This window comes from Bos grunniens, chromosome 16 (assembly GCF_055505025.1).
Source record: "Bos grunniens cultivar Pamir isolate PY7600 chromosome 16, Bosgru_T2T1.0, whole genome shotgun sequence".
Classification (NCBI taxonomy): domain Eukaryota; kingdom Metazoa; phylum Chordata; class Mammalia; order Artiodactyla; family Bovidae; genus Bos; species Bos grunniens.
The window spans coordinates 74,115,737-74,187,825 of NC_141180.1; the positions used below are offsets into that span (position 1 = coordinate 74,115,737).

The following is a 72,089-nucleotide window of genomic DNA, read 5'->3' on the forward strand; positions in this document are numbered from 1 at the left end:
TCTTTTTTTGTTTGTTTTGTTTTCTTTTTACTAATTCACATGGAACACGAATATCTCCCTATCCTGTTTCCAAAGACATCTATCTACATACCCTCTTCAGGACTTTTTTTCCATGAATCTTACAATTGTGCCCTGATCATTTCACCAAACCATTGGCCACATTTCATGAATTGGTATTGAGCTGGTTATTTGGCATTTCTCCTTATAGGCAAAAGCAAACAGGCAATTACCCTGTCTGAAGCTCTGCCTTTTACTGAAAAACAAGTCCCTATGCCCAACTTACAGGGAGGCTAAACAAGAACAGAAGGTCACAGTGTGGAGCCCAGAAAGATGTACTGAGGGCCCTGGAAGGAGAGGAGTGGCTCATGCCTTAAAAACCCCAAACTCCCTGAAAGCTCTCAGTGAAGCCCTTTCCTAGAAATCTGAGGTAGGAGCGTGGTGAGTTGTTTAAACATCTTCGTGTCAGAGCCCTTGTTCTGGGGGTCAGGTCATGGTCAGGTAACTGTTCCTGTAAATATCTCAGTTAGTCTCTGTTCTGACAAGAAAGGGCAGGTCCTGAGGCACGACTTACCCTCCAGGGTCCAGTCCTGGCAGAGTCAGAGCTCAGCTGCCAGCGCCCTAAGGGCTGGGTCCTCAGACCTTTCTCAGCCGTCGTCACTGAGGGAGCCAGGTGCCAAACCCAAATGGCGCTCAGGCTCCTCAGGCCGGCCATGTGGTGGAGGGTGTGGGAGCAGGTCTTGCAGATGGCATCCCAGGCAGACGGTGCTGCCAGGAGGTGGCAGAGGCGGGGAGAGGGTCACTGCCTCCTCAAGGCCTGGGCCCAGCCAGTAGGGGCCACAGTGAGGGCTCTGGAGGTCAACAGGACACAGCCCTCCATATGTCTCCTGGGCCCCCAGATCACCGCTGGTCTGAGGCTGGATTAACTGGAGCACCCTGGAGGGGAGGGCAGGATTGACTCTTACTTCATTGTCCCTGTGACAACCCCTGCCCCACTGACCTTGCCTGAATGTCCCCACTAATGGTCACTCACTGACAGTTGCTTCATTGAGGGGAGGAACCTATTGCAAACTGCTGAACAGGACTTGTTGCCTGGTAACAGGGTGCAGAGTAATAGCTCACAGGTACGGCTTTGCTAAGGTCTGCTCTTGGCCATGCTCTGTTACAAGTCTCCTGGTCGAGTCTCCATTCAGCCCTGTCCTTTAGAGGCACCCCCAGACAGAAACTAGATGGCCACAGCTGTCAGCTTTGGGTGGTCTCTTTACATCCCACAGTACTCTCTTTATTGGGCTCAAGAATGTGATATATGAGTTGGAGCCATGGACATGTGAGCTACTTCCTTCACACAAGCTACTTTTCCCTCAGCCCTGCTCAAGCCCTGTCTCCTTCATCCCCACTTCCATTTGATAATGGAGCACTGTCATACATGCCTGACTTTGTGCCTTGGTAAGTCAGAATATCTTGCCTCATGATGAACAGGCATACAAAAATAAGAAGATGCAAAATAATTTAAACATCCTATTTCTACTCACGTATACCAGCAATATTCATTAAGACTCAGAGAATATTCAACACTGAGCTGAAGCTTAATGTCTACAGGCAGCAGTCAGACAGGAAGACTGCAGCAGACTGGAAGCCCAGGGGCACCAGCTGCAACTGCTCTGCCACTTAAGTCCCATGGGTCAGCAGATCTAATGGAGCTTGAAGCATTACTGGCAGATAGAGAGGTTGTTCAGTGCCACTGCCATCACTGACTCGATGGACATGAGCTTGAGCAAGCTCTGGGAGGTGGTGATGGACAGGGAAGCCTGGCAAGCTGCAGTTGATGGGGTCACAAAGAGTCAGACACGACTGAGTGACTGAACTGAACTGAACTGGAGTACATTGTCAGTTGTTTGGCACAATTACTTTGTTTTCTTTTATATTACATATAATTTTAATGAAGAAAGTAGTAAAAATGCTATGTGAGATATAAAATAAATTTTAAAAGATATGAACTCTGAAATTAGGCTGCTTGAGTATGAATCCTTAGTTTACCATTTACTTGGTCTGTATCCTAGGAGTGGTTAGTCATCCTTTTCCTATCTTGTCTTCCTAATCTGAGATGTAATAACATCTATTTCATAAAACTGTTGTGAAGAATAAATTATGTGTGTGTGTTTAAACTAGTTGCTACATCTAATGAGTGTAAATGTAATTATTATTATTCCTGGACACAAGGGAAAATATAAAAAAGAAATTACAGAATTAGATTTCAATACAGAAAATAGGTGAGCAAGTAACTTTGCAAGTATAATTAAATGTACCTTTATAGTAAAAAATAAAATAACTGATAAGACATAATAAATATCACTTTTTTTTGATCAGAATAAGAACCAAAACTTTCTGATATAAGACAGAAATGTGACCAAGAAGAACAGAACATTACTTGTGTTTCTCTAGAGTGTACTTTTCTATAAGATTCCTGTGTCCATACAGACCTTACAAAAGGTCAGGACTCATACCAGTCCAGATGAAAAAAAGAGACACCAAGAGTCCTGTCTGAGAAATCATGCAAACCACATTAATTCTCTGAAAAGGAGTAAGGCACGTATGCAAGAGCAGATTTTAAAACAAGAAATCTCATTTTCACAGAAAGAAACATAAAAATTGGATAACACTCATTCACACTTAGAAAACAAATTTTGTGGATCTAAATTAATATAGTTAATCTTCTACCTTCAAGTGGAAATTTTGTTTACATTCCATCTTCTGATATGTATAAAAAGTACTGACTAAAATATTTATTTAGAACATCTATATAACATAGAAAATAACCATTTTATGGAATATTTTTAAACTTTTGTTTTTTGAAGTCACACAGCCTAACCTAAATAAAACAAGCTATTATTTATTGCTTACCAATAATCAACCAAAAATCTGCATTGCTGTCACACCTGATTTCCCTAACAAAGTTAAATGTTGTTATTTAGGAGACTGCAAGGCTGACATTAGTTTAGGATAATGAAGGTGTGTAATTTGTTTTGCATAGATCAGCACTGTAGGAAGTAATGAACAAAGTTCTAAGGTGGGTCAGTGGTAAAGAATCTGCCTGCCAATGCAAGAGACACAGGAGAATTGGGTTTGATCCCTAGGTCAGGAAGATCCCCTTGAGGAGGAAGTGGTAACTCACTTCAGTATTCTTGCTGGAAACTTCCACGGACAGAGGAGCCTGGAGGGCGGCAGTGCTTGGTGTCACAAACATGACAGCATGCACTTAAGCAGAATAGTACATAGAAGCAGCCATTATATATTCCAGTCCATTGCTAAATTATATTTTCTTAAAACTGAATTATCTGATGGGAGTAATCCAATTACAGGCTACTGTATTAGGTAAGAAATAATTAGGTTAAGCAAAACCAATGCAATATCGTAAAGTAATTAACCTCCAATTAAAATAAATAAATTTATAAAAAATTATATACATTTCTTGAACTTGAATATACTTTTTAACTGTTAATGTAGGAGTTTTACAGTTTAAGCTTAAGTGTACAGTCTTACAATGCTTACTGTCAAAGAACTGTATCCATTTACTTATAAATTTTTATCATCTTAAGAATGCATTCCAACTTGTGACAGTTTATAACAAATGTCACAAGTCTGATCCTTGTTTTTCTTAGTCATAAAGCTAAGGTATTTGACTAGGTAGTTCTTACTGTGGAACAAACATCAGAACTCATGAATAGCTGAAAACACTTACCACATAAACACTAATGATAGATACAAGCATAAGCTGAGTCTTCCCGAAGAATATCAGTTCCTCATAGCATTTCAATTTCCAGTCGTGTCTGTATAGGCCAAAGTGAGAGGCACCGGTTTTCTGGCTCCTATAACGCATTTTGTAAATTTAAATAAATTAATTTTTATGCCACTGTAACTTTTCCAAAAGAAAAAAAAATAAAATATATGTAACAGAAATAGTTCAAACTAAAAAATGAAGTTGCTGATATACTATACTTACTAGTACATATGATTACACAAGCAATGTTATCGAGATGTTATCCACAAAACTAGAAAACATAACACTTTCTATTCTAAATAAATGAATCAGCATAGATTAAAATGTTATTAATGCAGCATAAAAATTCTCGATGGTTCCTCAAAATCATAAATTTGAAGGCAATATGACATAGAATGACCCTTTGTATACAGTTTAGTCTACCTATTATATTGTCAAGGTATATTGTACTTATTTCAAATAATTGAAAATTGCTTTTTCTACCTGATTCTGAAGCAGTTTTGAAACTCAGCCCAAACAACTGGCACAGTACAGCAAGTTATTTCTAGCCTTGATGTTGCCCTTTATTTAAAATCACAGCAACTATGAACATGAAGAAAGCGAAAAAAGACAGTTGGGTTCATATATGAAATAAATTCCTGAGAACAGGGAATTTGTCTATCACATGAGTATTGCTCCTTCTTGGTTGGTATGCTAATTTACCTGTTAGGATTATGGAGACCTCAGGTTAACATAATACTCGAGTTCAATATTTCCACTGCTCTCAGTGAATAAAAAAAGGGAAAATAATTAAATACTACTAAACATATCTCTCTGGACTGGGAAGATCCCCTGGAGGAGGAAATGTCAGCCCACTCCAGTACTCTTGCCTGGAAAATTCCATGGACAGAGCAGCCTGGTGGGCACAGTTCACGGGGACACAAAGAGTTGGACATGACTGAGTGACTCAGCACTCACTCGCTCAAACATGTCTTAAGGCTGTAATTCCTTATGAGCTACATAATTTCAAAATGCCAAACAGAAGAAAAGAGAAAAAAATATCCAAAAGCTCTTGCTGAAAATGAACTCTCAACAAAAGGTAAAACAATAAGAAATGCAATCCTGAAAATTCCAACAAAGTTGACAGCTAAAAAATGACTTCTCATAAAATTAATTTGTAAAGAGCAACATTTCAAAGTCTTGAAATAAGTCTGAAAAAGATGTTCAAAATTATATCTGAAAGCATAACTTACATTTAAAAGAGTAATAAACTATGGAATAAAATAGAGTGAAATTAAACTACACTAAATCAGACATCTAGATTCAATACTAATAATACTTTTGTAGTTCTTGAAATTACTGGTAAATGTTCATTTTCTAACTATGCTTATATATATATATATATATATATACACACACACAAATATATATATTGCATCACAGTTAAAAAATATTGTAAAAAGAAACTCTGAATAAGTTTTATTTTATACTTATTATTTACCACAAATAAAGCTTATTAAAAATATGCCAGGTTAGAGAAATTGAAAAAAACACATGTACCCCACTGTTCATTACAGTACGATTTACAACAGCTAGAACATGGACACAATCTAGATGTCTATCGACAGATGAATAGATAAAGAAGCTGTGGTACATATTATTCCATCATAAAATGAACACTTCAGTCCCTTCTAATGAGGTGAATAAACCTAGAGCCTGTTACAGAGTGAAGCAAGTCAGAAGAGAAAGATAAATATGGTATCCTAACACTATGTGGATCACAATAAACTGTGGAAAATTCTGAAAGAGATGGGAATACCAGACCACCTGACCTGCCTCGAGAAACCTATATGCAGGTCAGAAAGCCACAGTTAGAACTGGACATGGAACAACAGAGTGGTTCCAAACAAAAAAAGGAGTACATCAAGGCTGTATATTGTCACCCTGCTTATTTAACTTATACGTAGAGTACATCATGAGAAATGCTGGGCTGGAAGAAGCACAAGCTGGAATCAAGATTGCTGGGAGAAATATCAATAACCTCAGATATGCAGATGACACCACCCTTATGGCAGAAAGTGAAGAGGAATTAAAAAGCCTCTTGATGAAAGTGAAAGAGGAGAGTGAAAAAGTTGGCTTAAAGCTCAACATTCAGAAAACGAAGATCATGGCATCTGGTCCCATCACTTCATGGGAAATAGATGTGGAAACAGTGTCAGACTTTATTTTGGGGGGCTCCAAAATCACTGCAGATGGTGATTGCAGCCATGAAATTAAAAAACGCTTACTCCTTGGAAGGAAAGTTATGACCAACCTAGATAGCATATTCAAAAGCAGAGACATTACTTTGCCAACAAAGGTCCGTCTAGTCAAGGCTATGGTTTTTCCAGTGCTCATGGATGGATGTGAGAGTTGGACTGTGAAGAAAGCTGAGCACCCAAGAATTGATGCTTTTGAACTGTGGTGTTGGAGAAAACTCTTGACAGTCCCTTGGACTGCAAGGAGATCCAACCAGTCCATTCTAAAGGAGATCAGTCCTGGGATTTCTTTAGAAGGAATGATGCTAAAGCTGAAACTCCAGTACTTTGGCCACCTCATGGGAAGAGTTGACTCATTGGAAAAGAGTCTGATGCTGGGAGGGATTGGGGGCAGGAGGAGAAGGGGACAACAGAGGATGAGACGGCTGGATGGCATCACCAACTCAATGGACGTGAGTCTGAGTGAACTCCGGGAGTTGGTGATGGACAGGGAGGCCTGGCGTGCTGCAATTTATGGGGTCGCAAAGAGTCGGACACGACTGAGCAACTGAACTGAACTGAACTGAACACATATATATGGAATCTAGAAAGATGGTACTGATGAAATTATCTTCAGGGCAGCAATGGAGACACAGACATAGAGAACAGACTTATGGACATGGGGAGAAGGGAGGAGGGAGAGGCTGGGATGTATTGAGAGAGTAACATGGTAACTTACATTACCATGTGTAAAATACATAGCCAATGGGAATTTGCTGGATGGCTCAGGGAACTCAAAAAGGGGCTCTGTATCAACCTAGAGGGGTGGTTTAGGGAGGGAGATGGGAGGGAGTTTCAAGAGGGCAAAGACATATGTATACCTATGGCTGATTCATGGTGATGTTTGGCAGAAACCAGCAATTTCTGTAAAGCAAATATCCTTCATTAAAAAATAAATTAATTAAATAAACAAGCAAACTAAAAACATGCCAGGTGTTAGGGATTTCCCTGGAGATCCAGTGGTTAGGTCTCTCAGCTTCCACTGAAGCGGCACAGGTTCGATCTCTTGTTGGGTAACTAAAATCCCACATGCCACTTGGTATGGCCAAAAGGTTATACATAGATAGATAGATAGATAGATAGATTGTGTTAAGGAATAAAAAGATTTATTAAATAAATTAATTAAATAAACATGCCAAGTTAGTTCTCTATAAATTCTGAATTTAAAAACTCGAAAAAAGTGATCAGAAAATGAAAAATCATAAGAATATAACACATAAAATATTAAGATACCACTTTTAAAATGCTCAGAAGTAACACTGAAGTTTAAAACAAAAATGTGCTCATGCAAAAATAAATGTGATAAATGGTACAGTAACAATATCACTGATATAAATTATTTTTCCTAAATAATCTCCAAAATAAACATAATTCCAATCAAAAAAAGAGATGTACAAAAGGGGAATCCACCTACTATACATTTAAAATATAAAATAACACTGGCTTCCCTGGTGGCTCAGATGGTAAAGAATCTGTCTGCAGTGCAGGAGACCAGGGTTCAATCCCTAGTTTGGGAAGATCCCCTGGAGCACGGCATGGCAACCCACTCCAGTATTTTTGCCTGGAGAATCCCCATAGACAGAAGACCCCAGCAGGCTACAGTCCATGCAGTCACAAAGAGTCAGACACGACTGAGTGACTAAACACACACACAGAAGAAAAAAATTTATTTTTTAAAAATTGACCTTAAATACTATGACAAATATGCAATGTAACTAAATCACCAATGTTAGTCTCAAAGATACACATTGAATGTGCACACACAAAAAGGGAATAGACCAAGAGCATAATTGATGAACAATTTGGATTGGCAGGTAATCTGCAGAAGAATAATCAAAATAGTCAGAAAACAAAAGAATAATCAATCACATTGATGATCGGGAATATTCAAATTTAGAGATTATATGATACCCTTGTCCACCTATAATATGGATTTAAAATAGTCTAAAATACTAATTTTTAAGGCTGAGTGCTGAAGAATTGATGTTTTTGAACTGTGGCATTGGAGACTTCAAAAATATCAAGTTAGTCAATCCTAAAGGAAATCAGTCCTGAATATTCATTGGAGGGACCGATGCTGAAGCTGAAGCTCCAATACTTTGGTCACATGATGTGAAGACCTGACTCCTTAGAAAAGACCCTGATGCTGGGAAAGATTGAAAGCAGGAAGAGAAGGGGACGACAGAGGACAAGATGGTTGGATGGTATCATCAACTCAATGGACATGAGCTTTAGTAAGCTACGGGAGATGGTGAAGGACAGGGAAGCCTGGCGTGCTGCAGTCCATGGGGTTGCAAAAAGTCAGACACAACTGAGCGACTGAACAACGACGACAATGATACTACTATACACCTATTAAATATTGATTTAAAATAGTCTAAAATATTATTCTTTTATAAAAATGTAAAGGAAACTCTAACACACTGCTGGCATATAAATAGAAATATTTTACAGTACTTTAGATTACATTTGGCTAATATCTGAGAAAGTTTAAGATGCCCTTGTACATGATCCCAAAACTCCACTTCCAGGTATATACCCTAGAATTGCTCTTATGTAAAGGCTTAAGTAGAAAAATGTTCACAAAAGAACGTCTTAGGTCGGGAAAATATGCATCAGTGTTGCAGTGAATACTGAATATGCATTAAATAGAACAGTGTGGAATGCTTCCATTGATCTCTTATTTCTCTCTGGTTCCCCAGGATAATTATGATCTTCTTTTTCTTTCACAATATTTGACACCTAAGCATGTGTTCACAGGTCATTATCAGACAAGATGAATATTGGCTTAAACTAATCACACATCTGTGGACATTCAACCTTCTTCTTCCTTTCCTTCTAAGTCACCATGATTTCAGTATCTCTCCAGTCCCATCAATGGAATTGCCCTTTGGGGAAGCTGGACATGGAAGTAATTAAAAATGATCTTTATCAGTTTCATGACATCATGTAGTTGTCTTTTAAATTGGGCACTCATTTGTACATAAACTAGAAAAGATATGTACAAGTTAGGGTCTTGCCTGCAACTGTTTCCCCACCCACAAATTTACACAACAGGCTGATATTCCCAAGGACTGCATCTGAGACTCTGACAAGGATTGGGCTAGGCATCAGACTGCTCAGTAGTAATATAATGCAATATTTTATGTATTTTAAAAACATCAGTAGTGAGAATGTTATGTACAGCACAGGGAACTCTACTTAATACTCTGTGGTGAGCTGAATAACAAGGAAATACAATAGGGAGGGGATGTATGTATAAGTATGCTGATTCATGTTGCTATACATTAGAAACTAACACAGCATTGAAAAGCAACCACGTGTATACCTGTGGCGGATTCATGTTGATGTATGGCAAAACCAATACAATATTGTAAAGTAATTAACCTCCAATTAAAATAAATAAATTTATATTTAAAAAAAAGAAAAGCAACCACATTCCAATAAAACTTAACTTTTTAAAAAAAATCACAAAAAAAGAATGCTAGGATCAAAATTTTATCAACTAGATCACCTTCAAATATGAGGGGATAATTCATATATTTGTGTGTGTGAATATATAAATATATATACACATCTGTCTATCCCTGGTGGCTTAGACGATAAAGCTTCTGCCCGCATGTGGTAGACCTGGGTTCAATGCCTGGGTCAGGAAGATCTCCTGGAGAAGGAAATGGCAACCCACTCCAGTATTCTTGCCTGGAAAATCCCATGGACGGTGGAACCTGGTAGGCTACAGTCCATAGCTTCGCAAAGAGTCAGACACAACTGAGTGACTTCACTTTCTTTCTTTCACTTTACACATCTGTGTGTGTGTGTGTGTGTATATATATATATATATATATATATGTTTCTCATACACTTTCCTCTTCAGAAGAGTTACCCCATAAATATTTACATTTATATTTGAAGGAGTAATGACAAGAAAAATTACACAACTACATGGATGTTAAGTTATATGAGAATTAATATGACCAAGTATATAGTAATTTGTTTTCTTGGAAAGTTAATCAAGGATAAAATGAGACAAAATAGAAACCATATGCTACAGAAGTGATTCCAGGAAAGAGATCCTTAAAGCTGGAATCTGGAACAGGTTGTCTAATTTGGTTAGGTTAGAGGATGGCAATGGTTTATTCTTCACAGCACTGGGAGAGTGGAAGTCAATGTAATTCAGTGGCAAATAACAGCAACAACCACAAAACTTATCCTCTGTACTCTTCTGGAATCATGCTACAAGTTTTGGGCCAAAGAACCTCTTCTGTGGGCACGCTCAGAGCCTCTAATTTCTTGGAAATGCAGAAAACATATCTATCTGAATTTAAGTTCTCCAATTTAATCATAAGAGTAGCCATATTATAATGTAATTTCAAATGTTCTTTGACTTGAAATTTCTAGATTGGATTGGGAAAGAAGGCCCTGAGAATGAGTTGTAACTTTGATAGACTCCTGTCAACCTTCTTACCTCCCATCTCTCTTCCACCCCTTCTCCCTCCTTTGGGGAGATTAGAGGACCCTTCCACTCCTTGTTTTGTCACTAAGTCATGTCCAACTCATTGGTGATCCCATGGACTATAGCCCCCTAGGTTTCTCTGCCCATTGGATTTCCAGGCAAGACGACTGGGGAGGGTTGCCATTTCCTTCTCCAGGGATCTTCCCAACCCAGGGACTGAAGCAGGTCAGCCTCCTTGGCAGGCTGATTCTTTACCACTGAACCACCTGGGAAGCCCTAGAGGCCTGTGTAATGGACATGAGTTTGGGTAAACTCTGGCAGTTGGTGATGGACAGGGAGGCCTAGCATGCTGCAGGCCTGATGTACTGAACTGATCTATCAGTTCAGTTCAGTTGTTTTGGCATGTCTAACTCCTTGCAATCCCATGGAGTGCACCACATCAGGCTTCCCTGTCCATCACCAACTCCTGGAGCTTGCTCAAACTCATGTCCATCGAGTCAGTGATGCCATCCTACCATCTCATCCTCTGTTGTCCCCTTCTCCTCCTGCCTTCAGTCCTTCCCAATATCAGGGCCTTTTCCAATTAGTCAGTGCTTTGCATCAGGTGGCCAAGGTATTAGAGCTTCAGCCTCAGAATCAGACCTTCCAAAGAATATTCAGGACTGATTTCCTTTAGGATGGACTGGTTGGATCTCCTTGAGCTCTCAAGATCTCCTTGAGAGTTCAAGGGACTCTCAAGAGTGTATATACATACATACATTTTCAGAGAATAATGTATTTTGCAAAAATATTAACATACACCATGACATCAATACAACCATCTGATTAAGTAGTTTCTTTATTATAAAGATTAGTAAACACAATTTTCGGAGAAAGCAATGGCACCCCATGCCAGGACTCTTGCCTGGAAAATCCCATGGATGGAGGAGCCTGGTAGGCTGCAGTCCATGAGGTCGCTAAGAGTCAGACACGACTGAGTGACTTCACTTTCATTTTTCACTTTCATGTATTGGAGAAGGAAATGGCAACCCACTCCATTGTTCTTGCCTGGAGAATCCCAGGGACAGAGGAGCCTGGTAGGAGGCCATCTATGGGGTCACACAGAGTTGGACACAACTGAAGTGACTTAGCAGCAGCAGCAGCAAATGCAATTTTAGCTCTAGGCATGGCCTTAAATTTAGAGTACATGAAAACTGATATGTCAATAACAAGTTATGTAAAAGTCAGAGTCTTGCTTAGTGAGCTCATAATCTCTCAGAAATGCAAGATGAGAAAAATCAACAATCATATTACAATAAAATAAATAGACATATAATAGACATAGGACCTTGTTCTGTTCCTAAGCCTATTATACTCATAATAGGTAATGTAATCATCATGATACATTTATCATCCCCATTAGTAATAATAGAACATAAGGACTAAGCAAAACTCCACAATCTGACAACAGAATCCAGAATTCAATGGAAAGGGACACTCGGTTTATGTTGAAATTATTTTTGTGCCATGGAGGACAAGGTGGAGGGTACATGTGAGAATAAGAAGAGTGAAGCACAAGCCGATTCTTGAAGTGTCACCAAGAATTCCATGTGAAAATGTGAGAAAGACATTGCAAACCAAAAAGCAAATCATATGCAGGTCTTAGATAAAAATGATGTGTTTGAAATGTACTTGTTTGCTATGTGGTACAAGTGACTTCTGTTCACAATACGTACAAAATATGGTGAAAGTGAGGATGAAAAGTTAGAGGGAGTTAAGTTATATGAATGGAAGGTGTGTATTTATAGGCAAAATTCACAGAACTTTGTGACTAATATGAGAAAGATGAGACTCTTAGAATTATTGTCATATATTTTTATTGTCAATTTATCTACCTATAAAAGTGATATAGAAACATTCTCCCATTTAACCTTAACATGATTTCTCCTTGACTTATAGTAATGCTGATATTTTTAAATCCAATATAGTATTTATATTACTAATAATGACACGTTGGGCAGGTTTTCAGCATATATTTAAAGAGTTCCTGATAGAAACCCAGACATCCAATATACTTGACAGCTTATAAGAAAAAAACAACTCAGAGCCTTCTTTTACCTTTCTCCCCAAGAATAGAAATGATTTCTCAAAGATGGGACTCAAAAGAGATAATGCATTTTCTTACCAAGCAATACAACAGTAGCAAGTTCTTCTTTTACAGATACCAGCTATTGCAAAAATCCCATACGAAATGTTCTGAAGATAGCAACATAATATGTCAGATGTAAGCAGACAGATCTGGAATAATCCGTCACCCCTCCTGAAAATGACCTGGTTTCATATTCTTACTCATGGCCACCCTACTTTCAATAAAATTTTTGCAAATGACTCTCTCACCCTCAAGTTGAGGTCTGTCACTTATTGGTATCGTTACCAGATTTGGGAAGGGTCGAAGAGCATCCTCCTTTGTGGGCCTCGGTTCTTGATAAGGAAACAAAGAAGAATCTGAGGTCTTACTTGTGGCAAAAACAAGTGTATTAAAGAAAGAACAGAAAGAACACCTCAAGGGAGAGATGGGCTGGTGCAAGAGAGGCACTGCTGCTGGAATGATGAGGTAAGAAGGGTTTTCAAGAAAGGGCTTTTGCATATTCATTTAGGTGGACATAGACTGGCAGTTTTGATTGACAGTTGCAAGTTGCATAACAGCATACAGTATTGCTCATATCTTTCCATAATTCAGTATGTTTTATTCAAATGCATGTATGTATAGAATATTTATGAACATTTAATAGGCTCCCATCTGCCTAAGGCCACTTGAGGACACAACTGTGCATCAAGGGCAAGTGTCTAGGAGTTGAAGAAGTCCTGTGGTTTCTTTGTATCCTTTGCGTTTCAAGGGCATATACATAGAGTTGGAGCAGTCTCTGTGGTTACTTTGTAGCATATATGTGAGCACTCCTGGGCCACACTGGAGCTTGTCTGGGGTGGGCTTTATAGAGATCAGCTTGAATCTTTTTTAGCTAGGCCACCCCTCATTGCCTATGCCTAACTTTCTACCTAACAGTATCAAATTTGGAAACAATCAGTGAAGGTAAAATTAACTTTATAGCAAAAAGCTTACTAGTGAGATAGACAGCTGCTATTTAATGGCAAAATGTTAGCAAGAAGATAAATCCCTGGCAGCTGAGACAGTAAAGAATCTGCTTGCAATGTAAGAGACCCTGGGTAAGGAAGATCTTCTGGAGAAAGGAAAGTCTACTCACTCCAGTATTTTCACCTGGAGAACCCCATGGACAGAGGAGCCTGGTGAACTACAACTCATGGGGTTGAAAAGTCAGACAAGACTGAGCAATTAACACTAACTAATACTCAAGTAATTCTTCCACTTAATAACATAAGAAAAGATTCTATAAAGCAAAACCATTTTGTATCTCAATTGCTGGTATTATCATCATTAACCGCCAGATATCAAGGCTCTTATAAACCATTGGTAAATAAGATTGTGAAGCATTAGTGTAAAAATAGGAAGAAACAAAAAGGCCAGTAAAACAGAATAAAACAGAAGCCAGACAAACGTATATTAATACTTTACAAAGTTATGTTATGTGTAAGAAATATTCCACTGCAGTGAAGTGAGAGGAAATTGTACTATTTTTAGGAAATTGAGTGAGTTTGTTTAAATAAGTAGACAGAAAAAATAATAATAATGTAACCACCTACCTCATACTAAGGGCTTCCCAGGTGGCTCAGTGGTAATGATCCACCTGCCAAGCAGGAGACAGGGGACACAGGTTCTATTTCTGGGTTGGGAAGATCCCTTGGAGGAGGAAATGGCAACCCATTCCAGTATTCTTGCCTGGAAAATTACATGGACAGAGGAGGTTGGAGGGCTATAGTCCATGGGGTCACAAAGAGTTGGATTTAGTGACTAAACAACAACAGCAACCTCACACTAAACACATAAATATATTCTAGATAGATTATAGATATAAGTGCAAATAAAAATAGAATTGTCTCTTAGAAGATAAAGCATAAGGAAACATTTTCAAAATCTTGGAGTAGGAATTATTTCTTAACCAGGATTTGAAAAGTAATAATTACACAGGAAAATACAAGGAACTGAAATGTATTATGAATAAGAACTTCTGCTTACCAAATGCATTTTGTGAGTAAATACACAGGCCAAAGTATGAAGAAGGTTATCTGAAATATATATTATTCTAAGAAAAGACTCATAGTCCCAATTATAAAGAAGTTTAGTGTACTAATAAGGGAAATAACCTAAATCAAATCCCTTATGATTATACAGTGGAAGTGAGAAATAGATTTAAGGGCCTAGATCTGATAGATAGAGTGCCTGATGAACTATGGAATGAGGTTCATGACATTGTACAGGAGACAGGGATCAAGACCATCCTCATGGAAAGAAATGCAAAAAAGCAAAATGGCTGTCTAGGGAGGCCTTACAAAGAGCTGTGAAAAGAAGAGAAGCGAAAAGCAAAGGAGCAAAGGAGAGATATAAACATCTGAATGCAGAGTTCCAAAGAAGAGCAAGAAGAGATAAGAAAGCTTTCTTCAGCGATCAATGCAAAGAAATAGAGGAAACAACAGAATGGGAAAGACTAGAGATCTCTTCAAGAAAATCAGAGATACCAAAGGAACATTTCATGCAAAGATGGGCTCAATAAAGGATAGAAATGGTATGGACCTAACAGAAGCAGAAGATAATAAGAAGAGATGGCAAGAATACACAGAAGAACTGTACAAAAAAGATGTTCACGACCCAGATAATCACGATGGTGTGATCACTCACCTAGAGCCAGACATCCTGGAATGTGAAGTCAAGTGGGCCTTAGGAAGCATCACTACGAACAAAGCTAGTGGAGGTGACAGGATTCCAGTTGAGCTATTTCAAATCCTGAAAGATGATGCTGTGAAAGTGCTGCACTCAATGTGCCAGCAATTTTGGAAAATTCAGCAGTGGCCACAGGACTGGAAAAGGTCAGTTTTCATTCCAATCCCAAAGAAAGGCAATGCCAAAGAATGCTCAAACTACCGCACAATTGCACTCATCTCACACGGTAGTAAAGTAATGCTCAAAATTCTCCAAGCCAGGCTTCAGCAATATGTGAACCATGAACTTCCTGATATTCAAGCTGGTTTTAGAAAAGGCAGAGGAACCAGAGATCAAATTGCCAACATCTGCTGGATCATGGAAAAAGCAAGAGAGTTCCAGAGAAACATCTATTTCTGCATTATTGACTATGCCAAAGCCTTTGGCTGTGTGGATCACAATAAACTGTGGAAAAATTCTGAAAGAGATGGGAATACCAGACCACCTGACCTGCCTCTTGATAAATTTGTATGCAGGTCAGGAAGCAACAGTTAGAACTGGACATGGAACAACAGACTGGTTCCAAATAGGAAAAGGATTACATCAAGGCTGTATATTGCCACCCTGTTTATTTAACTTATATGCAGAGTACATCATCAGAAACGCTGGACTGGAAGAAACACAAGCTGGAATCAAGATTGCCGGGAGAAATATGAATAACCTCAGATATGCAGATGACACCACCCTTATGGCAGAAAGTGAAGAGGAACTCAAAAGCCTCTTGATGAAAGTTAAATTGGAGAGTGAAAATGTTGGCTTAAAGCTCAATATTCAGAAAACGAAGATTATGGCATCCGGTCCCATCACTTCATGGGAAATACATGGGGAAACAGTGCAAACAGTGTCAGACTTTATTTTTCTGGGCTCCAAAATCACTACAGATGGTGACTGCAGCCATGAAACTAAAAGACGCTTACTCCTTGGAAGGAAAGTTATGACCAACCTAGAGAGCATATTCAAAAGTAGAGATATTACTTTGCCAACAAAGGTTCATCTAGTCAAGGCTATGGTTTTTCCTGTGGTCATGTATGGATGTGAGAGTTGGACTGTGAAGAAGCCTCAGCGCTAAAGAATTGATGCTTTTGAACTGTGGTGTTGGAGAAGACTCTTGACAGTCCCTTGGACTGCAAGGACATCCAACCAGTCCATTCTGAAGGAGATTAGTCCTGGGATTTCTTTGGAAGGAATGATGCTAAAGCTGAAACTCCAGTACTTTGGCCACCTCATGCGAAGAGTCGACTCATTGGAAAAGTCTCTGATGCTGGGAGGGATTGGGGGCAAGAGGAGAAGGGGACGACAGAGGATGAGATGGCTGGATGGCATCACTGACTCGATGGACGTGAGTCTGAGTGAACTCCAGGAGTTGGTGATGGACAGGGAGACCTGGCGTGCTGCGATTCATGGGGTGGCAAAGAGTCGGACACGACTGAGCGACTGATCGGATCTGATCTGAAGGCAAATAACACAACAAAAGTTGGCAAAAATAAAGGGATGACCACAAAACTTACTTGCATAATATCATTAGTCATCAGGAAAAAATATGTATTCAAGAAAACTAGGATCCATTACATACTCAACAGGTTGAATAAAACAAAAAAGAAAAAAAAATTACCAAAAGGTGATGAATGCATTAAACACCTGAAATTCATCTCTGTTACTATTTGGAGTGTAAATCTGTAGTATACCTTTGGAAAACAAAGCAGCAAAATATCTTTATATTCATGAAACAAATTCAAATCATTCTACTCATTCAGCTGATAGTATATATAAGGGTGAGCGGTTCCAATCTGCCTCTCAAAATCCTTTAACAGGTGTGGACGCATTTTGTTTAAAAATAGCCATATTCCTACTTGAAAACTGGGTGGCCGGCCGTGACTCCGTTTTTCTGATCACCAGACAGCGTTGGTGCCCCTCTCCGCCGGCCCTCCCTGTGCGTGTTTGTTGCCCTTCCCTGTCACTTCCGGCTTTCCCCAGCTCCCGGCCCACCCCACAGAGGTGACCGCTCAGCACCCCCTTACCCGGTTTAGGTCCTATCCGGTCTCACCTCATGTGGTGTCCTTCCCTGGTCTCCATGGCTGGTGGCATCTCTGGGCAGAGAAGTGCTCTCGGTCCCCAAGGGGGGAAGATGGGCAGAGCAAGTTGCACGTGAGGGCTGGGCAGAGCAAGTTGCACGTGAGGGCTGGGCAGAGCAAGTTGCACGTGAGGGCTGTGGAGGCGCTGGTACACAGCGGGAAGCCGGAGAGTGTTCTCCAGGACCAGTTGTGGCTCTGGGTGTTGGCGGTGATGGGCGCAAGCCTGGAGAGTGGGGCCCCATGGGGACCAGGAAGGGCAGTAGACGTCCTGGGTGCCAGGGACCGCTCCTGTGCTGGAGGCTTCTGGCGGTGAGATTCCGTGGCGTGACGCGGTAGCTGCTTTGCTTCCGGGTCGTTTTGAATGGCTTCCGGGCCCCTCACTGTCGCTCGCGGCCACCCCACCTCCACCGTCGGGTCTGTACCTCTGCCGCGTCTTTGCCACGCGGGCCTACGTGTGGCCGCACTCCGTTGGTGCCTCGTCCGTCCTGTCCTCTGATCCCTGCGGCTGCGCCTTGGTGCATCTCACTTTCCCGGCCTGCCTTGCACCCGCTCCATTGCCCTTTGCCGCCTTCTGTCCGCCGACGTTGTTGCGTGCTGGACCAGGAGGAGCGCCTGTGCCCCCTGCGGTGCGCTTGTCCCAGTGTGCGCGGGTCACGGGCTGGCTACGGTGCCTATACCGCCACCCCCAGGGGGGTGAAAGTGAGGGTGCCACGGCCGTCTCCCATGTGCCCGGCTGGTGTCCTTAGCCCCACTTCCAGCCCACCGGGCCCTCGAGGACAGTCTCCCCAACAGAGCTTTGGGGCAGCACGCCACATCCCTCCTGGATGGAGCGTGGGGGATTCTTTGGCCTCGCCGTGGGAGGAGACAGTCGGCCGGCCTGGGGTGATCGCCCTCCGCCTTCCTCACCTCGTGGAGTTTCGGTGCCACTGCCCTTCACCCCACGCCCAGCACGCCAGGCGCCCTGTGCTCACTTGGGATTCCCAGGTGGCGCAGTAGAAAAAAATCAGCCTGCTAATGCAGGCAGTTGCAAAAGATGCAAATTCGATCCCTGAGTGGGGGAGATCCCCTGGAGGAGGAAACGGCAACCTCCTCCTGTATTCTTGCCTGAAAAATCCGTTGGACAGAGGAGTCTGGCGGGCTGCAGTCCCTGGGGTCATAAAGTCAGAGCTGCAGACACTACTGAGCACATGCACATATACACATGAGAAAAAGGAAGAGAATCCCAGTTACAACTCAACTGTTGTGTAAAGAATTTTGTAATTGGCTTTCCAGAAATGCCACCTTTAGTAGCTGACTTAGTAGAAGGAGGACCCGGATTACACAGGAGGGTTGAGAAAGTGGCTCCTGTATCCAGTAGGAATTTTAACAGGATGGCCTCTTCTAGTTAGAGTCACCTGAGGCTCCTGTGTGGTAATGAGGACAGAAGCCAAAGTGGGAAGCCCTGGGCCCCGTGAATCTTGATCTTGTGTCTGAGTTTCTGACCCCTGAAACCTACGTCCCTGGGGATATTACTCTCCCAGTGATCTCCCTTGCAAGTGGGGCAAGGCCTTGGTGGTGGCCTCTGCTTGCCTTGGGGGCATTGTCCCTTAAAGTGTCCATTCTTGCCACAACAAAAACAGACGCCAGGTTTTTGCTTTTGTCCTCCCACATTTGTAGCCCTAAAGTTAACTCCCTGTAGGGCCATAATGAGAGCTTTGGCCTTTCTCTTATCTCTATTCTCTTTTTCTTTAAGTTCTTCCTGATTTCTGTTTAGGAGTACTGATGTGGCAGCTCTTAACAGTGTAGGGTAAGGGAGTTGGAAGAGGCAAGGTTCAGAAAAAGAAGGAGACCGGCACTTTAGGGAACATTCACCTTTAATGAGGCAAGAAGGAGCAGCAGTCAGATTGTGAGCTGCTGCACTACCCCAAGAAAAGAGTAAGTATATATGGGCATATATGTGGGCATTTACTGTTAAGGGGGCCTGTTCTTCTCCAAGATTATTTGGAGTGAGTGAGGTCGCTCAGTCGTGTTCAACTCTTGCACCCCATGGACTGTAGCCCTATCAGGCTCCTCTGTCCATGGGATTTTCCAGGCAAGAATACTGGAATGGGTTGCCATTTCCTTCTCCAGGAGATCTTCCCAACCCAGGGATTGAACCCAGGTCTCCTGCATTGTAGGCAGACGCTTTACCATCTGAGCCACAGGGAAGCCAGGGAAGTGTTCAGAGTAGTTATTTCATAAACGGCTGGGGCAAGGAATTCTGGAGACCAGCTGGGACCAGCTAGGAGCTGGGCATGATCAACCTTATTGTCCATTTTTTTTCTTCAGGTCAGAGTTCTTTGTTTTGCATAGAATGGTGAGGAGGACCTGGAGGTGAGTTTTAACTCCAGACTATTTTCCTTAAACGAGGCCCTCTAAATCTATATGGGGGCCAAAGGCCAGTTTTTAGAGTTTCCTCTGAATATCTGGAGTCGACTGAGTAATAAATTTGTCTTTAAGAATAAGTTTGGGGCATCTGGGTCCAAATTAGTGTGCTTTTTCAGTGCCTCCCTGAGCCTTTCCAGAAAAGCTGTGTGAATTTCCTCCTTTTCCTGAGTCACTCCAGATACTTTGGAGTAGTCTAAGGGCTTAGCTCGTGATTTTTTTAAGTCTTCCCTAATGCTAGTGATAAAGTGAACTCTCTTCCAGTCATCACTGTCTTTGTCATGTGCCCAATTAGGATCGGCTATGGGCACTGTCTGGAGCACAGTAGGTAACCAGGCTGATTCACTGTCGGGTCTCCACTGCATGCCAATAGCTTACTATTCATCTCCCCATCCCTGGGCATTTTTAACTACTATTTCTTTCATTGTCAGTAAGGGTGCTAGTCAGGATTAGCATAATATCTTTCCGTGCCATTTCAAAGATTGGTTTAGACCCTGGAAAACACTTATATAATTGTCAGGATCTTCAGTAAAGCTTCCTAGGTCTAATTTACTTTGCCTTAAATCTCGGAGGGGGGAAGGAACATGGACTCCTGTGGCTCCCAAGTCCCCATTAGGAGCTTCTTGTAATGGAAGGAGGGGAGGATATAGCCTAGAGATCACCAGTGTTGGGTTAGGAGCCACTGGGGTAGGAGCTGCTGCTGGTGCCCAAGGCATTACCAGAGATTGTGGAGGCTCCTGCAGGCTAGGTTTTGGCAGCTCTGGTTAAGGGCGACAGTTTGGACCTGAGGACGTGGAGGAAGTTATAGGCAGCATGGAAGTAGCAAGCCCACAACTCCTGGATAAGAGGGTTTGCTCTCAAGACAAAGCCTGTATACATGGCACTGCTGACCATTTTCCTTCTGGTCAACAAAAGAGGTCTAGTTGGAGGATGGTATTATAATCAAATGAGCCCTCAGGGGGCCATTTTTCACCATCAGATAGATCCTATTGAGGCTATGCCTTAGTGCAGAAAAAGATCATACACTTCTTTAACAAAGTCTAAGGGTCAAACTTCTTCTAGTTCTTCAGTATACTTTTCAAAGGCATCCGCTTTGACCTGGGTGTAGGTCTTGAAGAGGTGGCTCCCATCTGAAAGACAAAAGACCAGCGTCCAGTGCTCTTCGTCTTTTCTCTGGTTCTTCTGATAGAGGGTGTCCCCACCTTGCACAGTGGGAGAAAAGAAACACCAATAAAGTATGCTTCCCTCAACTCTGGAGTGCACCTGGTCTTGAGCATCATTATCCGATTACCCTGGACTGTTGTCCTCTTCCTGTCTCTATCTTCCTTTCCACCTAGAGATATAGAGTGAGAGCCTAAGTTGGTGGACTTGCTGTGCTCTTGAACATTGGGTGTACCTGAACTGGAGTTCCCCTAAAGCAAGCTATGTAGTGAACAAGGTTAGTAGTATTTACACACACTCCGAAATGATCCTACCTTAAATGAAAACTCTCATAACCTCTAAATGTTAGGAAAGAGAAATGGTAGATGTCCTGCAGTTCTCACTAAGGCAGCAGCCTAGCAGAGATTTTGCTCAGCACCCCAGGTCAATCTGCTGGCTAATACCGAGACCCAAGGCCACTGTATACTAATGCTGTCTGCCTTTGGAACTCAGGCAGGCTTGTGAAATAGAGTGGCTCAAGAGATCATGCAGCTGGATTAGGTAATGAGAAGTGAATGACAGATTTGAGAGTGAGTGTCTGTGCTTACCTTGAGTAGGCATTCAGGATTTCCAGACAAGCCCCCAAAAGATGAGACAGGATTCCGAGTTGTTGTCCACGCAGCCAAAGAATGGAATCCATGAACATGCAAACACTCATGGTAGTAACTGAATAAGATTTATTAAAGAGAAGGAAATTGCAAAGCTCTCAGCATAGACACTCAGCATAGAGAGGGGGTAAAGAATCCCCAAGGTGGTTTTTATATCCTTCCTTTAAATCACATTCGGAGAAGGCAATGGCACCCCACTCCAGTACTCTTGCCTGGAAAATCCCATGGACAGAGGAGCCTGGTGGGCTGCAGTCCAAGGGGTCGCAACTGAGCGACTTCACTTTCACTTTTCACTTTCATGCATTGGAGAAGGAAATGGCAACCCACTCCAGTGTTCTTGCCTGGAGAATACCAGGGACGGGGCAGCCTGGTGGGCTGCCGTCTATGGGGTCACACAGAGTCGGACTCGACTGAAGCGACTTAGCAGGAGCAAATCACATTATTTCTAAACATTCACTTCAAACGGTCAAGATACTTAACATCATCTTTATGACTTCTTTTGATCCTTGGATTAAGTCACTGCCCTTTTTCATGCCCTCTGTCCATTTTACTATGGGCCAGAGGTATGGGCTTAAGATTAATGATCACCATTGTTTCTCCCTCAAGCATATGGAACAGAATTTAATTGATGCTCTTCTTTGGATCTGAGTGCTGAAAATTGATCAGACTAAAGACACATTCCAAGAATTCAGGACAAGGGAGCAGGACGTTTACTGAAAACAAGACTGAGGTTTCAGAGTTTTACACTGACTGCCTAGTAATTTCTATTGCAAAACCAGTCATGGTAGAAAGCAAAAAGGAACTAAAGGTGAAAGACGAGAGTAAAAAAAAAAAAAATGCTAGCTTAAACCTCAGCATTGAAGAAATTAAGATAATGGTATCTGATATTATCATTAAGATAATGAACAACCTAGACAGCATGTTAAAAAGCAGAGACATTACTTTGCCAACAAAGGTCTGTCTAGTCAAGGCTATGGTTTTTCTAGTAGTCATGTATGGACATTAGATTTTGACTCTAAGGAAAGCTGAGCACTGAAGAATTGATGTTTTTGAACTGTGGTGTTGGAGAAGACTCTTAAGAGTCCCTTGGACTGCAAGGAGATCCAACCAGTCCATCTAAAAGAAATCAGTCTGAATATTCATTGGAAGGACTGATGTTGAAGCTGAATCTCCAGTACTTTGGCCACTTGATGCGAAGAGCTGACTCATTTGAAAAGACCCTGATGTTGGGAAAGACTGAGGGCAAGAGGAGAAGGGGTCGACTGAAGATGAGATGGTTGGATGGCATCACTGACTCAATGGGCATGAGTTTGAGTAAACTCTGGGAGTTGGTGATGGACAGGGAGGCCGGGTGTGCTGCAGTCCATGGGATAGCAAAGAGTCAGATACGACTGAGTGACTAAACTGAACTGAACTGAATGGCATCTGGTCCCACCACTCCATAAGAAATAGATGGGGAAACAATGGAAACAATGAGATTTTATTTTCAGTTCAGTTCAGTCATTCACTCATGTCTGACTCTTTGCAACCCCATGAATCGCAGCATGCCAGGCCTCCCTGTCCATCACCAGTTCCCAGAGTTCACTCACACTCATGTCCATCAAGTCAGTGATGCCATCCAGTCATCTCATCCTCTGTTGTCCCCTTTTCCTCTTGCTTCCAGTCCCTCCCAGCATCAGAGTCTTTTCCAATGAGTCAACTCTTTGCATGAGGTAGCGAAAGTACTGGAGTTTCAGCTTTAGCATCATTCCTTCCAAAGAACAGCCAGGGCTGATGTCCTTTAGAATGGACTGGTTGGATCTCCTTGCAGTCCAAGGGACTCTCAAGAATCTTCTCCAACACCACAGTTCAAAAGTATCAATATTTTGACACTCAGCTTCCTTCACAGTCCAACTCTCACATCCATACATGACCACTGGAAAAACCATAGCCTTGACTAGATGGACCCTTGTTGGCAAATAATTGTCTCTGCTGTTTGGAGGGCTCCAAAGTGACTGCAGACAGTGACTGCAGCCATGAAATTAAGACACTTGCTCCTTGAAAGAAAAGCTATGACAGTGTATTGAAAAGCAGAGACATCACTTTACCAACCAAGCTCCTTGAAAGAAAACCTAGACAGTGTATTGAAAAGCAGAGACATCTCTTTACCAACCAAGCTCCATATAGTGAAGGCTATGGTTTTCCAGTAGTCATGTGTGGATGTGAGAGTTCAACTGTAAAGAAGGCTGAGCACCAAAGAGTTGATGCTTTTGAATTGTGGTGTTGGAGAAGACTCTTGAGAGTCCATTTGACTGCAAGGGGATCAAGCCAGTCGCTCTTAAAGGAAATCAATGTCAAATACTCATTGGAATGACTGAAGTTGAAATGCCAATATTTTACCCACCTGTTTTGAAGATCAGACTCATTGGAAAAGTCCCTGATGCTGGTATAGATTGAAGACAAAAGGAGAAGAGGGCAGCAAAGGATGAGGTAGTCAGAGGTAGTTAGTTAGCATCACTGACTCAATGGACATGAATTTGAGCAAAGTCCAGAAACAGTGAAGGACAGGGAAGTTGGGCATATTGCAGTCCATGGGGTTGCGAAGAACTGGACATGACTTAGTGACTGAACAACAACAAGAAACTGTATTTTAGTAAATTTTCTTCAATTTTACCCTGGCTAATACGCTTGCAAATAGGAATAAGCACATATCTGTATTTGTTCAGGGGTCTGGGTGTCTCAGAGGGATCCCAAGCTGATAGCAATCTGGCATGACTTCTAGCCCCTCACACTGTTACCATTACAAGATTAGTCATTATAATATATACTCTAATATCATTGGGCAAAATATCCAAAAGATTTGATTTGTTGTAATTATCATATTTGTCCTTCATTAAAATGTAGAATTGTAAAGTATGTATTAATAAGAAGGTATTATCAAGAAGGCTGAGGGATTATTTTTACTGTTTCGTTTATTCAAAGGTTCTTCATGAATAAACCACAATGTAAAATGATTAGCAGTACATGTCTACCAGATCAACAGATTTTCTTTTGTTTATTTTTGCCTTTCTATCAAGAGTTAATAAGCAAGAACTAGGGCTTTACAAAAAGGGTCTTAACAGTCCCCACAGTTTGTATAAACTTCAGACACTTAAAAACTAATTCATCTTGGAGTACAGTTGCTTTACAATGTCATGCTAGTCTCTGCTGCACACCACAGTGAATCAGTTACATATATACACTTATTGTAGACTCTTTATATATATATATATATATATATATATACACATATATATATCCATTGTAGAGTATTGACAGAGGAGCCTGATGGATTACACTCAATGGGGACACAAAGATTTGGGCACGACTGATTGACTAAGCACAGCACATAGAGTATTGAAGAGAGTCCCCTGTGTTGTAGAGTAGAGCCTTATTAGTTGTCTACTTGGTATACAACAGTGTGTAAATATAAATCCCAACCTCCCAATTTATTCCAGACACTTTTTCTTGATCTCCTTATTCTTTGACCATCTACTTTAGAAGGTGTGTGAGTTCCTTCTCTACCATGATGATCTGTGAACATTTTACAACCCAGGAATGTCTTTCTCGAGAACCTGTGAGCCCGCCTTCCTAAAAGTGATCATCTGAAAAATGGGTCCCTTTGTCCCAGTCTGTGTGGAAAGGCGGAAGCTTCATTTCCACAAGTGCCAATGACTAAGCACAGATGGGAAGCTTGAGGCTGAGGGCCTGTGTTATGTTCTCATTAGCTCACTCAGTGTTTACAAATCCCCCTATCCCCAGTCACTTGTTTCAGGGGACTTGAGTTCAGTCTTTCTCCTTGCAATAGTCTTGACCTTTATCACAATGTCTTGAATAAAGTTTTCCTTGCCTATTTAACTCTTTCCAGTGCAATGTTTTTGGGAGCATCTGTGGCTCCTTTCTATTAACTAAATAGCTAAAGATAACTTTTACTCTCAAAATCCATAATGATAGGTGCTTCAGTCAGTTAGGGGTGCAGTAACAGAATACCTTGGATGAGGGTGCTTATACAATAATTATTTGTTTCTCATAGTCTAAAGGTTGAGAGTCAAGGTCAGGATTCAGCAAGGTCAGGTTCTGGTGAATGTGTCTTCCTTAGATTTTGCCACCTTCTCATTTATCTTCATGTGGCAGAAAGAGAGAAAGGATGAGCTCTATTCCTCTTTGTAGAAAGATGGTAATGTCATGGGGACTCCACCCTCATGATGTAATTACCTCCCAAAGGCCCCACCTCCTGGGACCATCTCACTGGAGGTCAGGGTTTCGACATATAAATTTATGTGCGGACACAGAGGTTTAGTCCATAACAAGAATAGCTCACACTACTTATAGTCAGCAGAATTTAGTTAGGATGTTTGAGGCACTATGCACTTTACAGAGTGATATTCTCTAAGTTGGTCCCATTTCCTTGTTTTACATAATTTATCCTGTTTAATTATTATAAATATTCACCAACTTTTATAAATAGTTCTTAAATCAACTATAGGAGAACTTTCAAAAAGTCCAATATGTTGCTTGGTCAAAGAAATACAAATAAACTTGGCAAATTGGAGCTGTATTAAAACTTAGTGAATTCTCCACCATTTAAATCATTAATAGGACATAACAAATTTAATCACAAATTCTTTTAAAGTTCTTTAACTAACATGAATTGAATGTGCCCCTCTTGTCTCAGAAAACAACTGCAAGTTCATTATCTGATGAATAGACACATTGTGAATGAAATTTGTTAAAATGACTTAATCATTGATATACCATCATTATCACTTCCAAAATGTTTTCAAGTTTTTGAGACATAAATTATCACATGTGCTTTACAAAATGCTCCGTTCCATTTATGACTGTATCAGGATAAGTATATTTCCTGTATCAGGAAATTTTCTATCATTACTCTAAAAAATTAATTAGTCCATTTTGACAAACATCTTTAGAAATATTTAGAATTGTTTAATAGACAAATTGTCTTTAAACATCTGCTGTTATTTTCCTATTTATTAAAATATTTTTAAAGGAGTATTTGGGCCTTAATAAAAATATTAGTCATAACATCCTTCCCCTTTTCCTTCTAACAATCAAAATAACAAAAATATTTAAATTACTGACGTTTTTGAAAATAAATGTCTTCATGATATAAGTAAAAGTAACCATAATAAAAAGACAGTGATGGGACTTCCTTAGTGGCCCAGGGGTTAAGAATCTTCCTGCCAGTGCAGGGGACATGGATCTGATCCCTGGTCTAGGAAGATCCCACATGCCGCTGAGCAACTAGCCTGTGCACCACAGCTACTGACCCAGGGCTCTAGAGCCTGCGAGTTACAGCTACTGAAGCCTGTGCACCTAGAGCCTGTGCTCCACAACAAGAGAGAAGTCCCTACTCAGGACAGCTAGAGAGAAGACAAGCATGACAAGGAAGACCTAGCACAGACAAAATCAAATAAAAATTTAAAAAAAATTAAAGGTAGTGATAAATTGAAAACACGCTTGCAACACACAACAAAAACGTTCATTTTTGTGAGAAGAATTTACGGGGCTCCAAATAAAGAGTACAAGTGGATACATTAGGTATGAAACTTAATTTTGTTTATAAGATTAAATCTTTGGTTTTTTTTTTTGGAAAGTCTTTTTATTTTATTTTTTTTTAACTTTACAATATTGTATTGGTTTTGCCATATATCAAAATGAATCCGGCACAGGTATACATTTGTTCCCCATCCTGAACCCTCCTCCTTCCTCCCTCCCCATACCATCCCTCTGGGTCGTCCCTGTGCACCAGCCCCAAGCATCCAGTATCGTGCATCGAACCTGGACTGGTGACTCGTTTCATATATGATATTATACATGTTTCAATGCCATTCTCCCAAATCATCCCACCCTCTCCCTCTCCCACAGAGTCCAAAAGACAGCAAAAGAGACACTGATGTATAAGATTAAATCTTAGGCTTTGTTTCTTCTAGGGAAGTCTGGGGACTCGGAAAGAGTAGAAATGGGTGGAGGAGACTGTACTAGGGGTGGGGTGGACGCACAGTCAATATCGTAAGACCTTTAGCGAGACCCTTAGACTAGGGTTAGAGGTCATGCTCCACCAACAGGAAACCTGTCAGCAGTCCTCGCCAGAGTCTGATGAGTCTGGGACAGAGGCCTTCTCCATGCACTATCCAGGCCCTCAGGCCTCAGGGCAGGTGGGTGAGATAAAGGCCCAGGACAGTTTGGGGACTGTGTCCCACAGAGTCCCAGAGCCCTTGCCACGGGGGCCCACAGGCCAGATCCAGGCCACAAAGCTGCTGAAGTGAAAGTGAAAGTCGTTCAGTCGTGTCTGACTCTTTGCAACCCCATGGACTATACAGTCCATGGCATTCTCCAGGCAAGAATGATGGATTGGGTAGCCTTTGCCTTCTCCAGGGGGTCTTCCCAATACAAAGCAGTGAACCTCTCCCCATTCCCTGCCTCCATGACCTATACGCTGCAGAGAACGATCTGGGCATGGTCTCCAGAGCCCTGGGCAGCTGGAGGATATGACCCTGGCTACTAAGGAAAGAGTTTCCCAGCTCCTGTCTCTCCATTCACATTTCCACACTTGTTCCAGCACTGATCGGTTGTCCACCCCCAAGAGGTGGCAGGAGGTTAGGTTGGTGTGCAAGGATCTTACACATCATTTCAGGCTTGCCTCTGCGGTTGGGACTTCTTTCAAAGAGAGTAATTGTTGTGAACTAAAGATTAACCCAGTTGGAAATTGCTACAAGTGTGTCTCTGCAGCTTAAATGAACAGCCTGAGGCCTGGCTGGGTCCTGGGCGCCAGGCACTGAGAGAGATGGAAGTTGAATGGGGTCTGGGACTTGGCTCTGAGGTGCTGCCCACTGAGACCCGCCCCCTCAGCCAGGGCCGGGCACTGGACGTAGGGCCCCGACTGGGTGCCGGATACCCTGCCCACCCAGGACCCCCTCCTCCTGGCCTGGGCCTGGACCCCAGAAATAGAGGGTGGTGCCTGGGACCTGATGCCTTCTTGTCAGAACTGAGAGTAGCATTTGATTTGGGGGGAGGTTTACAGCAACATTAGGGTTTCCCTCATAGCTCCATAAGTAAAGAACCTGTCTGCAGTGCAGGGGACCAGGGTTTGATTCTTGGGTTGGGAAGGTCCCCTAGAGAAGGAAATGGCAAGCCACTCCAGTATTCTTACCTGGAGAATCCCATAGACAAAGGAGCCCGGCAGGCTACAGTCCATGGGGCCGCAAGAGTCAGACTTGACTCAGTGACTAAACCACCACCACCACCACAAGAACATCATGCCCTGACCATGACCTGACCTCAGGAACAAAGACTCTGACCCCAGAAGTAACCAGGCCATTCCCTCAGCTTTCCTAGAAAAGCACTTTGCTGACATTTTTTCTGGGTGCTCACCTTTTTTTGTTTGTCTGTCTTTTCTCCCTGTGTGGCCCTGCAGGAAGGCTTTCTCTCCTCACTGTGTGTTAGGAGCACAAACTTGTGATCAGTACCAAGATGATATTCTAATCAAGAATAGAATCTCTTTTTATTCTCAATGTGTTAGATTTGTCCCTCCTCACCCCGAAATGTTCACTATCAGCTATACTTGGGGACAGAACATTTTCATTCATACAAATTATTTTCTAATCAGAGAGAAATGTGTGAGTCTGAGATTCAATTTTTGAAATAAAATGTTTACTCTGAAAAGCCAAACATGTGCATAGAATCACAGTAGCAGTTGGACAGTGGCAGTTGGACTCATCCTGTGCAGAGTCCAGTTAATTCTGAAGGTTCTGTGATGTGTGGTTGCCATGGTAATGTGGTGATACACATTCTGCATTCAGTGTGTTTGCGAGCTGAGAGCTTCATGTATGGTGGCAAAGAGAAATGGGTAACCTGAATTGTTTGGGAGGTAGGTTCCCACTGTTCCTCTGAAGGCTGTTCCTTCAAATGGGCTGTTTAACTTTTACTGATGAATTTTCCTCATTTTTTATTATTATTTTTCTTTTCCATCACTCTAATTTATCTACAGAGTTATAAATGTGGTTTATAGTCTTGTTTTATTCCTTAAATTATATTTTGATTTTCCTGTCAGCTGGCTGCCTTAAGTATCTTCCTAAATTTCCAATTTCCCAATGCCAGTTTTGTATACACTCTTACCAGAGAACAGATGGAAAGAACTAACAGAGGAGAACCATGATGTCTCCCCAACATCTGACATTATAGTAAAGGGAATTACATCTCAACTGTTCTCAAATGCTGCTGCCCAAATCTACAAACACTAGCAGTGTAAATCCTGAGACTTACAGGATTTACACTTACAGGATAAAAAGGAAAGAAACTGGGATTTACTGGTGGGATTCCCATGGGTGGATGTGGGCTGGATCATTGTTTGGCTGTTGCCAAGGAGTTTAGTGAGATGGCATAGTGCTGTTGGGTTGGTAGGATGAACATTTGGTCACTGAGGGAAGGAGAGCTTGTCTGTTGATCCTCAAAGAGAATCTAGGGTTACAGTCTCCAGGCTGTGAGGATGGAGATGATTTTCAAAAAGAATATGGGGCTCTGTTGTCTCCTACTACAGGGTCTAGAGCATAATGAGAAGTTGATAGAGTCAGAATTTTAGTGGGGGAAGGTTGAACTCCTGCCCATTCTTAACTAGCACTTGGTCCAGGCTGCTCAAATAAGTGTGCAGATCAGCTGTGAGACTTTGAGCATCTCAGACTTAGTTAAGCCACCAAAGGCCAGCACAGATGGCCACCTCCCGAGTTAACTCACATTAAGTGCTCATCCAGACTTGGTCAAGTTAAAACGAAGCTAATTCTTTGTAGAGCCATCATTTGCCCTTTGGTTTAGAAGGTTCTGAGCTCTGAGGCAACTTGTTGGCCAAACAGATGACTGGTCACTTAGCAAGGTGAACTGGACATTGGGAAGGCTGCTCGTGAGATGGTTGAGTGTGTGAAGAAGCTCTAGAGGATGGACAGAGTTGGAATCCTGTGGTCTTTCTGAGGGGCTTTTCTCAGAGGAAACTTGTATTTTGGATCAGGAACTGAAATATAGAGATGAGTGGTAGGAGGAGGATTGGAGCTCTTTTTAAGGCTGAGGCACCTTCTCAGGGCATCAGCTCTCATCCACAGAAAACTAGGGGCAGGATAATTTGAGTTGGAGGTAGGGTTGAGGTCCTGGTTAAGGGGTTTTAGCACAGGTCTCAGAGGTGCAGGCATCTGTGTCCTCAGGGAACCATCTACAATCCTGTCCCAGATCCACTATTTATTATTGCGTGACCATTGGAAAATCACTTCATCTCTTTCAATTTCAACACCATCTAATGTAACATATGGATTACAGCCCACACTTTGTCCACCCTTCCTCTTGAACAGGGCTGGGTGTCCAAAGAGGTGATAATAGATACTCTCCATGAGCTATAAAAACTTGTTTCAGTGAAAAAGCTGAAGAATAAGCTTCCATCCCCCCTTATTGGAGCCATCAAAATGTCCTCTCTGCTTTCAACCACTACTGAAGGTCCATCTTATTCTTGCCATCATTCAAGGTTGAACACTTACAGAGAAATTACGAAGCACCAGTCCTTTACTTTTCTATTTATTTATTTGTCTATCTATCATTCATTTATTTGGCTGCATCAGGTCTTAGTTGTGGCACGTGGAATCTTCATCACACTGTGCAGCTCTTTCGTTGCAGGGCACTGACTCTCTACTTGTGGTGCTTGACCTCAGTAGTTGCAACATGTGGGCTTAATTGCTCAGAGGCATACAGGACCAGAGTTTGCCAACCAGAAATCAAACCCCATCCCCTGTGTTGAGAGGCAGATTCTTATCCACTGGACTGCCCGGGAAGTCCCTCCTTTATTCTTCTAATATTTTACCTGTATTTAATCACTCTTGGCCTCATAATACTAAAAATAGGCCATGTTAACATTTCTCCAAATCAGGACAGGGAACTGAAGCAAAGAGGGATCCGTATGTCTTTCCCAAGTACCTGCTTCTCCTAAATGTGATTTGAATCCAGTCCATCAGCCATGGTCACCATGCTCTGCTGAGCTTCTAGGTCTCAGTTAAATAGAGATATTTGCACACACAGCCAGTCTGTTGGATGTTTTCAGTGCATATCAAACTGCAGATCTTCCTAAGTCCACCTTGGATTCAGGAGGCCTTGCAAGGCATCTGGTGAGGAAGGGAACCAGAGGATTGAATTATGGGTCAATTATTATTAGTTCCTGGGTGGTCCTCTGCCGGCAACATGTCAACAGCTCTCACCATTATAATGCATTTCACAGGATGTCTCATCCAGAAGGCGAGAAGCGACACCCCTCAAATGTCAAGAACATCAAGAACCAGTTGGATGAAGAGAGTTTGTTGTTGGCCACACAATAGGGTGCACCCTCTAACTGACTCAACTGAAGGTACTGTGGAAATTTTCTCATTAAGTTCATTCAAGAATGATTATTGTAGTATGGTCAGGGCCTCATATTTAAGAAAAAAAAAAAAACAGAAATATTAAGCAATGTTCTTTTATTTCATGTGTTCAAACTGAAAGTATATCAGTTGGTACTGCTTTAACTATGAAAGGAAAGATGCACTTTAAATTCAACATTTGGTTCATGCTTAAAAGTGAAGATGGTCTCTAGCTATGGTTTGGACATTAGCTAATTTTTTAACACTAGGTGTGATGTGTTCCCCCCTGAAGTCATGTTTCAAGATTTCTTTAAATCACTAGACTTTATTTAAAGCAGGATTACATTGACATAAAAGTTGTATAGATTATACAGAAAATTCCAATAACATATCACTTCAGTTTCAGCTATCAAATTCTACTCACAGATAACATATGTGTGCTACATCTTTTATAATTAGTGAGAAAATATATTTTTAGTAGTTCAAAGTCTAACATTGTTAGTTCACCTAACATTCACACTTTGTATTGTTACATTCAGTGATATTTTAAATATGCACTTTTAAATTATAGTACCATACAGAAATCTACACACTAATGTTCACAGTGTATTATTAGTACTTAAATACTAGAAACAACCCAAAGACCATCATGTGATGAATGGATAAATGAAATGTGATATGTACTCAGAATGGAATACTATCCCACCATAAAATGAATTAAGGATAGAAATATGCTGTAAAATGGATGGACGATTAATACAAACATTTATTATAGTTAGTGAAATAAGGCAGGCACAGAAAGACAAATATGGTATGCTTCCACTGGTTTAAGGTACACTGACTAGGCTAACTCATGGAAGCTGGAAATAGAAGTTACCAAAGCGAGGAGGCAACGGAGAAGGTGGATTATGACTTAATGGGTACAGAGGTTATATTGGATCTGATGAAAAGATGTAGATGGTGTTGATAGGTACACTAAATTGTGAATACAGAAAAATCAAGATTGCTGGGAAAAATATAAATAACCCCAGATACACAGATGAGACCACTCTTATGGCAGAAACTGAAGAAGAACAAAAGAGCCTCTTGAGGAAAGTGAAAGAGGAGAGTGAAAAAGTTGGATTAAGGCTCAACATTCAGAAAGCTAAGATCATGGCATCCAGTCCCAGAACTTCATGGCAAATAGATGGGGAAACAGTGGCTGACTTTATTTTTCTGGGCTCCAAAATCACTGCAGATGGTGATTGCAGCCATGAAATTAAAAGATGCTTACTCCTTGGAAGGAAAGTTATGACCAACCTAGACAGCATATTAAAAAGCAGAGACATTACTTTGTCAACAAAGGTCCATCTAATCAAGGCTATGGTTTTTCCAGTATTAATGTATGGATGTGATAGTTGGACTATAAAGAAAGCTGAGCACCAAAGAATTGATGCTTTTGAACTGCAGTGTTGGAGAAGACTCTGAACAGTCTCTTGGACTTCAAGGAGATCCAACCATTCCAACCTAAAAGAGATCAGTCCTGCATGTTCATTGGAAGGACTGATGTTGAAGCAGAAACTCCAATACTTTGGCCACCTGATGTGAAGAGCTGAGCCATTTGAAAAGACCCTGATGCTGGGAAAGATTGAGGGCAGGAGGAGATGGGAATGACAGAAGATGAGACGGTTGGATGGCAACACCGACTCAATGGACATGGGTTTGGGTGAACTCTGGGATTTGGTGATGGAGAGGGAGGCCTGGTGTGCTGCGATTCATGGGGTCAAAAAGAGTTGGACAAGACTGAGCAACTGAACTGAACTGATGGAACTTTTTAATTCTTAAAAATTATGAGAAGAATAAATACAATTTATTTTTGATGACAATGCTCAGTCCCTAGTTTATGTCTGTGAGCCCATGGACAGCAGCACACCAGGCTGACCTATCTTTCACTATCTTCTGGAGTTTGCTCAAATTCATGTCCATTGAGTCGATAATGCTATCCAGATATCTCATCCTCTGTGGCCCCTTCTTTTCCTCCTGCCCTCAGTCTTTCCCAGCATAAGGGGCTGTTTGAGTGAACCTGATCTTTACATCAGGCAGACAAAGTATTGAAGTTTAAGCATCAGTCCTTCCAATGAATATCCATGATTGATTTCCTTTATGATTAACTGGTTTGATCTTCTGGCTGTCCAAGGAACTCACAAGAGTCTCTTCAGCACCACTATTCTAAAGCGTTAATTCTTTGGCAGTCAGCCTTCTTAATGGTCCAAGTCTCACAACAGTACATGACTACTGAAGCCTAGTGTGATTTTTAGTGCTTCCCTCTGTCAGACCGAGTTTCAAGTCGATCAGGTTCCCCTTAGCCAGAAAGCTTAAGTCTCTCTGACTCATTTCTGAAACGTTCATCTCCTTTGCCTTCCTCCACCCATGATAAAGGTTGTCCAACAGATTTCAGCCCACACATTAACCACCCACATCCACACACTCCCCCGATGTATCCACATTAACATGGTCTTCCCGATCAGCATCACAGATGCCCTGAAAATTCCTCTATGTCCTCCTAGAGCTCCCCGAGGACCAGCTTGAGGAGCTATCCATTTCAACGTTGGAGGAAGAGGCTCTGCCCAACTCCACAGTAAGTGCCTTCTTTTTTTTTTTTTTTTTTTTAGTAAGTGCCTTCTATTCATCTGATACAAAAGTGTTGCTTAATGACTTTATTTTCTAGCTGAATTCAGATAAAGGTTCAAAATATTCAAGACAGTTCATATAAACAGTTTTTAATTTGATGGATGAATTTCTCCCAGCAGATAACTTATTCAAAAGGATGTTTTTCAAAAATTACAACATAAATTAAAAACTGGAATTGGGATCAGTTTCCTCAGCAGAAACTGTTCCTTCCAGAAATGAAACTTTTAATTACTGGTGAAAATGAGCTGGAGTGCTCTTCCAGGAGGAGCTCCAGCCTTTCCCACAGGTGTTCTCTATGTGTTATTTTGGGGCTATGGATGCAACACCACATTCCCATTTGGTTTTCTGAAAAGAAAAAGAGAACAAAAGACCTGAATGCACAGGACTGAAGATGCTGACACCCTCACACTGTTTTCTTCTTTCTAATTGCAGGCCTGTGAACAAGCCAGTGAACACGGTAATTATTCAGGGATCATCCCTCTGATGAAAATAATCTAGTTGATGAAGGTGGCAATCTCTTGCCAGCTCTGTTTGGAGAGTTGCCCTGATGCTGGATTCCTAAAGAGGGTGAAGGCACAGGGTGCAGATAAGAGACTAATCTCCCAGGAAAGAAAATGTCTGTGCTCTATGGTACCTGGAAACCACTACATCATTTAGATGCATGGGTTTGGGTCCCATGTGTGAGCCCATGCAGTGTGATTCTCAAGCTGTCTGTGTGTGTTTCCTCAGGAGATGTTTCCCTCTTATAAAGCACAAGTCAACGGTAAACTTTCTAAACACTTCTCAACACACTGTGCACTGGCTGTAGATTACCTAATTCTTTCCTCATCTCAGTCATTCCTCAAGTTTGGTTAATATTCATCTTGCTCAAATGGAGATGGTGCTGAGAAATATGGACCAAGATATTGACCTCCAAAGTGGAAAAGAATAAACTGGGAACCTATGGGTGTTCCCAGTGTGTCTGCTCTGGACCCCTGACCTGCACTTATCACTCAACCATGGGATCCTCAGTCATGGAGCAAGGGGGTCCCTGCATCTACGTTTATGCCTGGAGGTACTAGACCTCCAGAGGTTCAGATTGTGCCCTTCATTGTAAGATGGGCTCAGTGGTCATGGAACCCAGGGCAAACATAGGTGGATTATCACCAACATTGCCACAGTCAGTATTGTGAAAGGCACCTTGGGATTCATATCCTCTTAGTGAATTCAAAGATCTGAAAGTTGTGTTCCCTTGTTTAGACAGTACAGGCCATATCTGTTGGTGCTAGTGTCATTGCTTAACCAAGGACAAAAGCAGAGTGTCATCCAGGGAGATATTTCATTGTACTGGGTGACATTACCATAAGCCTTACATTGGTTAAACCCTGTAGCACACTCTTAAGGGAAGGTGTCAAATAGATCTCACAATGGAACTTGACATTCTCCTTGGTGACCTTGACTCTTGTTGTGAACCTCCTGCACACCAGGGTCCAAGAAGGTCGACGTTTACCCCATGCTTTCTCTCCATGATGAACTGTCCCTCTAAATGTATGGCTTCAATGAGTGTGAACAAACACTGACTCAGTGGATGTGCAAATATTGTTCAGAAAATGGAGACTAGGAAGAAACATCACATGATAGATTATAGCTATTTGGTAAGGTAGGGTTGAATTCAGTTCTCTAACAGAGATTGCTGTTAATCAAGAACAAAATCTCACAGAAAACTTAATAAGTGCATCAGCTGAAACTGAATCCTGGGGAGGCAGTGATCTAGGAAGAAATCCTTCCAGATAGGGTGGTTTTGCAGAAGATATAAACAGGCAGGAGTTTCATGAGTCTTTGTCATTGAAAGGTGGCATGCATTCCAGTGTTTCTTTTTTCCCGAACTGTTATGTTATCACTAGTTAAAATACAGAAGTTTCCTGCTCCTCTGATTTGCTCTTATTTATACAACAAAGAGGAGGATTCAAAAACGACTCAGTGCATAGTTACTAATGCCTTATGCATACACTCCACCCCACGCCCCTCCAATGAAAAAGGCTCCTGAGAGGTTAGTGAGCACCTCACCTGTGTCCCTATGCTGTTCTGTGTCCCTCCAGCTCCCCAGGAGGACATGGCGGTGGAGCTGCCTCAGGCCGGGGCTGAGGACGAGCCTCTGAGGACGGTGGACGTAAGTGCAGCTTTCTTAACCGGGGCTAGGCTGTGGCCTCACTTCTTTATTTTCCTTTCAGTCAAACACAGTTATAGTAGTATGAGAATTTGCATTACCACTGAGGCATGCAAATCCTTGGCTGGGAAAGTAGAGAGGATAAGTCTATTATCAACACAGTCCTGATTCAAAAGGACATTTAAATAAGACAGCATCATTTACTACTGTAGGTACTTTGCTCAGCAGAAAGTGTTCTTTCTTGAAAAACAATTTGTAAACGTTGGTCAAATTAAAACTGAGAGATCTTATGTGAAACACACCAGTCTTTGCAACAGGAGACTGTCTATTTTATTTTGGAGCCACTGAAGTAAAGAGTGCTAGTTACCTGAGGACAAAAACCAGATAAGAGAAGACTTAGTGCAGAAAACTCAAGATGCTGACACACTCACTCTGTTTTCTTCTCTGCAATCACAGGAATCCGGGGAAGCCTGTGAACACGGTAAATATTCACAGATCATCACTCTGCTGACGGACAATCCAACTGATAAAGGTGGGGTTCTCTGGCTCTGGTTGGAGAGTGGCCCTGATGCCAGATTCCTACTTGGGGTGTGGGCTGTGGGTGCAGAGAAGAGACTGATCTCCCAGGAAAGAACAGTGTCTTTGTTCTAGGGTACCTGGAAGCAACTACATCATTTAGATGTTGTGGGTTTGTGTGAATCACGGTTGGGGGCCCTTGTGTGAGCCCAAGTGGTGTGATTCTGGAGCTCTGTGTCTGTGTGTGTTGCCTCTGGAGGGGTTTCCCTGTTACACAGCACTAGCCAACTGTGAACTTTCTAAAGACTTCTCACTACCACTGCACAGTGACCATACATTACCTGACTCTTTCCTCTACTCAGTCTTTCCTCAAAAGTGAAAGTGAAAGACATTCAGTTTGTATTCAAATCTTTGCGGTCCCATGCACTACAGTCCATGGAATTTTCCAGGCCAGAATACTGGAGTGGGTAGCCTTTCCCTTCTCCAGGGGATCTTCCAAACCCAGGGATAAAACACAGGTATCCAGCATTGCAGGCAGACTCTTTAACAACTGAGCTATCAGGGAATCCATTCCCCAAAATAGCTTAATATCAATTTTCCTCAGGTGAAGATGGTAATTGGACAAATGGCCAAAATTTTTAAAGTCCTAGTGGAAAAACCGAACTTAGTACCCAGGGTTGATCTCAGTTTGGTTCCTCTGGAGGAGTGACTTGCTCCTACCAGTCACCAGTGTGATCCTAGTCATGCGGAAAGGGAGTCTCAGCATCTATATCCATGCCAGGAGGTATTAGCAGGTCCAGGGGTCCAGATCCTGCCCACCATTATAAGGTGGGCAAGTGGTCAAGGAACCCAGGTAACCATAGGTGGATTAACACCAACTTTGGAAACGTCATTATTGGGAAAAGAATCTCAGTACTCATATCCTCCTGGTAACCTCACAGATTCTGAGTGTTGGGTGGCCTTTTGTAGTGTGGAAGTCATATGTGTTGGTGTTCCTGTCTTTGTTTACACAAGGACAAAAGCATATTATCAAAAGAGATGTATTTCATTGTACTGGGTAACATTACCATAACCTCACATTGATTAAACCCTGCAGTAAACACTCAAGGGATATTGTCAAATAAAGCTCAGAATGGAACTGATAGTCTAGTGACCATGACTCTTGTTGTAAATCTCATGCATAGCTGGGTCAGAGACAGTCAGATTCACTCCATGCTTCCTCTCCATAATGAACTGTCCCACTAAAAGTATGACTTCTGTGAGTGTGAACCGCCACTGACTCAGTGGACAAGCAAACATTGTTTGGAAAATCAAGCCTGGGAAATAACATTGCATGATTCATAATAGCTATTTGGAAAAGTAGTATTGACTTTAGCCCTCTAACAAGAGTTTGCTTTTAATTAAGAAAAAAGTCTGCCAGACTTTTTAAGTACAATAGTTGAGACAGCACATCCTGCAGATGCAGTGATTTAGGAAGAAATCCAGAAGATAGGTGTGATTTACCAGAAGCTCGAAACAGAAAACAGGGTCATGGGTCTGTCATTGAAAGCTGGCATGCATTGTAATGTTTCACATTTCCCCATTGGTTTGGTTATCACCAGTTAAAGCCAGCCAATCTCTTTCATCGCCTTCCTGCTTGTCTCCTTGGTTGTACTTCATCCAGCAAAGAGGAGGGTTCAAGAACAGCTCAGTCCATAGTTACTAACCTCTCTCATGTACACATTCCACCCCATGTCCCATCAAACAAACAAACAAGAAACCTGAGATCTTTGGAAGCAGCCTCTCCTCTGTCCTGATGGCCTTCTGTTTCCCTCTAGCTCCCCAGGAGCACCTGGTGTTGGAACTGCCCCAGGCCAGGGCTGAGGAGCCACCTCTGTATCCCCTGGAGGTAAGCTCAACAGTCTGTGTTTCACAAAGGCTGCTGCGTCTCTTCTTTATGTTTCATTCAGTGAAATACAGTTATAGTAATCGGACAATGTATATTAGCACTTATGTATGCAATTCCTTGCTGGTGAAATATTGACATTAAATCTGTTATCAACACAGACCTGATTCAAAAGGACACTAAAAATACCATCAATTACGACTGTAGGTACTTTCCTCAGTAGAATTTTTTCCTCCTTGAAACGGAAAGATCTTAAGTAAAAGAGCCCAGCCTTTTCAACAAGGGTCCTCTCTGTTTTCTTTTGGAATGATTGATTTTTTAAAGAGTTTAGTTATCTGAGGAAAACAAAAAATCAGATAACATAAAAGTTACTGCAGAGAAGACACGATTCTACGACCTTCACACTGTTTTCTTCTCTCTTATCACAGGCAGCCGGAGCAGCCAATGAACATGGTAAATATTCAGTGACCGTCCCTCTGCTGAGGAACAGTTTAGCTGATGATTGTGGGGCTCTCTTGCCCGCTAGCTTTGCAGAGTCACCCTGATGCTGGATTCCTAACGGGAGTGAGGGTTGGGGGTTCTGAGAAGAGATTGATCTCAAAGAAAGAACAGTGTCTGTGTTCTATGGTCCCTGGAGACAACCATATCTTTTAGCTGATGTGAGTGTGTGTAAATCAGGGTTGGGGGCCCTTGTGTAAGCCTGTGTGGTGTGATTCTTAAGGTGTGTTTCCTCAGGACATGTTTCCCTCCTACACGGTACAAGTCAACTGTGAACTTTCTAAACACTTCTCATCACCACTGCACACTGACTATACATTACCTGATTCTTTCCTCAACTCAGTCTTTCCTCAAAAGCCAAAGTGAAAGTCACTCAGTTTGTGTCCAACTCTTTGAGGCCGCGTGGACTAGAGTCCATGGAATTCTCTAGGCCGGAATCCTGGAGTGGGTAGTGTTTCCCTTCTCTGGTGGATCTTCCAAACCCAGGGATCGAATGGGGTGTCCAGCATTGCAGGTGTACACTTTAACAACTGAGCAATCAGGGAATCCATTCCTCAAACTAGCTTAATATTCATTTTCCTCAGGTGAAGATGGAAATGATACAAATGCCCAACATTCTTGACCTCGTAGTGAAAAAGCCAAACTGAGTACCTAGTGTTGATCCCAATTTGGCTCCTCTGGAGGAGTGACCTGCTCTTACCAGTCAGTCAAGTGATCCTCAGTCATGGGGCACCAGGGTGCCTACATCGATGTCCATCCCTGGAGGTACTAGCAGGTCCAGGAGTCCTGATCCTGCCCATCATTATAAGGTGGTCACCGTTTCAAGGAACCCAGGGTAACCATAGTTAGATTAATGCCAACTTTGGCACAGTCATTATTGGGAAAAGTAATCGGGACTCAGATCCTCTTGGTAAACTCACAGATTCTGAGTGTTGTGTAGCCTTTTGTAGAGTGGAAGTCATATATGTTGGTGTTCCTGTCTTTGTTTACACAAGGACAAAAGCATATTCTCATCAGAGATGTATTTCATTGTACTGGGTAACATTACTGTAACCTCACATTGATTAAACCCTGTAGTACACACTCAAGGGAAGTTGTCAAATAAAGCTCACAGTGGAAAATGATAGTCTAGTGACCATGATCCTTGTTGTAAATCTCATGCACAGTGGGGTCAGAGAGAGTAACTTTCACTCCATGCTTCCTCTCCATAATGAACTGTCCCACTAAAAGTATGACTTCTATGAGTGTGAATAGCACTGACACAGTGGACATGCAAACATTGGAAAATCAAGCCTGGGAAATAACATCACATGATTGATAACAGCTGTTTGGAAAGGTAGTATTGAATTCAGTCTTCTAACAAGAGTTTGCCTTTAATCAAGAATAAAGTCTCCCAGACTTGGTAGGTACAATAGTTGGAACAGTGGATCCTGAGGCTTGAGTGAGCTAGGAAGAAATCCAGAAGATAGGTGTGATGTACCAGAAGCTCTAAACAAGCAGGAGGGACATGCGTCTCTGTCACTGAAAGTTGGCATGCATTGTAATGTTTCACTTTTCCCCATCAGTTTGGTTATCACCAGTTAAATGCAGCCAATCTCTTTCATTGCCTTCCTGCTTGTCTCCTTTTTTTGCACTTCATCCAGCAAAGAGGAGGATTCAAGAACAGTTCAGTTCATAGTTACTAACCTCTCTCATGTACACATTGCACCCCATGTCCCATCAAACAAACAAAAAAGAAGCCTGAGATCTTTGGAAGCAGCCTCTCATCTGTCCTGATGGCCTTCTGTTTCCCTCTAGCTCCCCAGGAGCACGTGGTGTTGGATCTGCCCCAGGCTGGGGCTGAGGAGCCGCCCCTGCATCCCCTGGAGGTAAGCTCAACTCTCTGTATCTCACATAGACTGCTGCCTCACTTCTTTATGTTTCATTCAGCGAAATACAGTTATAGTAATCAGACAATGTATATTAGCACTTATGTATGAAATTCCTTGCTGGTGAAATATTGATGTTAAATCTGTTATAAACACAGCCCTGATTCAAAAGGACACTAAAAGTACTATCAATTACTACTGTAGGCACTTTCCTAAGTAGAAATTTTTCCTCCTTGAAATTGAAAGATCTTAAATGAAAGAGCCCAGCCTTTTCAACAAGGGTCCTCTCTGTTTTATTTTGGAATGAATGATTTATTAAAGAGTTTAGTTACCTGAGGAAAACAAAAAAAAATCAGATAACATAAAAGTTACTGCAGAGAACACACGATGCTGCCACCCTCACAGTTTTCTTTTCTCTAAACACAGGCAGCCGGAGCAGCCAATGAACATGGTAAATATTCAGCAACCGTCCCTCTGCTGAGGAACAATTTAGCTGATGATTGTGGGGCTCTCTTGCCAGCTAGCTTTGCAGAGTCACCCTAATACTGGGTTCCTAATGGGAGTGAGGGTTGGGGGTTCTGAGAAAAGACTGATCTCACATTAAGAACAATGTCTGTGTTCTATGGTCCCTGGGAACAACCACATCTTTTAGATGATGTGAGTTTGTATGAATCAGGGTTGGGGGCCCATGTGTAAGCCCCTGTGATGTGATTCTTAAAGTGTGTGTATGTGTGTTTCCTCAGGAGATTTTTCCCCCTTACACAGCACAAGTCAACTGTGAACTTTCTAAACACTTCTCATCACCACTGCCCACTGATTATACATTACCTGATTGTTTCCTCAACTCAGCCATTCCTCAAGTTTCATTAATATTCATTTTCCTCAGATGAAGATGCTGCTGAGAAAAATGGCCCAAGCCCTTGTCCTCCTAAGTGGAAAAGCCAAACTTAGTACCTAGGGGGCTTCCAGTGTTTCTGGTCTGCACACCTCACCTGAACTGATCACTCATCCTTGAAATCCTAGTCATGAAACAAGGGGTCCCTGCATCTATGTTTATACCTGGAGGTACTATAAGCTGGAGGTCCAGACCATGCCCATCATTATAAGGTTGGCACAGTGGTCTCAAAACCAGGGCAAGCAAAGTGGATTAACAGCTAACTTTGGCACAGTCATTATTTTGAAAGGCACCTCGGGGTTTGCATCCCCTGGTGAACTCACAGATTGTTAGAGTTTTGCGGCCTTGTGTAGACAATGTTGGTCCTATCTCTTGGTGCTAGTGTCATGCTTAAACAAGGAATAAAGCAGATTATCATCAGGGAGATATTTCATTTTACTGGATGATATTACCACAAGCCCTACATTGATTAAACCTGGTAACACACACTCTAGGGAATGTGTCAAATAGATCTCACATTCGATTTTGATAGTTAGCCTCATGACTATGAGTCGTTGTAATCTCCTAAAGCGCTGGGTCACAGACAGTCAGCATTCACCCTTGGTTCCTCTCCATAATGAACTGTCCCATTAAATGTATCACTTCTCTCATTGTGGACAGCCACTGTCTCAGTGGACATGCAAATATTGTTTGGAAAGTGAAGACTGGGAAAAAATATCACATGATTGATAATAGATATTTGTAAAGGCAGGATTGAATTCAGTCCTCTAATAGAGCTTGCTTTTAATCAAGAACAAAATCTCACAGAAAACTTGTTCATTTCAATAGCTGCAACTTTGCATCTTGGGGAGGGAGTGATCTAGGAAGAAATCCTGGGCTGATTTAGCAGATGCTCCAAACAAGCAGGAGGGATGTTCATCTCTGTCATTTAAAGCTGGAATGCATTTTAGTGCTTCTTTTTTCCCCACTGTTTAGGTTATTATTAGATCACTTGTTAAAATCCAGAGGCTCTCTTTCACTTCTTTCCTGCTCCTCTCGTTTGTTCTCCTTCATCCAGCAAAGAGGATGATTCAACAGCAGCTTAGTCCATAGTTACTTACCCCTTCATGCATACACTTCACCCCTTGTCCCTATCAAAAAAAAAAAAAAAAAGCTGAGTGACTGGTGAGTAGCCTCACCTGTGTCCTAAGAGCTACTCTGTCCCTCTAGCTCCCCAGGAAAACCTGGTGGAGGAACTACGCTTTCTATAATCAGCTGTCCCACTAAACAGATGGCTCCTGTGAGTATGGGCAGCTACTGGCTCAGTGGGCATGTACACACTGTATAGAAAACGAATATTGATAGAAAAATACTATATTATTCATAATAGCTATTTTTAAATGGTAGGAATTCAATAATATAAAATCTTGTGTATTTGATTTTCTCTAAGACAAGTAATTAGTGAATTAATAGAATAGCATACTTTGCCCAGGATTGATTTCAGTCCTCTAACAGAGTTTACTTTAAATCAAGTGCAAAGTCTCATAGAAAACATGATGAACAGAGTAGCAGCAACTGTGGATCTCGGAGGAAGAGTGATCTGGGAAAAATCAGGAGACAGTAGTGATTTAGCAGGAGCTCCAGTGGTGGGCTGCCGTCTATGGGGTCTCACAGAGTCTGACATACTGAAGTGACTTAGCAGCAGCAGCAGCAAACGAGCAGGAGGAGTCATGGGTCTCTTTCATTGAAGAGTACACACATTTTAGAGTTTTCCATTTTTTAGATTGAATATTTCATGTTGATTAGATTCCTCTAGCTAGAAAGCCAAAGATCTGTTTTCATTTCCTTCCTCCTCTCCTTTACTTTCCTTCCTCCTCCAAGAGGATGGAGGAACACACGTTCAGTCCATGCTTATTAACCTCCCACATCCATACACACCACCCCATGTCCACACAAAGAGAAAAAATCCTGCATGATTCCTCAGCCTCCTCTCTAGCATTCTAACAGCTACTCTGTGTCCCCTAGGTTTCACTGAGGACCTGCCAGTCAACCCAACTTGTGACAGGACCAAAGAGACTCCATGTGTCTCCAAGGAAAGTTCTTTTTTTTTTTCCTGGTCTGAGATAGAAATACTGTTTCATTTCTTTTTGAGTAGAATTAGGTTATGAGTCTTTGAAGGTGTTCATTTCAGATAGAGACGATTCCCTTGGTTGGGATAATGTGGAGTGAGATACTTATTACCAGATCATGATGCCTCAGTCCACAGGATATTAAAATTGTTAGCATCCATTACATCCTGTTGAGTACAGATTTCTCTCTCCTGCAGTCAGATTTCCTCTAAGAAAAGAATTCTGCAATTTCCAACCCAAACGATCTTAGAAGTTCCATCCTCCAGGCAGAGATCTTGCCTTTCATCCTGAGTATGTGTGTTCTGATGTTGCTGAACTCCACCACTGTTCCTCATCAGGAACTGTCACTAAATGAACCAAAGAGTGTGCATCTATGTGATCTTATCCTCATAGTGTCTTCTCTTCTGTACTTGCAGGTGGCCCTTTCAGAATGTGAAAGTGGTATGTATTGTAGAATCATTCACTTTGGGAGAAAAACTTTGTAGATGAGAAAGTTGGGGCTTTTCTCTCCGGTTTTAGTATAGAGGCCAAACTGATTCCAAATTCCTGCTGGCAATGAGTATAGGGGCCCTAGTGATAGAAAGTAATGTATAAGTACAGCAATGTGGCTGATTACTGTAGTTCCAGGAGGAAGCTGTACTATGGTTAATAGTGTAGGTTTGTGTCCATGGGACTGGGTGTGTCTCTGTGTGTAATGAATAGTGTGATTCTCCATGTGTCTGTGAATTTTCTGTCTTGTGTTTTCCTCGATATTTGTCACCTTAAACATCACTGTTACTGGTGTCAACTTCCCCCCAAAAAATTTCCCATCACCATGTACCATTAACGAGTATGTACATAAAAATTAAACCAAGTATACACATTCACTGTATCCATTGATTTTATACCAAGTGAACATCCAATACCCTGAAAGACAAATCTCATCACTACCCAGGAGAATGTTTACCCTGGAGTCTTTTTAATTTTTCTTGAATTTCTTCTTGGCTCTGCTGGGTCTTCATTGCTCTGCAGGGTTTTCTCTGCTTGTGGAGAATGAGGGCATCTCTCTAGTTGTGGTGCGTAGGTGTATCACTTTAGCAGCGTCTTTTGTTGCAGAGCATGGCTTCTAGGGCTCTTGGGCTTCAGTAGTTTTGGAAGGTGGGCTCAGCACTTGTGGTTCCTGGGCTCTAGAACACGGCTCAGTCCTTGTGGTGCACTGACGGGTTTAGTTTCTCCAAAGCATTTGGAATCTTTCCAGACCAGGGATTGAGCTCGTATCTCCTGCATTAGCATGTAGATTCTTAAGCACTGAGGCACCAGTGAAGCCCTATACGATTCATAAAAAACAAAACTGTCCCCCTCCTGGGCCAATTACACCTTCATTTAGTCATAAATCCCATTTCTTACTAGGTCTTATATCATTTTGATTGGTCATGATTCATCTGCCATTTCCATGATTCAAACTCTTTCCTATTAGAGCCTCAGAATGAATCTTTCCCCTTCAATCAAGGCCCCCAGTACTGGGGAGGCTCCTTCCTTCTGCAGGGATCCCTGGTGGTACCCACATGCCACACCCAGGTCTAGAGGAGTCTGAGAAAGGAGGAACTTAAAAGCATAGATGAAGTTCAGGCCAGCTTTGCCTCTTAAGCTTTGAAGTGTCCAGTCAGTCCTATTAATTCAGTGCGCTGTGTTGTTCAGCTTGTCTCTAGAACTTCCCCATCCTGCAACAAAAATTTTATAACCATTAAACAGATAATCCCTCTGTCAGCCTCCTCCCAGTTCTTGGAACCACCCTTCCACTCTCTGCTTATCTGAATTTTCCTTTAGAAACCTCAGGTAAATGGAATTGTGCAGTATTTGTCCTTCGTTGACTACCTTATTTCACTCTTACCAGTATCCTCGAGCTTCATTCACAGTGCTGCGAATGACAAGGTATCCTTCATTATTAAATGCTGAAAGGCTTCCAGTGTATGTGTACACCCCATTTTCTTTTTTATTTATCTGCCCGTAGACACTGGGCAGTTTTCTTGGATTTTGTGTACAATATGGCAATGGATATGTGATTGTAGATATCTCCTGAACATTCTCATTTTATCTTCTTTGGACATAAACTCAAAAGAGTGATTCCTGGATCTTAGATCAGTCTCTTAATAATATTTTGAGGGACTTCCAAACTGTTCCATAATGGCTATGTCATTTTACATTCTTACCAACAGGTACAAAATTTCCAGTTTGCTACACTGTTGCCAAAATCTTTTACATTCTTTTTAAAATACACAACCTGAAAGGTGGTTTGACGTGGTTTCCATTTCACTAATACTTACTGATGTTGAGGACTATTCCTATGTATATTGATCACTTCTCTGTCTTCTATGAAAAAATATCTATTGAAGCCTTTACACATTTTTAAAAGTCAGTTATTTGCCTTTTGTTGTTTTGAAGCTGAGTTGTAGTAGTTGCTATATATTCTGGATATTGGCCCCTTATTCAGATGCAAAGTTTGCAGATACTTCCTCTCATTCCATCAGTAGCCTTTCTGTTGATTGTTGAAGAGACCATCTTTTCTTTATTTGTCATTTTAGAACCCTGGCAAAGATCATTTGGCCTCACATGTGTGAATTTATTCAAGATTCCCTCCTTATGATTCATTGGTGTCTCTGCCTATTTTGCTGCAGGTAGAACACAGTTTTGACTACTGTGGCATTCTTACCTGTTTTGAATTCAGGAAGCCTGAAGACCCCATTGTCGTTCTTTGCTCTTAAGATTAGTTTTGTTCTTTGGGTTTCTCTTCAGTTGCATAAATTTCAGTATTTGGGGATTTTTTCTTTCCATTTCTGTGAAAATGACATGAGACTTTGTGAGTGGTTTCAATATATATGTACATCACTTTTAGGAGTATAGGAAGGTCAACAACACTAAATATTCCAGTCAATGAATATAGTATGGTATTCTGATTACTTGTCTCGTCTTTCTTTCAAAAGCATTCTATGGTTTTCAGTGCACAAATCTTTCACTTCCTAAGGGGCCTTTTGTGTTGCCTTGCTTGGGACCTCTAGAGTCAAGGATGGGAAAGATGGGCTTTTGAAGACTGTGAATGTCCCTTCCCTGCCTTCTGTACCTACTCTCTAGTTACTTGTCAGACAGGAGCTCTGGGCCATGCCCTTCACCACTGCCTACAAGTGAGCTCCCTACAGGGAATTTGCTTTGAATCTGAGTGTTCATCTTACTATTTTAATGTTCACAAGCACTCTCCCAATCCCTGGCCTAGGTTCAAGAGCCCCAGGTATACCTATATATGAATGATCTCATCAGGGCATCAAATTGTCTACAATAGAGAAAAACCTGAAGAGGCAATTAATTACCTTTTCCTTGTCTTTGTAGCTATGAGAGCTGAACTTTCCAATGTAGTAGGCAGTAGTCAGATCTCCCTATCTATAATTAACATATTTCAAACAATAATTAACATATTTTTAAAAAATCACAAAAAACACACATTTGTTGATCACAGTAGCCATATCTCCAGTGTGTCCATAACTGTTGGAATTGCAGCTTTGTAAGCTTGAATGTAAAAGCTATATTGGGCCTGTAGAAGTGTAAGGTTACAATGTGATTCTGTCAGCATCTCTCTCTCATATGAAATTTTGCACTGGGATTGACATCTTGTTGAAAGGCTCTGACTCCACAAACACAGGGGAGGTCTGTGAACCTGGAAGAAAGACCAGGGCGATGATGTGTGAGCCAAGCTGAGGAGGAGAAATGGGTGGGTCAACTTGTATAATAACTGTATTATTGCTCCTGGTTGTCTTTCTGCAGACTGCTTCCTGGAAAATATTAGCAACAGTGATGCAGAAGAGAACTCAGGTAGGGAACAACTCTCAGGTGGGGTTAACAGGGAGAGGGTTCCAGGACCACTTGAGTTACACTTAACTCTTAGGAGATGAAGGAAGGTGAATATCAACTGAGGAAGTAGAAGGAAATATGCGTAGACTTTTTATTTGTTCTTTTCATATTTTAATGATTTTATAGACCCATGTGATCATGTGCTATATCGTGCTGTGCTTCAAGACATCTCTTTTTGTTTGTCCATTTAAAAATCTCCTTTCCGACAAGACTACTCTTTCCTTGTCCTTTCACTGCTAAATGTGAAAGCTTGGCTTCTGGTCAATACCTGCAGGGTTTTATGTACAAGGAACTTTGGCTTTTTGTTTAAATTCTCCTATGATGGCCACATGCTATGGACACAAAATTCTCACGGTCACTTGACACTGGAGACCAAGTTCTGGCAGTGAGTGTCAGGTGGTGGGTGAGATGTGAACCCATCTCCCTCTGCATTTTCAGGACTTGTGGTTTCCCTTCATATTTGTCCTCACTGTTTGTTCCTTGTATGAAGGGTGCTCTCAGGGTTGGATGAGTCAAAGCTCATGTGCTCTGGTGTCCCTGCCTGGGCTGAGTCTCCTGGAGCTCATCTCAGCACCACACCTCCCCAAGGATGCTGTGTTGCATGAGAGCAGTCCATGTGCAGCTGCCCCTAGAGACCAGCATGTCCACAGATTCTAGAGACTGTGAAGGGGCTGCTGGCTTTCTTTACACATTTGCTCTAGCAGTCCTGCTGACCTGGTCTCCTGGGACTGACCAGACCTAGGTCAGAGACTCAGAGCAGCAGGACCTGGGGTGACTGCTCCCCTTAGAACCACTACTCCCTCCAGACCAAAGCTCCAGGTGGTTTTGATCACCATCTTTGCACACTCCTCAACTCATTTGTTTACCTTTTATTTTTTTGTTTGTTTTGCATTTGAGCTTTGGGATTTTCTGATATATTTTGAGTATGAGCTCCTAATGTGATATATGGTTTGCAATTTTTCTGTAGGTTAACTTTTCATCCTACTGATTGTTGAAGAGACTACCCTTTCCCTATTTTGTTGTCTTAGAACCTTCATAAATTTTATTTCACCTTGTATCCATGAGTTTACTTGTTTGTTTGTTTTTTATTCTGGTATTTAGGGCTATGCATCTATTTCTATGTCAGTATCATACAGCTTTGATTCCAGTAACTTTGTAATGTGTTTTGAAATCAAGAGGTGAGAAACTTTGATCTTTATTCTCAAGATCATTTTGTCTATTTGGAGTTCTTTGTGGTTCCATACATATTTTTGGAATTGTTTTTTCTATTTCTATGAAAATGACATTAATATTTTGATTGGTGTTGCAATGATTCTTTACTTAGGTTTAGGTACTGCAGAAATGTCAATAGTACTAAGTCTCCAGTCTATGAGCATGGAATGTCATGTCAATTCCTCATCCTTGAGTCACTCTCTCAGTGTGGTGTGTAGTGTTCAGTGTGCTGTTCGTGTCTCTCTGAAGGCCCCGTATCCCTCCTTCCCTGATCTCAGAGTCAGTGGTGGAGGGATGGGCTTGTGAGGAGACACAGTGTCTCTCCCTTCCTCCTCACCTCTTCTCTGATGATATTCAGCACAGGTGCCCTGGGCCCTGTATCCATACCTGGCCCCTCAAGAGGAATACCTGCTGGGAATTCCTCTAAGATTTGGGTGTTGACATTGCTGTTTCAGTGTCCCAAAGGCTCATGAGTACCTGGGATGTGTGCATGAGCCCAGGAAATACCTACAAATGAATCATCAAATCAAGCCAGTCGGATGCTCTACAGAAACTGTTGGGGTACAATTCACAGGCCTGCAAGTCCTGTGCTTATCTAGACTTGAGACCAAAGAAAGATCCCAGAGTTGACAGAGATATCAAAGGTTTAATAGATGGGATGATTTCCATGTCTGAAGTAAAAGGATCCTGGAGAGACACCCACTGTGGATAGCAGGGGACAGGCAGAAGACAGCAGCTGCAGCATTCTTCACTCGGGGGGATTGGGAGTCTACCAGTTACAGTGGGAATGAACAGCAGGTTGGCTCCTTGGTTAAATTGGTTACCATGGAAACCAGTAGAGCATCACATCCCTCTCTTAGCCCCTCAGGCTAAATACTTTCATGGGGCTGAAGTCTTGTCTTTGTTAATCTATCAGCAAACAGCCATCTTGAAATGGCCAGAAATTGCAGAGGAAATAATCAGGAGAGGGAAAATAACAGAGGGGTGGTAACATCCTATATATAGCCTTGCATGCTCAGTCACTCAGTTTTGTCTGACCCTTTGAGATCCCATGGACCCATATCCCACCAGGCTCCTCTGTCCATGTATTCTCCAGGGAAGAATATTAAAGTGGTTCACCATATCCTCCTCCAAAGCCTCTTCCCAACCCAGGGATTCAAACCATGTCTCCTCTATTGGCAGGCAGATTCTTTACTACTGAGCCACCTGGGAAGCCCTACATCCTCCCTTGTAACAAAGTCCCCTGGCATTCCAAAAACTATTCTACCACAATCTATCAGAAGTGTTAGAACAAGTGGTACTGATCTCAAGATTCATTCAATCTTCCCTGGTGACTCAGACAGTAAAGAATTCACCTGCAATGCAGGAGACCTGGATTTGAAACTTGGGTCAGGAAGATCCCCTAAAGAAGGAAATGACCACCCATTCCAGTGTTCTTGCCTGGAGAAATCCATGACAGAGGGGCCTGGTGGGCTACAGTTCCTAGGGTCACAAATTGTTGAGCATGACTCAGTGACTAAGCACATGCACGTGGATAAACGGATATAGTGGTTGTTGTGTGTTATAGTGTGGTAGCCACTAGCCAGATGTGACTGTTATAATTTGCTTAAAGGCATGTTTTACAGGTGTCAAAAACACTTGGAATTTCAGGTTGGTTAGCATGAAGGTGAGAAGTCTAATGGGCCTGTAGAAGTGAGAGGTTGGAATTCACTCTTTCACCGTCTCTATCTTTAGGTTTGCAACTGAGATCAGTGTCTTATTGAAGGTCTCTGACTGCACAGAGCACAGATGACTGCCATCTGCTATCCATGGTGAAGTGTCTTTCTAGTATCCTAGGGAAAAGTTCAGGGTGATGCTGTGAGAGCCAGCAGGGCCTCAACTGGGGCAGAAGTGGGTGGGTCGCTCATCTAATCACCTTGTTGCTCCTGGTTGTGTTCCTATGGAATGTGTTGTGGAGAGCATTTGGTGCAGTGATGAGAAAGGGGACACGGGCAGAAAACAATATTCAGTTGGGATCTGATGGGAGAGGCTTCCTGGAACTTTAGGGTTAAATATCCTGCTTGGAGCCTAAGGAAGGTGAACATTAAATTAGGAAGAAGGAACTCTGTGTACAGTTCTGACTTACTATTTTCATATTTTCATGATATGATAGAGAAATCGTGTCCTGGACTTGCATTGTGCTCTGTTTATAAACACCTTTTGTTGCTTTACTCTTCAAAAATTATTTTGCCCATAAGAGCTGCTCTTTTCTGCTTTTCCACTAGTATGGAAGCCTGGTCTCTGGTCAGCACCTCGGGTATTGTGCACTGAAGTCTGTTTTCTATTTCATGTTGAACTATGATGGCCATATCCTAGTGGGCACAAAACTCTCATTGCCACTTGACACTGGAAACCATGTACTTGTAGCGCATGTGAGGTAGTGTGTGAGATGTGAACTCTCTCCTCCTGAGCTTTCAGGACTTGTGACTTCCCCTCATGTTTGCCTTCACTGTTAATTCCTCATGTAGAGGTCGCTCCCAGGGGTGGATGAGTCACAGCGCACAGGTCCTAGTGTCCCTCTCTGGGCTCGGTCTCCTTGGGCTCAACTCAGCCTCCACACCAGCCAAGGCTGATGTGCTTCCATGTGAGAAGTCCACGTCCAGCTGCTCCTAGAGAGCCTCCATGGCTGCAGATTCTAGAGTCTGTGAAGGGGCCACGGGGCTTCTTCACACAGTTGCTTTCACAGCCCTGCTGACCTGCTCTCCTGGGATTGAGCAGTCCCAGGGCAGCAGGTCCTGGGGTCACTTCTGCTCTCATAACCCACTGCTGCATCCAGAGAGTCCTGCCCCTTCTTCCCAGTCCCAGGCCTGCCCCATCCTCTGTCCTTTCCTTACACCTTCCCAGGTTTCATCCCTCCAATTTTCCAAGTCTCAGTGTAAACCCGGAAGCTACCAGGTGTTTATGGAGGACTCTTGCCACATCATTCTGGCTAAATGAATTTGGAAGCATTTGCCTCTGTCCTCTCTAAGGGTTTGGGAAACTTGAGATGTTGCTGTGAGCATTAAGCATCTCCCAGATATCTCAGGTCACCTCAGTCAACGGGAGAGTCTCTGTTGTGTGGAATTTTTGTCCTTCCCTCCCGCAGGGGTCAAAACACTCTCAGAACCATGCCATTCCTGGGAGGGATGGATTGGTTAATTCAATAATGGGCTGATTGGAGATGTTGGTCATACACCCATGGTCCTTCTTCCAATGTGCCCCTGTTGGAGAACTCTAGGGTTGGTGGAGGTTCATGGAGGAAGGAAAGGAACAGGGACAAGAAGAGAGAAATGAGGAAGGAAGAGAGAGGAAGTAGTGGGAGAAGGAGGCAAGCGAGGTCATGGGCAGAGATGCATGGAGACAGTGACCACCTGGAGGAGGAACAGGTAGTCACGGCCTCATTTCTGGTCACATGTAGACAAGTTGAGGGTGGCAACAGGATGTTGGAGGTCAGAGACCCACTTTTTCATTGCAGAGATGAAACTCTGAGGCCCTGGGAGGTTCTTGAGGCAAGTACACCAGGGGTCCCAACGCCAGGCTGTGAGGAGCACCAGGGTCCCCTGGTCATATCCTGACTCTAAGTCTCCCATTTGCTTTCCCACAGCCTCTCCACATGACTGCTGCCCTCAGACACCAGATGGGTACATGGCAGATAATGAAGATTTGGAGACGGTGAGCAAGAATACTGAGGTCATTTATTTCTTCTTTCATATCTTTCAAAAATTTTATCTTTCTCTGATCCATAGACTCTTCCTTGTAACCCTTCGCCATCTCCTCTTTTCAACTTTTTGTGATTAACCTTCTGGAGGACTTGGTGTCTTGTAGGCACTTAGGGTTCTAGAAGCTTATATAAAATCTATGAAATCTGTCTGCAGCCCTCTTCCCCCATTTTCTTAGCATTGCCCTGGCTCCTGACCTCACGTCTACACCCTTGAACCTGGCTTTGTCACCATGAGTGGCCTGAGCAGGAGTTGAGGCTGTTGTCAGCAGGTCTGGACCCACAAAGCTGAAGGAGCCCCATAAAGTCTGCACTGCCCTGAGCTACTCCATATGATTGCTTTCCTGCTCTGGGACCTGCCTGACTGATCTCTTCCTTCCAGATGTCAGACAACTCTCTAATCAGCTCTTTGGAGAATGGCAAAAATGTCATCAGTGTTGATGAAAAAGACCAGGAGGAAGTGTGAACGTGGGGCCTGAGTTGAAAAGGTGAGGCAGACGAGGGCATGTGTCTCCATCATGATCCCAGCTCACTTGGTGCTTCAGAAACATGAGCAAAAACCCTGGGGTCTGCTGCTGAGTGTGACCACAAAAGTGGAGACAAGAGGGTGGTAACAATCCGCACTGATGAGTGGAGGATGCCCTTAGCACGTCTCCCCAGGGCACAGGTCCCGTCCACAGACACCCCAGGTTGCTGGGCTGGCTACTCCGGCAGCTCTTACATTTGCAGGGAGGCTGGGGGCACTGTGGGGCCACTGTGTGCAGTCCAGTAGCTGCTATTCCAGCGTGTTCTTTTTGAAGATCCCCACTGGGGGCTTCCTCATTTCCCTCTGCAGGACCCAGCTCTGCCCTCCAACCCCCCAAAGGCAGCAGGGGGAATGCCTAGGTCATCACCAGCTGCAGAGAGAGGTTCGGGTGGCCCCACCCTCCCCAGTCCTGGGCTCCCAGGAACAGAGTGAAAGAGACACGGGCACCCAGAGCTCGTGCAGTCAGGGAGTCACCTGGCAGCTCTGCCTCCCTGTGTGTGCTCCCTGGCCCTGAGGGTCCCAGCCAGTCTGGGGGGTGTCTGAGTCTGGAGTCCCTCAGGATCTGGAACCCTGGGGTCCTGGGTCAGCTCAGGTACCTTTTCTCAACCTGAAGTTAGAGGTTGTGTAGATTCTTCTGCGTATGTGTCCAATTCCAACTTAAGAATCACCAGAAAGCAATTCAGTGCCGTGTGCACTTGGGATGGTGGTGCTGGTGGTAAAGAACCCACCTGCCAACGCAGGAGACACAGGAGACTCGGGTTCAACTTCTGGGTAGGGAAGATAGACTGGAGAAGGTAATGGCAACCCACTCCAGTATTATTGCCTGGAGAATCCCAGTGACTGGGGAGCCTGGTGGGCTATCATCCATAAGGTTGCACAGACTCGAACATGACTAACTGACTGAGCAGCATACTTGGATGAGTGGCAGGATTTAACTTACTCATGTTCGTTTTATTTTTTTTTTCCAATTCTGTCCTTAATAACATATCTTGTCTTATTACTGTTTAAAAAGCAGTATCTTCTCTCAAATTTTAATGTTGTAATATGCTAAACAAATAAAATATACATTTATATTATAACAACATAATAACAGTTGAAAATCATTAAACCTCAGAAGAGTTTGGCTGGGGTTTAGAAATGATTATTTAGGAAAATAGAGACCCTATGTAAATGTCCATTTCCAATGCTCAGGTCTCAGGAGCAGTTGTATTGAGTGTAGGATGGGTGAGCAGATTCTCCTACCCACTGTGTCATCTGATCCCTGCTCCTCCCAGGGCCTAGAGGGAAGGGGGGGGGGGGCAAGCTTTTAGTCCTGAATCCCAGTCCCCTGTTCCTCCACCTGAGTCTCACTGTCCAGGGGACCCATCAGTTGAACATTGCTGGCCAGATGCTCAGGTGTACTTGCTCCTGTGGGGCATTTCTAAACGCTTCCCACTCACAGACAACACCCTTAACAAAGAGCAGAAAACAGACCCAGCACCCTGAAGATCTGAGCCCCAAAGCCAAGTCTAGATCCTGGGAAGTCTTCTGGGTCCTGCTCACCCTCCCCAGGGAGCCTTCCTCCGTCTGACTCTGCACATCCCAGGGACTCCATCACCTGTGTTGTCGTTGCAGGCTCTCATCTGAATCCCTGAAGACCTGGACCTGGACCCCATCCTGGACCCCAGAGGTGGTGGAGCCCACACAGCACGAGGAGCCTCATTTGGATCAGATTAGGGGAGGCCTCACTGCTTCTTTCCTGAGGGCCCTCATTTAGTACAGCTTCAGTTGTTTTGTTGTATAGATTTAGTATTAGTTTTATCTAGTTTTATCTACAAGTTCTGTATGTATCTGTATGTTCAATGTTTATAGATAAGGTTTTTCATTAAATTTTTAAAATCTATTTGCTATTTTTACAATAACTTGTTTGTAAAACACACATGTATAGAATAGCACCCTCAGCAGAGGTAGAACTTAATGAATTGTCGTGAGCCAGTCACCCTAGCCTCTGCTACCAGGGTAACTCCCCCTTTCACTCAACTCAGTCTTTGTTGAGAAAGGAACTGCAGATTTAGTCCTTACATCTGTTCAGGGTCACCAGCTTCCTCTGCTTCCTTTAAATAGTCCCCCTGGTTTGATTTACTGAAGTGTGTCTGGACTGCTCTTTTCGTTAATCTGAACAAACTGTCGACAAGATAGCTGTACAATTTCCTGGCAGAGGTCTGACTGTCTGGATTCTGAAAGCATCAGAATCTAATTCAGGATGCACACTTGGGGTCTCCGTACCAGTGAATCCATAAAAAGTGTGTTTTGAAACAGACAGAAGAGCCACAGCATCAGGCCCTGGCTGCAATTCAAAGACTACAGGCTAGTCATCTGCCTTGGGGCCTCAAGAGAACCCTGCTCCTCTGATGTTGCAAAGGAGGCTGCAGAGACCCACGCTGAGCAGAGCCTGGGGCAGACTCAGGGGTCCTACAGCATCAGTCAGGGGCCTTTCAGACTTGATGTTGATCCCATGCAGCTGCTCTCTACTGCTCTCTCTATCCTTTATTTTGTATTTTTAAAATTAATTTTATTGCAAAACAGTTACTTTATAGAGCTGTGTTAGTTTCTACTGTACAGAAAAATGAATCAGCCATATATGTATGTGTGGGTATATATATGTGTGTGTGTATATATATGTGTGTGTGTTAGCAAAGCTCCGTGAGTTTAGCTCATAGTGTGACTGGGAGAGTGAATCTCATTAATCTCCATTCCTCACTATTCAACCTAATGCCATGTATGTGTGTGTGTGTGTGTATAAATGTGTGTATATATGTGTGCGTATATATATCTGTGTGTGTATATACATCTGTGTGTGTGTATATATATGTACATACATGCATATATGTGTATATACACACACAGACACACTCACATAGCCCCTCTCTTTTGGATTTCCTTTCCATTCAGGTTGCCACAGAGCATTAAGGAGAGTTCCCTGTGCTATTCAGTAGGTTATAATTAGTTATTTATTTTCTATCTACTTCTGTATATATGTCAATCACAACTCCCAACTTACCCTATTCCCCCTTTCCCCTTCAGTGTCCAAATGTTTGTTCTCTATGTCTGTGTCTCTATTCCTGCCATGAAAGTGGGTTCATCTCTACCATTTTTCTAGATTCCATGTATATGCATTAATATACAAAATTTGTTTTTCTCTTCCTGACTTACTTCACTCTGTTTGACAGTCTCCAGGTCCCATCCTTTAAAAGACACTTATGAACCACCTCTCAGGCACTGCTTTTTGCTAGATTTGCTACTGAAGGTACCAAGTGACTCTGAGACTGGAGATGCGACAACTACATATTTGTAAGGAAATCGTTTAAATAGGGAAGGGACATATTTTTTTGAATTCACTAATTTAATGATAAAGGCAATTAACTGCACTTCTTTAGCAATAGACAACACCTACAGATGCCTAAACACAAACTCCAAGCTTTTGCTTACCTGAAACACACGCCAGGATGTCAAGGGCATGTTGGTTAGCAGTGGAGTGAGAACGCTTGATATTTCGCTAAAGACTGGGCAGGGGCCACTGAAGAGTGTGACTCCCTGGGCTGCAGACACTGGGGGATTGTCTCTGTCTTGTGGGCTTTTCCTCCATGAACATCAGCAGGCATCTGAGGGGAAGCTTGTCAGGGGGTGGGGTGTTCCTGGGAAAGGTTTACCTGTATGGCCACCCAGGGGATGCAAATGGTGGGCATTGCTGGAACTCTCCACGAATCCATCTCCTCCTTCTCCTCCATGGGAAGCTTTTGTCTACATGGAAAAGGACCACATATATTTCCCCCTGAAGTCACAGTAGAAATCTATAGCACCTGGGGTATGAGAACAGGGAAATTCTACTGCTGGCAGAGGAGCAGGAAGGCATCTTAGGATCAAAGTTACACCTGCAGGAGGGACAGAAAACTTTGTGACACCTTCGTCCCAAAGCCTAGGTTGACGGGGCCGCCTATAATCCACAGCTAATCAGAACGTCAGACAAGACCCGGTGTGACTCCACCACACACTGACAAGCACAGAATGAAAATGGGTACCCTGGGCAGAGCTGCCCTAGGCAGGTTTTCTTGAGGGACAGCACAATGGGAGGCCCAGAGACAGGCAGAGAAAAGATGTTCAAAGATAGAAACACCAGCAATTATCTCACCACAAACACGAGGTGTGGCTAGAGTAGACTGACATCCATACAGTGAGAGTTGCCACAGCACAGAAAAACTATGAGCTCAGTCCAAACCCTGAAGCGATGAACACAAATCCCCACACTGAAGGCCTGTCCGAAGGAAAGGAGGACTTCCTTCAAGCAAAAATGGTATTTACCTTAGTACCAGCTTCTTTGGGCTTGCCAGGGGGCTCAGTGGTACAGAATCAGACTGGCAATGCAGGAGACACAGGTTCAATCCCTTGGTAGGAAGATCCCCAGGAGGAGGGCATGGCGACCCACTCCAGTATTCTTGCCTGGGAAATCCAAAGGACAGAGGAGCCTAGCGGGCTACAGTCCACAGGGTTGCAAAGAGTCAGACACAACTGAGCACACACACATCAGCTGTCTTATTCGACAAGTCATTATATATATACACAAACACACACGTGTTAGCCTTTTCTCTGCTACACTTTTTCATACTTAATGCCATGTTTCCTATGAAATAGATTGTTACTTTTCTCTTATCAAGACCTTAGATGCTAGAACATCTTAAAGCTTAAGGATAAAAGAATTTCTTTGACTTTTTTCCTAGAATATTTAAATAATAAATTCATAAGTGGAAATAGTTTTGACTTTAAATGAATTTCTATATATAATGTATGGTAAACAGGCTTTTTCTTTGTTCAAATGTAACGTTGCTTTTTAAAAGTATTAAATACTTTTCTTTAGTATTAAATTAGCCTTAAATTGTACAATAAGATCTTTCTCAATAATTTACATGATGATACATGTTAAATTTTAGATAACATAAAACCAGTTCTTAAAATTACACTAAAGTAAATTTTTAAAAGACAGTGTTGGATGAGTTTAATATGGTAGAATATTCATAGGAGGGGCTTCCCAGGTGGTGCTAGTGGTAAAGAATCTGCTTGCCAATCCAGGAGACTCCAGAGACTCCAGTTTCTATCCTTGGGTCAGGAAAGTCCTCTGGAGTAGGAAATGGCAACCCGTTCCAGCATTCTTGCCTGGAAAATTCCATAGACAGAGGAGACTGGAGAGCTACAGTCCATGGGGCCTCAGAGAGTTGGACCCAATGGAATGACTAAGCCCACGTGTGCGTGCGCGCACACACACACGTTCATAGGACGCTGTATTGAAATAAACCCAGCACTTAGTTTGCAATGGAAAATTATTTTAAATTTGGCCACAAGATGGTGATATCACAAAACAAGTTCAAAGAAATAAAATTCTATTCCAAAGTTCTGTGTTTCTTTCCAACTTAAATCTTTAAATGTAACTATTCTTGTCAATCAGTGACTTCTCTTAAGTTATGTTGTATTTCTTGATCTGTTTCATGTCTGTATTTGGGGTGGGGGGTTGCCTCTCATATCTACTACCTCAGAGAAAATTAAGTCTATTGCATTGAAACCCATATGCAATAATAGCAAAATAAGATTTCAAAAATAGGAAACAATATACTGCTATTTGTATTCATTATTGTTGTTGACTTGTTTCTTGTTATTTAATAGTGAAGAGATTTCCTGCTCCTGGGTCAGTGTCAAACAATGACAGAGCAAGCACTTGGGAAAATAATAAACTCAGTAAGAAGCTGAAAGGATATTTTTGTTCATTGGGTCAGGTCCGTCTCTTTCCTCACCATCTAGATCTCCACGTGTTGAAAGGTTTGCCTAACCAGCTGAGGCAACAAAGGATTAAGGAACTTCTCCAAGATACACAGAAATTGAGAGAAATTCATAACAAAGCATCAATCCCAGATGATTTGATATTCTTCACACTGCGTTCGATGGTCATGTGCTCAAAACGGTGTGGTTACTGGTTAGTACTCTTTCATGAGCTTCAAACAACTCAAGACCCTCATGCTGCAGCTTGTCTAGAAGCTGAGTGTAACATTTGAAGGTTCTCAAGACCCTCAGTATGTTATATGGACAGAGTGATTTGAGGGTTTAGAAGCCGAGAATAAATGGTACTAGAAATTGCAGACGCTAATCCTTATGGCAGAAAGTGAAGAGGAACTAAAAAGCCTCTTGATGAAAGTGAAAGTGGAGAGTGACAAAGTTGGCTTAAAGCTCAACATTCAGAAAACAAAGATCATGACATCTGGTCCCATCACTTCATGGGAAATAGATTGGGAAACATTGGAAACAGTGTCAGACTTTATTTTGGGGGGCTCCAAAATCACTGCAGATGGTGACTGCAGCCATAAAATTTTAAAAGACGCTTACTCCTTGGAAGGAAAGTTATGACCAACCTAGATAGCATATTCAAAAGCAGAGACATTACTTTGCCAACAAAGGTCTGTCTAGTCAAGGCTGTGGTTTTTCCAGTGGTCATGTATGGATGTGAGAGTTGGACTGTGAAGAAAGCTGAGCACCGAAGAATTGATGTTTGTGAACTGTGGTGTTGGAGAAGACTCTTGAGAGTCCCTTGGACTGCAAGGAGATCCAACCAGTCCATTCTGAAGGAGATTAGCCCTGGGATTTCTTTGGAAGGAATGATGCTAAAGCTGAAACTCTAGTACTTTGGCCACCTCATTCAAAGAGTTGACTCATTGGAAAAGACTCTGATGCTGGGAGGGATTGGGGGCAGGAGGAGAAGGGGACGACAGAGGATGAGATGGCTGGATGGCATCACTGACTCGATGGACGTGAGTTTGAGTGAACTCCGGGAGTTGGTGATGGACAGGGAGGCCTGGCCGTGCTGCGATTCATGGGGTCGCAAAAAGTCAGACACGATTGAGCGACTGAACTGAACTGAATGGTCCAAAGGTAAAAATAAACAAACAAAAAAAAACAAACAAGACACTGTGCATTGTGGGTACACATTTTAGGAACTGTCTTGCACCACCTCAGAGTTAGCACCCATGGGCACTCTGTGAATGTACATGTCAGGAAAATCCCCTGGAGAAAGGGCATGGCCACCCACTCCAGTGTTCTTGCCTGGAGAATCCCATGGACAGAGGAACCTGGCAGGCTACAGATCATGGGGTCGCACAGAGACAGACAGGATTGAGCAACTACCTGCTACTTTCAAATCATTTGTTATATGGATTTTCTAGGTGCAAGGCATTTTACTGCTATCCGGAGAAAACTGCTCTCAGAAATCTAAAAATTTTCTATGTGAAATTGGGATGGATACCCCCTCTAGATTTATAACCATACATGTTAGTCCCATCTTGGTTTATTTATTCATCATAAGATTGATTTTCTTGGTCCCATGTAACCAGAACACCTCTTTCATGGAGGACGCTATCCCCTTCCTTCTATACAGCAAATAGTTTTTCTCTAACCCTGCATCTCATTCTTCATTGTTCTCTGCTTTTGCATATTGACAAAAAACCTCATAAAGAAAAAAAGAAAGGTGAATGGTAGATTATCTGAGCCTTTCCGTATCTCAAAAATGACCTTCTCTACCCTCAAAGGACACTGATAGTTTTATTTGGTATAAAATCAAAGTGGAAAATGATTTCCTTTAAACTTTAAAAGCATAGCTCCATTCTAGACAAAGCGTGTCAAAGAGCAAACTGTGGCTGATCTGAACTTCATTTATTTCTAGATGACTTGTTTTAGTTGTGTGTCTGTCCGTTTTTCTTTGTTTCTCTGGGAGCTTTAGGTTATTGTTTTTATGATTCAAGGCCTAAATCCCAGGGCATGTCTAGGTGTATGTGGCAGCAGCCATTGGTTACGCTCATTAAGTATCTCCAGCTCTCTCTTCTGAGCCCTTGAGGCAGGTTATACCACATGACCAGCTATGCACAGTGAGGGTGGGTGAAGGTGTTCATCTCCACAGACACGGAGACAATCTAAAGAGAGAAGCCTGGCTTGCTGCAATCCATATGGTCACAAAGAGTCAGACACAACTGAGCAACTGAACTGAACTGATAATAGGGAGAAAATTTGTTTTTAATTTTCAGAACATTTTGCTGAAAGAAGAAACCTCATCCCTTAAGGAAATCGAAGGAACAAACACCCCCACAATGAATGCATCTACCAGAAGTCTGTTTCTTATGAAAAACAAGTTTAATGGCAATAGATGAACAGTAAAAACCAATGGGGAAAACATGTATTCATAACCATATGCATTTTTTAATCAATGAAATACACAAATGTAAAGACTAAACATTTTTGGTATTTTCTTCCTCTCTTCCCAACCATGTAAAAAGTCAGATGGAAACAGTATCAGAAAAGTCCAGGGAAATGAAACTGTGGTACAGGGCTATACATTGTTTCACATATTCATTCCAAGTATTGAGAGAAACTATTTCACTGAAGATGTAATGAAAGAAAGAAAGTAGAAAAGGTCATGATATTTTTCAACAGGACTTTGGGGATACACAAAAAGCTTGATCCATGAAGTTTTAACGGGTATAAAATGGGTTACTATTTATGACTTTGATAAAAAACTCTTAGCAACAATTTCACCTTCAGAACTTTAGTTCAGTGGCTTTCTATGAGGTTTTTGTCTATATGAAATTCTGTTAAAAGATGGTACAAGCCAATGGATATTTATCTGGAAGTACAACACCCAGATTTTTTTTTCATGGAACTGGATATGTACTTTCAGGATCTTTGACCTGAAACATCTACACTGCATCTTTCAGCATACAAACATTTAGAAGATCTGCATGTAGGGCTAGGTCTTCAGAGTTTATGATTCTCAATAAAATTACCACCCAGAATATCATTCCTAAATTTACATAAACTGAAATTTTCTTTCTGTCTTTTTTAATATGCTTGTTACCCCCATTAAGTTTTTTTTCTACTGAGATGATAATATTCTGGAACCTTTGTTCAAGCTGGTAAGGACTCTTGTTCTGAATATAGAAGAATTGAGTATATCACAAAATTTCTGAGCTCTCATGATTTTCTGTGTTCCCTCTATGAAATTCAAACTATACCATAATTATGAGATTCAAATTTGACTCCATCCTAATTTTAATATCAAAAGAAAACATGCAAATAAAGATTTAAAGATGATTTGAATATTTGAAGTTATTGATTCCCTACTGATATTTTTTAAGTGGGTATAGTTTTGAGAATTGCTTGCATGGACTTCATGAAAGTAAATTCATATCAAGAAGTATTAAATGATTACAGAAAGCATAAGAGTTACTCTGTGGGAATGCAATAGTGAAAAATAAATGACTTGTTATGGGTTTGCATATGAACAATTTTCTCCTACCAAACTGATTTCCCAATGCCATCATGCAGGTACCAGGGCCAGTAGTTTCCAGCCCTCAAAGCCTTGGACAAAGCATATCAGTTGGTAAGAAACGGTCACAGAAACAATTGCCATGTTACAAGATTGAGGAGCTGGTGCTGGATGACAAATCACCTTTGCACCCAGCCAAAATTTCCCACCACTTAGCTTCATCTGCATGCCAAGCACAAAGTAGCTGCTTCTGTAAGTGGGTGCAGTCATCCATACCAGAGCATAAGATGTGGCAATTTCAACACAGGCAAATCTACAGAAGTGATCAATATTGTCTACACAAAGCAAATTACTTACTTACCCTTGATCATCATCTGTATTCCAAAGTTTATTCTGCAATGATATTGGGAGAGTATCATCAAAGAAACAATTGATTTTGGACTCAGATGAATATTGTCTTTTACCCATGACACAAAAAGACATTAAATTACTTCACTAAGTTCCTTCAAAGTTACATGACTTTGGTAATTGTTTTGGTAGCTATTTTATATCAAAAGATAAGCAAAAGGAGGGTGTTGAGAAATACTGAAAAAATGTCAGGGAAGTTTGATTTTTTTAATATGGAAAAATGTCTCTTAAGTCCAAATAATTATGAAGCAGACAGATCCTGTCATATTGGATAGTTTCTATTTAATAAAAAGTTTACAAATATTACAGGGACAATTCTGAAATGCTAAGCTTTTGTTCTTGCAGATTCTTAATAATATACATTTAATAGCATATTTACAAGACATGGCTTTGTTGACCAAAAAGAAAAGGGAAAAGGAAACAAACTCAAAATTGCCAAATGATAACTTTATGACAACGACAACCTAGAGGGGTGAGATGGGGTGGGAGGGAGGACCAAGAGGGATGGAACATATGTATGCGCTGTGCTGTGCTGTGTCACTCAGTCCTGTCTGACTCTTTGTGACCCCATGGACTGTAGTCTGCCAGCCTCCTCTGTCCATGGGGATTCTCCAGGCAAGAATACTGGAGTGGATAACCAATCCCTTCTCCAGGGGATCTTCCTGACCCAGGAATCAAACCTGGGTCTCCTGCATTGCAGGGGGATTCCTTACCTGCTGAGCTACAAGGGAAATGCAGAATATAGGTATAACTATAGCTGATTCATGCTGATGCATGGCGGAAAACAACACAATATTATAAAGCAATCATCCTTCCATTAAAAATAAATAATCTTTTGAAAAGGATGAGTTTATTCAGGAATAGCAGAGGAATTGCAACTTGGGACATGAAATCAATAGCAAATAACAAGCAAGCCTGTTTAGGGCTTGAGGTTAACTGCATTTATGGGCAGAAACATAAAGAAGGGAGAGTTGAGTTAGAATTTTTTAAAATGAAAAACCAGTGGAGACCAGCCTTGCTATTTCCCTACTCAGACAAAACCAGCCTCACCAGACAAACAAATTCAGTTCAGCTTATTTGTTGAGGCTAACCTTACCTGGAGCATTTTTTGTTTCCATAAAGGAAATTTCCTGAGGTTGGTATAAGGCAACACATGACCCACTCTCCCTCATTTAAGAAATACCAATATTACTGCTGCTGCTGCTAAGTTGCTTCAGTCATGTCCGACCCTGTGCGACACCATAGACAGCAGCCCACCAGGATCCCCTGTCCCTGGGATTCTCCAGGCAACAACACTGGAGTGGGTTGCCATTTCCTTCTCCAATGCAGGAAAGTGAAAAGTGAAAGTGAAGTCGCTCAGTCGTGTCTGACTCTTTGCGACCCCATGGACTGCAGCCCACCAGGCTCCTCCGTCCATGGGGTTTTCCAGGCAAGAGTACTGCAGTGAGGTGCCAAGTGGCACTAGTGGTAAAGAAAACCCCTGCCAACGTAGGAGACTCAAGAGACACAGGTTTGGTCCCTGGATCAGAAATATCCGCTGGAGGAGGGCATGGCAACCCACACCAGTATCCTTGCCTGGAGAAGCCCATGGACAGAGGAGCCTGGTGGGCTACAGTCCACGTGGTCACAAAGAATCAGACATGTCTGAGACTCTGAGCACAAGTGAAAAATGAGGATTTCTCACAATAACTTGGAAGAGGCTGAGTACCTCAAAATAAAAGATTTTTCTCCTTTAGTTAGAGATAGTAAATCAAACACAGCTACTTAATTATTTTTAGCAACACGTTTTTCAGTGAAAATTTTAGTCATTTTATAGCCATGTCATAGTGTGCTTTTTCCCTAAAACATTAAAAGTCAATTAATTTCATTAAAAAGTTATCATAAAATAGTCTCTTTTCAAAATCAAATCATTTGTGTCTTAGTTGGCCCCCAAACCTCTAAAATTGAAGCACTTTTCAAGTAGTGTTTCTCTCAATATTTTTTGCTTACCTTTGAATTCTTAGCTAAAATAATAAATATTTCCATTATATTTATACACTTGAAATAATACAAATCAATAATCGTATTTACAAATCTCAACTTGAGTGCTTACCTTAGGCTTAGTAATAAGAGCATCTCATAGGCCTAATCTTTTGTTAAGTTGAGAATATTCCAAGACATACTCAAGTTTTCTTATTCTATATAAGTATTAATAACATACAAATCAGGGAATGGCAGTCTGTAAATTCAGGAACTTTTCCTTTTGGAATTGTATTTAATTTTAAAGTGCAAAACTATCTAGTCTGTTAGCACATGAAATTAAACATATTTGTATAAAGAGAAAAAGGAAAGATATGTCTCTGAGTACAACTCTGAATTTCTTTGAACTGTGACTAAATTACAGTGTAATTTCTTAGATTTCTGCTATTACTTAGGAGGACAGTTGTAACTCTATTGCAACATTTTTATTAATAGATATAAACAGTAGAATGAAATTTTATTGACTCTTGAGAGTCCCTTGGACTGCAAGGAGATCCAACCAGTCCATTCTAAAGGAGATCAGCCCAAAGTGTTCTTTGGAAGGAATGATGCTAAAGCTGAAACTCCAGTACTTTGGCTACCTCATGAGAGGTAGCTGACTCACTGGAAAACACTGATGCTGGGAGGGATTGTGGGCAGGAGGAAAAGGGGATGCCAGAGGATGAGATGGCTGGATGGCATCACCTACTTGATAGATGTGAGTTTGAGTGAACTCTGGGAGATGCTGATGGACAGGCAGGCCTGGCTGCTGCGATTCATGGGGTCGCAAAGAGTCGGACACGACTGAGCGACTGAACTGAACTGAAGATAGTACATAATCTTTAATTATAAGCCAAATAACATTTTTTGCAGAACCATTTGGTATAATCTTGTATTGCTCTGCCACAGTTAAATCTGACCTGTTCCTTTAAATAATATAGATTGGAGAACAACCCTATAAAATGATCAGAGATCAAAATGAAATAATAGTTGTCTAATGCTCCACAGAGTAAGTGTTGTCTGTCTTAAAAATTTCCCAGCAGGTACTATTTAATTTGCTAAATTTTCCCAAAATTTGTCCTCAAATTCCAGGCCTTGGAATTTGATATCACCATTATCTCATGTTTATTCAGATGGAAAACTATTGGCTTATGTATTATTGTCAGCCAGGATCTAATCTGAAGAACTACACAGTGATTTTGACAAAGAAAGTTACAGATAATCATTAACTGCATCAGAAACTTGGGAGTAATGACAGATTGGTTAGTGCTAGGTAAAGAGGACTTGAAAATAACACAGCAATAACAGATATAAGGAGCATGCGTTATCTTAAGAGCTGAGACTGAGCATACAGGACAAGACCCCAGGACTGAAACCAGGCTGTTGGTATCGCTACAGTTCACAGAATTGCAGAAACTTCTGTGATACTCCTCTGCTGAACATCTCAGGACAGTCTTCACAGAGGAGTGTACCACTGGAGGCACTTGATTACACAACCATCCTGGGGGTGCTGAAGGAAGCTCCTGGCCACTGGATGTTTTGACCACCATATATTTTAGGAGATGTTCTGTGAACAAGCCACTCACACTGCAGTGTCATCAGGAGTCTGGTGCTGTGACAGTTGCATATGCTGCAAAGTTGGTCCCGTAGAAAGAGCAGGCTTTTCTTGGTTTTGCTGTTCTCACTAACATTTCCCAGGCTTCCCAGATGGAACAGTGATAAAGAATCCACCTGCCAATGCAGGAGATTCAGGAGATGCAGATTCAGTCCCTGGATTGGGAAGATTCCCTGGAGGAGGAAATGGAAACCCACTCTAATAGTCTTGCCTTGGAAATCCCATGGGTATAGAAGCCTGGCGGGCTCTAGTCTGTGGGGTCACAAAGAGTTACACACGACTGAGCATGCATGCACATTGGTATTTCCAAATAACCAAAGCAATTGTAGGAGGCAAAAAGAAAACCCAGAGAACTCATCACCATGCTGCTCCTCAAGCCCTACTTCCCTAGTCCATCTTCCTTCTTCTCTTCAGCCTTCTTATACTGGATTGATAACTTCTTTCAAGTTATCAATTGATAACTTAATAGACTGATTACTTCTTTCCTTAAGTAATTTAACAATTGTTTATTTATCACTAACTTTCCCAGTGATATAGCCTTCATGTTTATATTGGTTTTGAAATATTAAAGTGACAGATAAAAATACAATTGTGGCAAATCAAAATATAATTTGCCTATGCAACTCAAGTTTTGCCAAAATAAATGTTTTCATCATCAGAAATAATTTTGTCATTCAACCCAACTTAGGTCTGCTTGCTTGAGGCACAGCAAAGCCATCTATGGACACCAGGCAGTGGTGAAGGAAAGTACAGTGTTTATTTCCAGGCACCAAGTAAGGAGAACAGTCAGCTAGTGTTCAAAAAACTCAAACTTCTCAGTGGCTTTCAAGGAAGGGTTTTTAAAGACAAGGAGAAGGAGAGGGTTGTATGCAACTGGCTCATGTACATCCTTCTGGTTGGTTGGGGCTCAGGTAACAGAATGGTTATCCAGGAATCTCAAGTATCAATTTTCTGGTTCCCACTAGTCTGGGATCTATGTTCTGGTGGTCAGCATGTAGTCAACTTCTTCCCTTGTGGGGGTTTCAGTATCTGTGAAACAACTCCAAGGTATGGCTCAGAATATGACTAAGAGCTCTTGAGGAATGAAGTGTCCTTGACTCTGTTTTTTTGGCTAAGTTAATACTATTTTGTCTTGCTTGACTGTTTTCCTAGGACATGCAGGATGGTGTGTCTGTCCCTGGGAAGGCCCAGAGGGTGCTGCTCAGTTTCATATCTAGGGTTTTCAGCTGCACTTAGAAGTAATGGGGAGAAAAGTTTCTACTCCATTTCCCTGACCAAAAGTCTAGCTTTGCATTTAAAACTGGTTTTCTCTAAGCACTGTTTTTCTGGCTTTTAAACTACCTTTTGAATCATTATCCTCTAGGTTTTAAAAGCAAGAAACAAACAAACAAAAAAAAAAACGCTTTTTTCTCTTCTGGCACCTACATTGGTGTTTCTTTTTTATTTTTTTCCTTTCCTTTTTCTTGGCCTTCTTTTTTTCCTCTCTTCATCTTTTTCCCTTTCTACTTTTCCCTCCCTTCCATTTGTTCACTTCCTCCTCTGTCTCTCTGGCTTTCCTGTCCTTCTTTCCTTAAGTAATCTAACAACTGTTTATTCATCACTAACTTTCCCAGTGATATAACCTTCATGTTTATATTGGTTTTGAAATATTAAAGTGACAGATAAAAATACAATTGTGGCAAATCAAAATATAATTTGCCTACACAACTCAAGTTTTGCCAAAATAAATGTTTTCATCATCAGAAATAATTTTATTATTTATTTTAAAGCAATGTAACTGGTAGCAAAATGGCACATAGACAACAGACAGAACCAAATCCCATAGGGTTACAAGAACTAATACTGACTTCATATTTTACTTGCATGTGCAAGTGTAAGTAATTTAAAAAGGCAACCATTTGTTAAAAGGCTTTTATAAGTGTGTTTTTATTTTTTAAATAACAGAAAGACTAATAAACTATCATCATTATAGCAAGCTGATCTGAATTCTGTTGAATTTTAAATTTGGACTCATGTTCATAGTCAAAAATAATTATTTTAAAATTTATGAAACAAATTTTTTCTTTTCATAGAAAATATAGTCAGGTCCTACCTAGCATAAAATCCTAGTCTTGGCAACTGTCATAATGCAAAAATACTCAATTTGAGATATTGGAGGAAATAGAAGATTTCATAAAACCTTACATTTATTCCTAAACACAATTGTAACAGGTAAAGACATGGCAACTCAAAGAAAGATCATATTTAAATTTCAATGTGCAAATATGAAACAAGTTCATTAAATTTATTATTGTTCTCCATTACATATATTAATTCAATTCTGCATTCAGTTTGAATAATTTATATGTGAATATGTCTATCAAATGTATTTCACCTGTGTTCATAACATATACACATGTATAGGCATACCATCTTTGTTTTAAGCTATGTTTCTATTTCCTTGTTTAGTTAAAGAGAATTAAATATAGGGTCTTCCTATTTTAGGGGAAATTCTTGGTGTTCATGTTATTCTAAAATGAAAGTAATATAAAACACTAAACAAAAACAACAACAAAAAGGCATTTCATATACTCAAAGCCAAATTATAAAATAGCTATAATCTACAATTTCACATTTTATACTTTAAATTTTATATTCACAGAATTATGGGGGAATATTAGATTTATTTATTACCTTTAATCTTATTTTCTTTTCAATTTATCTGATTCTTTGTGTAAAGAAATGATACCACGTCTCTTTCTACTTTTAAATGTTCTACTTTCTGTTGAATTAAAATTCAAAGTAAAATTCAGAAAAAAAAATTTGGAACAAAAATATCTTTTAAAATTTGTCAATATCTATTTCATGGGAATAACAACACATTCCAACTACGTTGCAAACTAAGCTGTGTTTTTCAACCCGTTTCTGAAGGGGACTAATGCAATACAGGTAAGAGCACAGGAGTCACAAAGGGTCAACTTTTCTTTTAAAACTGTCAAATTCTTTATGGTCTGCATTAAATTTAAATGGCAGAAACTACCTTTTCTTTTTGGCCACACCACACAGCTTGCAGGATCTTAGTTCTCTGACCAGAAATAGAACTCAGGCCCTTGGCAGTGAAAGTACAGAGGCCTAATCACCACACCACCAGGGAATTCCCCCAAGTTACCTATTTTTATTGTGTATGTTTTCCACACAGTGTTAAAGTACAGTTAAATTAGATAAAATTTTGATATAGCATTTTTGGGAATACGATTATTTTAATGCTAAAGGCATAAATGAGGACTTCTAATGTTTTGAAATTCTTTGTATTCTATAAAAAGCATAATTATACTTCTATTAAAGTATCTTTCTAATGAAACATACTATATAGATATATAAAAAATGTTAAAGCTCAAAGTTTTAATGAAAATCATTACTTAACACTTCAGTTTCAATTCTTGGATTAAATTTAAGTAGACAAATGTGTTTCAAGTATTTTCCCTATGTTAGGTATACTCTTAGGAGAACAATATGTTAGGAGAACAATAAATATTTGCTTTTATACTTTTCTTGGCATATAATGTGTGTCAAACATAAAGACAGGGAAATTTTCATGTAGTTAATATTTATTTTAGTTGGTTTTGATTTCTTCAGAGTAATAAAACATGCTATCAACATGGCAAATACTAAAATGGATATCATATCATATGAAAAGGCAACAAAAAGGTTAAAATGACTGAAGAATTCATATTCTAAAGAAAACTATGATCCTTACAGAGAAGTCAGCCACATAAATTTGTTTATCTGTGTAAAGAAGACTAGACACAGTATGATGAGCTGTTCTTATACAACAGCAATGTAATAGGACACATTTAATTTTAAGAGGAGCAACCATCTTTTATGTCCATTGGGATGCACCAAACATAGATTTCTAGTTTACTTTCATAACGCCTTAATACTTTTTAAAAAATTGGTTTATACAGCTTGCATCATTGTCAAACAAGGAAACATCAGGTTTAAATTTTTGTGTTCTGATTTAGGTTTTCAAAACCATTCCATTGATGTCTTTCAAATATTAATAGGAGAAGTACCAACAAGCAGTACTTAAAATTTCAAAATACTCTATACTTCCAGGAGATATATATTTTTTAATATGAGAGAACTGGATATATTACAATCTAGTTTATTTCATGCCAGCAATGCTCTTTCTTTCCTAAGATCTAAAGTTGTTTCAAGCAACATCCTTGGAGGGCAAAAAAACAACAACAAAAAAGCTTATTATTATTATTTTTTTAAATCAAAGCTGAGTTTCCTCTCAACAGTCCTGAACCATGGTGTTGCAGATGCTGTTTTTTTGACTGGGTTCACTGTTGGGTAGGTAAGCCAGTGGATCTGGTTGGATTAAGGATCTAACAAAAGAAAGCAAATGACTGCAATAGCAACTAAAGGCAAAGCTCATCCACCCTGACACTTTAGACTGTTACTTAAAGTTTATTTGTTTAGTGTTTATGGTTATCAAAACTTGTCTCTATATAATGTTGGTGGAAGGACTTGCTGATTATTTGGTCTGTAAAGTTTTGCAGGGCTTGTATTATTTCTATACCTAAAAATGTTGTGAAGATGAATATGGATGAATGATGAATCATTATCATTCAATTACAATCCATCACCATGTTCACCTTATCAAGCATTTATGTTTTATTCTAGTATTTTGTTGATCTATTATTCTTTTTTTTTTCTTTTCAACTGTTTATTTTGTATTGTGGTATAG

At 41.4% G+C, this 72,089-nt stretch overlaps 1 protein-coding gene across 1 annotated transcript; it reads left to right on the top strand.

Moving 5' to 3' along the window:
• The first annotated feature begins 31,911 nt into the window (after positions 1-31,911).
• LOC147357010 (uncharacterized) lies at positions 31,912-53,945 on the top strand. Its single transcript, XM_086342940.1, has 13 exons — positions 31,912-32,074; positions 34,613-34,772; positions 36,107-36,123; positions 36,815-36,885; positions 37,339-37,414; positions 39,216-39,286; positions 39,712-39,787; positions 41,579-41,649; positions 42,076-42,100; positions 44,549-44,620; positions 48,445-48,492; positions 53,366-53,433; positions 53,862-53,945. The coding sequence occupies exons 1-13, from the start codon at positions 31,912-31,914 to the stop codon at positions 53,943-53,945; spliced, it is 1,002 nt and encodes a 333-aa protein (XP_086199066.1).
• The last annotated feature ends 18,144 nt before the right edge of the window (positions 53,946-72,089 follow it).

Coding starts and splice junctions, on each gene's coding strand:
- LOC147357010 (XM_086342940.1), top strand. CDS start 31,912: ATGTCAACAGCTCTCACCATTATAATGCATTTCACAGGATGTCTCATC. Junction 37,415..39,215: donor GGACAATCCAACTGATAAAG/GTGGGGTTCTCT, acceptor GTTTCCCTCTAG/CTCCCCAGGAGCACCTGGTG. Junction 44,621..48,444: donor TCCATGTGTCTCCAAGGAAA/GTTCTTTTTTTT, acceptor GTCTTTCTGCAG/ACTGCTTCCTGGAAAATATT.